The sequence below is a fragment of the Cibotium barometz genome, chromosome 28 (genome assembly GCF_041138505.1).
Source record: "Cibotium barometz isolate CiBa-2024 chromosome 28, ASM4113850v1, whole genome shotgun sequence".
In the NCBI taxonomy this organism is placed as follows: domain Eukaryota; kingdom Viridiplantae; phylum Streptophyta; class Polypodiopsida; order Cyatheales; family Cibotiaceae; genus Cibotium; species Cibotium barometz.
In genome coordinates, this window is record NC_141073.1 from 54,034,948 (window position 1) to 54,107,036 (window position 72,089).

Below are 72,089 nucleotides of genomic sequence, written 5' to 3' on the forward strand. Positions count from 1 at the left end.
TGCCTTCCATGATTGGGGAAGCTTTATCTTCTTCCATTTCTTTGTGCTTCCTTGATGTAGCATTCTCCTTCTTGACGTGCCTATATTTCCACATAATAACCTGGGCCTTTACTCTACATTGAATATTATTGTTGGATGACCTAGCATTTTGCCTAGAGTTGAGTTTTTTTATTGAATCTTTTACTTTGTGCCATCCATATCACCATAGCTTTTCATGGGATGGTTGGAAGCAAATCTAAAATTACCTCTTCCACGAGCATGTCCTCCTCTTTCTCTTCCACGAGCATGTCCTCCTCTTTCTCTTCCTCTTTGGAAGTTTGATCCCACATTATATGCTTCTTCACTCCCCTTAAACCCTTCGGAGTCTTGGGGCATCTCCTCTTGAAGGAAGTACACAAGAGCTCTTCAAAGGATGGAGTGGTTTCACAAACCATTAAAAATGTATGCAAGCTTTAATAGCTTGGACAAAGTGCCTTAAACACTATTCTCACCATGTCCACATCATCCACTTGGTCATTACCAGTCCCATGCAACAGCTCATGACACACCTCTTTAAGGCTTGTCAAAGACACCATGGTATCATGCTCTTTCATCTCCAAGTTGTGAAGCTTTTGCTTTAAGTGAAGCAACCTAGTTGTATTCATTATTCATACACGACGCTTCTACAAAGGGTATTCCATGTCTTCATTGGGGAATCAGCACCACTTATGTGTGGAATAATGTGGTCTCTAACTAACATCGTGCATAATGCCCTTTGGCCTTTCTGATCATAATCAAGTGCTTTTTGTTAAAGCTCAGTGTCAATATAGTTTCTTGCTTCTCCTTCTCTTTGGTTGTTAACTCCTCATCTCATCAATGGATAATCTGTCTTTGACTTCGATTGCCCTCCTTCTATAGAACTTTTGAATGGGTGTAAGAGGTCTTTTCTCCATGGATAGATCCTTTAGGACCATTAGATTTTTATCTTGAATTTCCATATTTGGTAAAGTATTCCATCCAACTCAGTACTATATCTGGTACAACAAATGCATTCATCTTCTCACCCATTGTCAAAATAGATGGACTTATTAGTACAGTGGGGCAAGGTAGATAATTTTACCAGCGACGTAGTTGTCTCTCACCATACTTGGTGCTAATATGGGTGGAACACATAAAGATCCATATGTATATATTATATGCGGGCTTGCTCTTGCGAGGTTCTCTTTTTGTTCTTTCCCATCTCTAGGCTCCAAGATTGCGGGGTTCTCTTTCTCTTATTTCCCATCTCTAGGCTCTAGTATTATTCTCAGCCAGCTTGTAACTAGGGGAGAGGAACACATAAAGATCCATATGTATATATTATGCGGGCTTGCTATGTTGGTGTCCCATGTCACCAGGGAGCTAGAATGGAAATCGGTGCAGCCGCTTTTTATGCTTAAAAATGACTCAAAACTTGCTCTCTTTGTTGTTTTTGCAGGTTGCAAGTCCACACATCATTATAATGACCACACAAGCACTTTATAAATTGTTGTGTTCTCACTATTATAATGACCACCCAAGCACTTTATAAATTGGTGTGTTCTCACTTATTCGCTTGTCCACGGGACCCTTTTTTTTTCTTATATCCGCCCCCTTTTTTTTTCCCTCTCACTTGGCCACCCTACAGCCGCCCGGCGCAACTCGTCGTTGCCCAATGCCCATGATCAGTCCATGCTCTTCTCCACGATCTGCAAGACTGCATCGCCTTCACAAACTATCCCTGCCATCAGTCCCTTGTCACATCACTGCTCCGCTGGAAACTTGATGCACATACCTCTTCATGGTTGAAAATTAATACGTGAATTTACACCTAATCAATGTCCTAAAGTCACTTATAATGTGAAAACTTGATCAAAACATTGAAAAAATTAAAATATTCTATGTATCCTATATATCATCTTGAAGCTCATGTTGAGTGCCACATAATTCTTCATAACTGATCTACAAATCTATGAATATGTAGTCATTATATCCATCAAGAATTAGTCAAGCCGAATGACATGATGTGATAAGCATAGGCTCCCCACTCCGTAGCAAATGTTGATGCTGCCTTCTATTGATAAGTTGGATCCATGGAAAAGGTTCCCCACTTTGCAAATGTTACTAGCTTGATCTATTATCACTTAGTTGTAGCCTAAGAAGTTATAAGCCTTCCCTCCATTGACTCTCTCCAACATGTGGTCGGAGTAAGCAAGGGATAGTGATTGCGGACTATGGTGGCATTGACCTTTTTGAGATTAATGCACACTCTAAGCTTTCCCTTCTTCTTGGTGTTCTTCTTGGGAACAATAACTATCGGTGACTGTTGGGGGTTAAAATCGACACAACAAGATGTTCGTCCATTGTTTAAGACAGATCTAGCAATGCTTAAATGCCTAATGAGTAGGATCACCACTCGGATGGGGTTGATCGACACACACAACACGTTTGAGGAGTACACCAACAAATCACTGAAAAAACTTAAGCAGATACACTAGCAAATCACTAAAAGAACTAAAGTAGATACAACAAGAGAAACTTACAAAAGGTAAGGTAATGCATAGGTCTGTATTAATGTATTAATGTATTAATGTATATAAGAAGACATATTACAAGGGAACGAAGGCACATCATTGTGTCAGCATACACCATGGAGAGAGAGAGAGAGAGAGAGAGAGAGAGAGAGAGAGAGAGAGAGAGAGAGAGAGAGAGAGAGAGTCTCTTCAATGTTTCACTAGCCATATACCCACTCACTATTCACTAGCCATATACCCACTCACTATTCACTATTCTTGACTCTCTCATAGTATCACCACCTTCCCTCAGTCTGTGTAGGTCACTTGTACTTTGTGTCTATCAATTCATTCAAGATCCTAACAGTTTACTACTAACTATGATTACAGGGTATTGTATAAAGTAGTAGCTATAGTAGATACATGGCAGCTATGTGCACCAGCGTTGTGGTTGACCATATGGCTAGATGAGAAGCCCTACCTAAGTTTGTCATGGAGTGGGTGGTGGTTCGATCACCTTCATAAGATCTAGCATCACTTTTGATAAAGGTGGGTCCCATGCAACACCTGGTACACCCGGTCGCTTTACTTGTGTAGGAAAGGTGGAGGGGACAACATTGCACTAGCTAGGTTCCAAGCTTCTCTTTTCTATTTCATTCCACTTCCTAGGCATCGGCATCTTCTATTCAAAATCCAAGTCTACCTCTCTGTGTGTGGATCCTCTCATTTAATATGGTTTCATTGTGGAGGGTTGCAAATTTTGGTATGCAAACACTTGGATATAAAGTGTGAAATTATGTCTAGGGTTCTAATGTTGTTTTTGCTTCCTCAGATGCAAATATAGCCCTCTAATGTGTTGTAAAGGTAGTACTACTTCTTGCACCTGAGGTAGTGTCATGTGCTAGTCACAAGACGTGACTACTGATTGTACAGAGCAGCTTGGTTGAGTTTACACTGATGATGCTACATTTTGTTGTGAAATTATGTCTAGGGTTCTAATGTTGTTTTTGCTTCCTCAGATGCAAATATAGCCCTCTAATGTGTTGTAAAGGTAGTACTACTTCTTGCACCTGAGGTAGTGTCATGTGCTAGTCACAAGACGTGACTACTGATTGTACAGAGCAACTTGGTTGAGTTTACACTGATGATGCTACATTTTGTTGTGTTGGGTTGGTGTACATTTGAAAAAATTTATGCAACTACTCTCTAATGTTGTTATTGCTTCCTCATCCAACATAGTCGAACTACCGCCTTTGGATGCAGTTTGTAGCCCTTTTGTTGTGTTGCAAACTTCCTGCACCCAAGGTAGTGTCGTGTGCTAGTCACAAGACATGACTACCAAATATAGATGTCAGCTTTCTAGCTTTTCCTTTGTCTCTAGTAATTTTGCATGCATTTTTAGTTGGCCAATGTCAATTGCATTGTTCGTGTTTTAAGCCATTATATTTCAACATTGGCCTATGTTATTTGTTGCTTTTGTGCATTTTCAATCAACCCGCCACCCACTATCCAACCGTATTCCAAGTGCATTTTTCTTGTTCTAAGCCATTATATTTCAACATTGGCCACTGACCAACTGCATTGATCTTTTTTTATTCCATTATATTTCAGCATTGGCTACATTGTTCTTGTTCTAAGCCGTTATATTTCAACATTGGCCTATGTTATTTGTTGCTTTTTGTGTAAGTGCTACACAAGTGGTGGCTAGCTCCACTCCTTTGCCTCCTTCCTCAAGCTATCACCAAGGGGTTGTCTCTCTTTGTACAAGGATTCTCACTCCTCTCTATTCTCACATTAATGAACACAAACATAAGAGAAACATGCACCAAGAATGAAGTACTCTCTCCTCTTAATTCTCTGCTCTCTCTCTCTCTCTCTCTCTCTCTCTCTCTCTCACACACACACACACACACACACACACACACACACCATAGACATAAGAGAGCAAGGACATAAGACTAGACTCAATTGGCACAAAGGGGGATTGTGTCTTTGCATTATGAGAATTTGATACTTATACAACTAGCCCTTATTCACACTTGGACACCTAAAAGTTAAAAAAGAGATGAACTAAATGACTACAAGAGATACATGGGCTTGGGCATGGCTAGCCATTCTCATAATTATAATATTTATAGTGCCATTTCATGAGACTTATTGTGTAACAAAACATAAGCAAACCACACTTCAAAAATAAGAAGATACGAAAAACAAAACACCAGGGAGTGTGCATTATCACGAAACAAGCCAATGACTCAAAAGTTTTGGATCCGCTCTAGTAGGTCAAAGTGTTATCTCAACATGACCAAGAATAAAACCAAGAGAACGAGAATCAGAATGTAACATGAGTTAAAAAAGCATAAGAAAATCAAGGAAGAATACCCAGGAGTAGCCTTCATATGTACCTAACTCAAAGATAAACATATCTTAGATTCTTGACTTTAATCAAAAGATATAGAAGCAGCGTTTAGATGTATCTAACTCCAAGACAAACATGTCTCATATTTTGAACTTTAATCATGGAAATATGTGGAATGAACAAATGGCACAAAGGGAGGATGAGATTCATTAGAAACTAGAACAGGAGGAGTAGACCAACACCTCAAAAGAAAGCACAAATGTAGCAAACTTAAGGAAAAAGAGTGAAACCATATAGGAAGATCATCCAAGCAATCCAAGATCACATAAGAAGATACTTATGCCAAGGCAGGTTGGAAGGGCATTGTTTTGATGTACAACGTCCCATTTATCAACAGGAGTTATTAAAGTTGTCCAAGCCTCCAAAACATTTTTGGCTTCAACCCATTGACAATGTTATATGTACATTATGTGTGCTATGTTATATACACATTATGTGTGCATATACTAGGAGGCTAACCCACATTAGGCTTGTGAGCATGGGAGCATGGGAACAAGCTCTAGTGGAGCATGGGTTAGGACTAACCTTAAGGTTTAAGGTTAGGGTCAGGCATCCAAGGGTCACACATGAGGAATGGAAAGTCAAGAGTCACTTGAGGGCCCTCCTATATAATAGGGGCATGGGGCACACTCAAGGGGGCTTGGAGGTTTGGGCTCCATGAGGCCAAGGCTATGCTATGGTCTCTTGTGTAGAGGTCCATATCTACTCACCTACCATTTCACACTATAGCTACATGCTATTGGTTTGTATTATACCTCTTGATGGTATGGGACATCAAGGTAGAGGTATGATGTATTTCATTCTTTATTCATGTGTGCATCCCTTGGGCTCGGGGGTGGTTGGGTGGTTGAGTTTATGCCTGTTCTATGCATGTTTTATGCATAACAATTATCTAGAGAGATCTTAGGGTTTTAACAGTGGTATCAGAGCAATCTCTATTTAATTGTTGATTTTTTTTAAGTAAATTTTAACATTTACTAATAAAATGTTATCTTTTGTTGATTTGTGTTGATGAATGGCACGTGGATCATCGATATGGTGATTGGAACGTGTGTAACCACAATTCAATGGACGAATCGACGTTGCGGGGGAATACCGTGAGTTAATGCTATTTTTCCCTATTTTTTATGGTTAAAATCAAGCATTAAGGAATTTTTTACAAAAATACCATAGAGTTTATGGTGGATATTTTTGTGGGATGGATTCCCTGAATTTCTAGAATTTTTTAGAAATTTTTCCTAATTTTTTAGGAATTTTTTGAGCATTTTTTTTGATTAAAAATGTATTTTTATACATTTTTTGCGGGTTTTTTCCGCGGGAATGCAATCAAATTTCTGTCAATTTCTACTGAAATTCAGTAGGGGACAGCGTGTTGATGCATGTGATGCTCTCCCATGTGCGTGGGGTTCTCTCCGTCTCTCAAATCTGATTTTTCCTCATTTTTTCCATGAATTTTCTCTTTAAAATGATATTTTTTAACCATAAATCATAATTAATCACTAATTATGATTATGAGTTTCATTAAAAAAGCTTAATCTTTGATTAAGCTAATCTCTCTATTTAACAGAGAGAGAGAAGATATTGGAGAAGAATATTTTGGAGAAGAGGAAAGGGAGGAGAGAGGGGAGAAGAGAGAGTCTCCATCTCTCTCTCTCTCCATCACCCATGCGCAGGCGACGGGGTGGGAGGGGGCGGGGCTGCGCTGCAGCCGCCGGCGAAAAATCGCCCCCCCCCCTAAAAAATCAAAATGGCCAAAGCTTAAAAAAGCTTATATTTATTTTTTCATTTTTTTTAAAAAATGAGTTTTTTTTTATTTATTAGAAAAAAGAGCTTTTTGAATATATTTCAAGAAAAAAAGCTTAGAAAAAGCCTAAAAAATTCTGAAAAATAGGGGATTTGAGAAAAAATCTTTGGAAATTCTCTGAAAATTTTTTATTGAAAATTTTTGGCTTTTCAACTTCCGGAAAACCTTTGGCTTTCCGTTTTCCCGAAACCTTTTGGCTTTCCGAATTCCGGAAAAACTTTTGACCTTCCGTATTCCGGAAACCTTTGACCTTTCACATTCCGAATTTTTTTTTGTCTTTTCATTTTCCCAAAACTTTTGGCTTTCCGTATTCCGGGAAAACCATTGGAATTCCGAAATTTTTTGACCGTTCGTATTCTAAATGCGTTCGGGGTTGATTAAAAATTTCAAAAAATTCCTGAAAATTAGTGGAAAATTAGACAAAGGTTATTTTAAATTTCGGGAAAATGTGGGGTTGGTGTTTGGCATGTGGTGTGTCCATTCGGGCGCCCGTGACCATTCAAATTCCTTTAAAATTATATTTTTTGACCCAAAAAATTAGAAAAATCCATTAAAATTGAAAATTTTCATTGGATTTGAGAATTGTCGGGCGGAATTGAAAATTTCGTGAACGATGGGATTCTCAGGGAAAATTAGGAATATTCTAGGAGGCTAACCCACATTAGGCTTGTGAGCATGGGAGCATGGGAACAAGCTCTAGTGGAGCATGGGTTAGGACTAACCTTAAGGTTTAAGGTTAGGGTCAGGCATCCAAGGGTCACACATGAGGAATGGAAAGTCAAGAGTCACTTGAGGGCCCTCCTATATAATAGGGGCATGGGGCACACTCAAGGGGGCTTGGAGGTTTGGGCTCCATGAGGCCAAGGCTATGCTATGGTCTCTTGTGTAGAGGTCCATATCTACTCACCTACCATTTCACACTATAGCTACATGCTATTGGTTTGTATTATACCTCTTGATGGTATGGGACATCAAGGTAGAGGTATGATGTATTTCATTCTTTATTCATGTGTGCATCCCTTGGGCTCGGGGGTGGTTGGGTGGTTGAGTTTATGCCTGTTCTATGCATGTTTTATGCATAACAATTATCTAGAGAGATCTTAGGGTTTTAACAGACAACCAAATGAAGAACACCTTCGTTGAAATTATAAAAATATAATTACAAGATTTTAGAAAAGGGTGAATTGAAGGTGCTCCCTGCCAATTTCAAACCTAGGTCCCAAAAGGCCTCCCAAACACTTTGGCCCCCAGCCCATTTCCTAAGCAAAGTCTATGTCAAGGAACCCATTTACTGAGAGAAGTAAGTGTCAAGGAACTATGATTTTTGTTTTGGCATGTGAATGAGGCAAGTTATAGTGACCCATATCCTAGAGAAGTCTATGTCAAAAGGAACCCATTTTCCAAGATAAGTAAGTGTCATGGAACTCTGATTTTGGTTTTTGTTGCGCATGAACGAGGCAAGTTATAGTGACTCGTTTAGTGCCTCGTCTAACCTTACGCTAATTAATTAATGCCTAAGATGAATAGTGTAACTAGATACGAAGATAAAATGTGTAAATCTATACTCTTATTAAACACAAGATATTCCTCTTCCACGTGGCCAAAGGCGAGGAAGGAGAGGGCCAAGGGAGAAAGGGGAGTGATTCACACTATCCCATTTGAATTTTCTTATCTCATCTCAATTTTTGAAAGCAGAGTTATCCCTTCTTACCTAATGATTGTCTCAAGAAAAAAATAGGGGCCTCCCTCTTAACGAGGTTTATGTTGAAAACTTCATTGTGTAGGTGTCTCTCTCTTTCTCTCGCTCATTGTAAAGAAAGAAAAGACATTACATGTAAGATGCATTTATTTGAGAGTGAGCACACCTCCCCACGCATCCTCACTCATTAAAATTTAATCTAAATTAAAATATAATTAATTAAAATTATATGTGTATATGTATAGATATATACACATATATTATTTACACATACACACACATGCATGTGTGTGTGTGTGTGTGTGTGTGTGTGTGTGTGTGTATTATTCACAAATACACATATATATGCATGTATAGGTATATGTGGCTAAGTATATATATTTTCATGTGTGTGTGTGTGTGTGTGTGTGTGAGAGAGAGAGAGAGAGAGAGAGAGAGAGAGAGAGAGTTTCTATGTGTGGGAGAGTGTGTGTGTGAAAAGAGAGTTTCTATGTGTGGGAGAGTGTGTGTGTGAGAGAAGAGAGAGAGAGAGAGAGAGAGAGAGAGAGAGAGAGAGTTTCTATGTGTGGGAGAGTGTGTGTGTGAAAAGAGAGTTTCTATGTGTGGGAGAGTGTGTGTGTGAGAAAGTTTCTATGTGTGGGAAAGTGTGCATGTGAGAAGAGAGATGGTATGTGTTGTTGAGATATCGAGCTCAATTAGTGCTACAAACATTGATGACTTGCCACTAGGGTGATAGCTTTCGCACTTATACCATTGGCATGGTTGGTGAGATTATCGTTAATATGTCACCATTGGGACGACACGGTGTGTGAGAGCGATATTTGTATTACAAGAGTATGGCATAGTTATAGTTACCAACTCATATACTCAGGTTCACATAGTTATAGCAGGATAGTACTTTCCCTTATAGTATATACTTGTATCTTTTTAGTTTTATGGTTGTAGAGAAGAGAAGAAGAAATAAGAAAATTTAAACATTATCTCTCTCTCTCTCTCTCTCTCTCTCTCTCTCTCTCTCTCTCTCTCTCTCTCTCTCTTGTGTGTGTGTGTTTGCTTACAAGGAACTCAAGCTCTCTCTCTCCCCCACGTTCTCTTTATGTTATCAGAGCTTCAGTTCGTGTGAGAGCCGAGGAGGCAAGAAGTGCATGGGTAAGGGAATTTTTATCTCGTTTGATTTTAGAGCAACACCTTTGGTAACTATGAGAGATACAGGCCGACAGGGAAGTCACTATCTCAGATTAAGGAATCCTCCTGGTTGAAGAAAGCAGACCATATTATTTGCAGGCAACTTTGTTAACTACAATTTACCACGTTTCAGCATGATCCAGACACACGTTTTGAGCATCGTTTTGACTCTGTAATTTTTGTTGCGCAGGCACTTTGTGAAGGTGTTGATTTTGACTATATGTGCCCAATTTATGGTTCTATGCAAAGTTGTGGTAAAATTTTGGTTGTAGGATAGTCTGTGCAGAGAATCTAAGTGTCGTAGGTGCTAGCAGATGTATGTGTATGTGATTGGTTCACATATAGTGGCATTATAATATGTTTAGAGTACCGTCGTTGTTGAAGATTATAGATTTGCTACAAAGTGCATAAGGTTGTTTACAAGCACTGTTTGATAAGTTATTTGCAAGTAAATATGCCTGATAGCTTGTCACAGATTGTGAGTAAGAAGCTAGACAGGAATAATTTTCAAGCATGTTAATTCAGAATGACCAATTTCCTTATGGGAAAAAGATATTAGGAGTTCATCATAGGTGATGAAAAGGGGCTAGAGTTTGGTGAAGAAAATCCCAACCCTTAGCAAGTGCACATATATAAAGCATGGCATGAAAGAGCTAAAAAGGTGCTGTAATGGTTGTCTGTCAATGTGACAGTTGACAGATTATATGATTGTGCATATACAAGATTCCTGAATTGCCAAGGAGGCTTAGGAAGCGTTAGTGAAGATGTACAACACAAACATTCAAGCTCAAAAGATGCAGCCAAAGCACAAGCTACATAATGTGACCTAAGGAAAGTTGAGTGTTAACCTAAGGAAAGTTGAGTGTTAACCTATGTGACGGACATTGAGACGTACTAAGTTTTACATCATGTAATTAGTTTAACTATTCTGAGTCATGGGCCGGGCTTGTCGGCACCATATGCAAAGGATAAAGGGATTGGGTGATCGCCGATGCGAGGCGCACCTTGAATATCAATAGGATAAGGGTTAGGATCGGCCGGCCATGTATGGACGCCCATGTGTGAACGGCCAAGTCACCTATAAGAGTCAAATGTAACCCTAAAATTCTCATTCTCATGTGTTGAAAACAAGAGTGCTCTTGCCTTATCTCCTTGGTTTCCTTCTCCTGCGTGTGTGTGAGAGAGAGAGAGAGAGTGAGAGAGCGATTGAGCACTGTGTAGTGGCACGGTGACGCGGCGAGGCGGTAGAGCGGCGACGGCGGCTCCTCCTTCACTGCTGCGACGTGGGAATCCTTCATGGCGGTGGTTAGAGCGGTGAGTGACACACCTTTGCATTCTGTTTGAGCTTGCTTTCCTGGTGTTGTATGCTTGCAGCCATTCGTGGCTCGCATACGGTGTTCGGCAAGTCCCCAACTACGACCTGTGCGACAAAAGCCCACATTTTTGGCGCCGCTGCCGGGGAGATGCCCTGCACCAAGCTCCAGTTTGCAGCTCGGGCTGCTGTGTGAAGTGAAATTTACACTGTAGGAAAGGCGACTGTGTGTTTGTTGGTCGAGGTGTTTCCGTGTTTTGCAATCTGTTTCTATAATTTGTCTTCTGCAACTCTGCTTCTTTTGTTATTTTTTTGTTCCGCGTGCGTTCTGTTCTCTGGTTTTCTGCGTCGTGTGAGGGGGGATTTCTGAATCCCCAGGCCTACGCTGTGCGCGAACTGCGACGCGGCAAAGTCTGAACCCTAGAAAAAAACCCTAGAAAACTTATCCCAAACAAAAAAAAAGAAAAAATTAATTTTGAAAAAAAAAGTAATATAAAAATAAAAAATAAAAAATTAATTTTTTTAAAAGAAAAAAAACCAAACGTGTGAAGAGGAAAGATTTTTTATTTAGAGAAAAAAATTTTGAAAAGAAAAACCCCCAATTGACCCCGACCTCGATCTTTTGATATATATAACTTAAGCGAATGTTGGCAAATCAGGCACCACTAGCCTGGTCAAACACACCTCAAGTACCCGTGCTAATGCCTGCACAACCTATCGAGCAACCGTCACAGCACATAGTTCCAAGGAATCCGAATGTAGTCCAGTCTGTGCCGTTACCACCACTGCCAGTGCTAGGACCACAACCTCCACATCCCCAAGGATTACTCCTATAAACCAGATGGGTTGTGAGTCACATAGTGCGTGTGGGGATTATGATGAAGAGGAGATAGACCCCACTGCTCCATACGGGATTGATACGTTTAAAATGAATCCCCAGTACTACATGGGGGATTATGATGAAGAGGAGATAGACCCCACTGCTCCATACGGGATTGATACGTTTAAAATGACTCCCCAATACTACATGGAGGATTATTTCAGGCAAGTCAAGCCTGTATATCAAGCGGCTGCTCTCGCCACAAGAGGGCAAAACCTTAATACCTTGGCGAGGAGACCACCTCTTCAATGCTACGAGTGTGGTGGACTGCATCGTGTAGCGGAGTGCCCTAATAGGCTACAGAAGATCGCTATTCAGATGCAACCAAATCAAGGGAGCACATCGGGAATGCCGGTACTTACATGTAATCGTTGTGGCATAGATCATTTGATTGCTCAATGTCCACATAATCCTAATGCACCCAAGATTACGCCATTGAATTTTGTTGAGGTCACCAACCAGGCACGAGGAACCATACATGTCGTACCCGCAAATGTAGTTACACGGTCAATGCTTCAAAATCAAAACTACATTCTCGAAGAGAGGGATACTGCATCAATTGCTCGAGCAAAGAAAAAGAAAACGCGGCGGAAGAGATCGCTTAATGCCACGAGCTCCAAGCCTAGTTCAAAGACTAACATAGGGACAGGAGACGACCCCGTGTATATGAATGATCCTGAAGATGATTCCGATTCAATAGAAACCATGGGGACCAAAGCCACTACCTTAAGGGAGGAACCCACTCGGGAGATCAACGAAGGAGAATCAAGCGAGTACATAAATAAGGGGAAACAGAAGGAAACTTCCTCGGCCCCACAACCAAGTCAGTTAATGCCCTCTCGACCATCCAAATTGACTGAGACTCCCCAAGGACAAGCCACATGGGTCAAAAACCCTCAAGAAAAAGATTAGAACTTACCCAAACCCAGTTGAGGAGATTGAACAAGTGCAACACTTAAGGGGTTTGGTGGAAGAAACACAAAGAGAACTGGAGCCAAACCCCAGAAAAATCAAAATTCCAAACACAGTGTTTCCTACGCAAGTTCAGCCTCATAGGAACCATAAACCGTTAGCTATACCGAGTATCATTCGGGAAGAAAGTGAGGATAGGACATCCGAAAGTGGACAAACACCCTTCTTGTTGTTGCTGGAAAGAATGTTTAGTGAGGGAATGCCTGACCCCATCGAAGAGGAAGTGATTCCATCTTCACCAGTCCCTAGTCAAGGGGCGATGTCTCGAAAAGTACTGTTGAATGTGTCTAAGCTAATGGATTTCATGTCCTCTGAAATCAGAACCACGATCATATCCAAATTATATGGAGATCCTAAGCTATTCTTAGCTCTTCGGGCATTTCTCAATGGAGAACTAAAGGCGGGGCTACCACAATTTGCAAATATGGATAGACCCGACACGCTTCAAGATGAAGGGGAACATTGGGATCTACAACCCAACCTAGATGAAGACTCGGTCGTTGAAATACCTGTGAACAAGTTGGGACAGTACTTTGAAGGTGACGAATCTAATGCCACCCTCCTCATTACTACCAAGCGATTAACTCTAAAGGGAATCCTTGATAGTGGTGCTGGCGTGAGCATTGTGGTGACTGAAAAATGTTGGGAATCTATGGGAAGACCTCACCTCGAAGTCACAAACATAGTGGTTAAGATGGCAAACGGAACCATAGCTAAACCTATTGGAATGTTAAGGGACCTTAAGATCACGGTCCTGGGATACAAGATAAAACATACCTTCATTGTAATGGATTTCTCCAAGCATCCTATGTCATATCAAATGATCTTAGGACGTCCTTTCATGAGGGAAGCACAAATGGTGCATGATTGGTCGAAAAACCATGTCTACCTACAATTCTAGGACTCTGTCATTCGAGTTGATCTTGAGAATGGTCGTGCACATCCTTTAGGAAGCAAGGTTATCATTGATAAAATCGATGGGATACCACTATTCACTCTGCCCCATTAAGGTATTGCTATACATGCAAAAAAGAGACTGATGATGGGAAAGATTCTCCTTATATGGATGTCCTACCGGGTATGACTAAGTCGGATAACGTGGATTGGGTACAGCAACCATAGACACATGGGAAAATAGAGGCACAAGTTGGGTAACACTTGGGCAAGATATGCCACCGTTAGTGCCAATAAACATGACAGGTGTTATGCACTTGACTCCTGATGGCAAGAAAGTGGCAAACTCAACTGACAGTAGTAGCGAAGACTCTGACCAATGTAACTCTGAGTATGAATCTCAAGAACAAACTGACTCTGAGCCTGATGGGGGGGATGAATCAAATATTCACCCAAATGTGGAAGCAATGTGCTCAAGGCCTAGGACGGTGACCTCCTACAGTTCATCCGAAAGTGAGGGGAACACAAGTGAAAATCGACCAAGTGAGTTCAAATATGATAGAAACAAAAATCAAAAACTTGGTAAGAAGAAAACGAGACATAAGCGCCAACGCTATCGAGCTAATGTGCGAACCACAATAAACAAGGAGAGATCCACTGCAGAATGGCTTAGTTATGTAGGAGCTATTGACGCTCATCAGAAGTCAGCGGATAATTGGGGACAATACCTCCAAAGTGTCATGTGGTGTATTCCGCAACCTCATGACGTCGCCCAATTAGAAATCGAAGAGAAGTCGAAACTAAGTCGTACTGCAAGAAGGTGGCAAAACCAAGAGTTAGCTCAGCAACAAAAGGAGGCGGAATTGAAAGAAAAAGACCTGGCACAACAAGAACCAGTAGACTTACATCCCGCACCCGAGCATTTCAAATCATTCACCACAGGGGAACGTAAAGTGGTCTACACAAAAGCCCAACGAACGCCTACCAATGGGAGTAGCGGTGTCTACGATGGCCCTACGGTAGTTAAGGAGATAGACTTAGCAGATGCAAGTGAGGAGTCTAAACCAGTTTTTATTACTCAAGACCTCACCCAGTTAGAGGAAGCTGCACTTAGGAAGCTTCTTAAAGAATTCAAGGATATATTTGCTTGGACATATCATGATATGAAGGGTGTTCCACCCTCGGTGGTGCAACACACGATTCCAATTATTAGCACTGCTAAACTAGTCCAGCAACGTCCCTACCCAATGAATCCTAAGTACGCAAAGATTGTACAAGAGGAAATTGAAAAGCTTGTAAAATGTTTCATATACCCTATTGAGCACATAGAATGGGTTTCTTCGATAGTCATCGTACCAAAGAAGAATGGGAAACTCAGAGTGTGCGTTGATCTCAAAAAGGTTAATGCAGCCACGAGAAGGGATCATTACCCCTTGCCATATTCTGAACATGTGCTTGAAAGAGTGGCAGGTAAGGAGGCATATAGCTTTTTAGATGGGTACTCGGGTTACACTCAGATCACAATTACAGTCGAGGACCAAGTTAAAACAACATTTCTCACGGAGTTTGGAGTGTTTGCCTTTCGCGTCATGGCTTTTGGCTTGACCAATGCACCTGCAACATTCCAACGATTGATAAACACGACCTTTAAGGAATATTTAAGGGACTTCTGTGAAGCTTTCTTAGATGATCTTTGTGTTCATTCCTCTTGGAACGAGCACTTGATGTGTTTACGAAAAATATTTGAAAGGTGTAGATTATATCGCATCTCATTGAATCCTTTCAAATGCCAATTCTGGGTTAAACACGGAGTTATCTTAGGGCATATAGTGTCCAAAAATGGGATTTCCACTAATGAGAGTAAAATCAAGGTCATTTTGGAATTACCCCCACCCACCAACTATAAGGGAGTCCAATGCTTTATGGGCCACGTTGGTTATTATCGAAGATTTATTCTATTCTTCACCGAGATAGCTCGACCATTGTATAAGCTTCTCATCGAGTTTATTTGGACCGAAGAATGTGATCGTGCCTATGAGCTATTAAAGAAGTCCTTAGCGAGTGCTCCAATCTTGCGAATGCCTAACTGGGATTTAATCTTCCATGTGCATAATGATGCATCAAACTTTGCTATTGGGTGTGTGTTAACTCAACCTGGAGAACACAAATTAGACTACCCCATTAGCGTTGCCAGTCGCCGTTATTACCTCCTTGCCACCAAGTTTGTTTTCTATGTGGATCATCAAGCATTGTTGTATCTGGTAAACAAATCATGCTCCAGAGGGAATCACACGATGGCTATTGATTCTTCTTGAGTTTGATTTCACTGTTGTTGTGAGACCTGGCAAAAAACATGTTATGGCTGATCATTTGTCTCGCATACCTAATGGTGAGGCTCCTACAGGGGTTGATGATGACTTACCTGACACTTCCCTGTTCATGGTGGAGACAATGCCTGAATGGAGTGAGAAGATTGTTAACTTTTTGGTTAATGGCTTTCCACCCAAGGAGCTTCGTAAAGATCTAGCTCGAAAGCTGATCAAAGAATGCGAACCCTATTGCTTGATAGCCGGGACTCTTTATAAAAGAGGAAAGGATGACATTCTTAGGCGTTGTGCCCGAGAGGATGAGTATCTATACATTTTGCAAGAGGCACATATGGGTATAGCCGGTGGTCACTTCTCAGGAGACTTACCTGCGCGAAAGATCTTACAATCAGGGTATTGGTGGCCCACTATGTTCCAAGATGCATCACTCTTTGTGAAGGGTTGCGACGATGAATGCCAACGATACAAGAAACCCCAGCGGAAAGATGAGATGCCCCTACATCCGATCAAAGTAAACCAACCATTTGAAAAGTGGGGTTTAGACTTTGTAGGTCCAATTACCCCAGCGGCCCGCAACACACAATCTCGCTATATTATTGTGGCCACTGACTATATGACCAAATGGGCTGAAGCGAAAGTGACACGTAAGGCAGATGCAAGGACAACAGCCAAGTTCCTCTTTGAAAATATAATCACACCCTTCGGTTGTCCTTTTGAACTTGTGAGCGACAATGGTACGCATTTTATAAATGAAGTGATTAAGGAGCTCACAACAAATTTCATGATATCCCATCATAAATCTACTCCTTACTATCCGCAAGCGAATGGCCAAGCTGAGAGTACCAACAAGACCTTAATCTCTGTTTTTTGACAAAGACAGTTAAAGCTCATCGCACGGATTGGGATCTAAAGCTTACGACAGCTTTATGGGCCTATCGTACTGCGTATAAAGTGGCTATTAATTGCACACCATTCAAAATGGTATATGGCCAAGAAGCAGTCATGCCGTGGGAATTTGTCATTCCTAGTCTTCGTGTTGCTACTCAAGAGGGTTGGGATGGTAATCCCTTAGCAAAGCGTCTGTATATCCTTGAGCGGCTAAACGAAGAAAGGCAATTGGCTGTATACAATGCCCTTGTGGAGAAGGATAGAAGGAAAAAATGGTTTGATCGCCACCTAAAGGACCAAGACATCAAGGTTGGGGATAAAGTCCTGATGTATGGAGTGCGAAACAAAAAGAAGAAGCTCAAATATATAGGTAAGGGACCGTATAGAGTATGTGAAATTACCCCGCAAGGTACCATCAGAGTGGAGACTCTCGACGGAGTTGAAACCATTGGATTCCTTAATGGGAGTAAATTCAAAAGATACTATGACCCCCTAAGCCAAGAGGAGTTATATGCAATCCATCAAAAGAAGGCAGCTAAAGAACAAGCTGAGCTTAAGAAAATACAAGCGAGAGTTGAAGCCAAAGAACGTCAACAGCATGCTAGGCGCCAACGAGAAGCCAACTTGGGAATTACGCAAGCATTTTTTGAGGAGGCAGACGAGGATTCACTCGAATCTGACCCACCTCTAAGATACCCAATTGAGTTACAGAGTCCTTATGGGGAGGTGCTGTATAATGCATTATTGGATATAGGAGCTCAACACAATTTGCTATCATATGGCGTGTGGTGTCAACTTGGAAAATCACCTTTATCCAAGAGTGCTATCCAAGTTCAAGGAATCAACAAGAAGAAAACCCCTGTCTCAGGAATTCTGCACACTCCGGTTGCCTATGATGACAAGGGGACCGTAATTCAAAGCTTTTTGGTTATGCTTGCTGGTACCATGGAAGCACTGTAAACTTAGGGCACAAATGGATGTTGGCCACCAAGTCCAATATCGATTGGGCCACCAGACGAGTCACAATGCAAGAACCAACACTCAGTATGACCGCTCAAAATCCCGCTCCTAAGCCATTGAGTCTGGACAAAATGCTGGATAGCAAAAAATCACAAAGTCCCCAGTGGCAAAACCATCTTTGATTTTTTGCCACCCCTCTAACGCTTCAACGCCAAGAGTGGAAACATGCAGGGTGGTATCTAAAGCTCCGCTTACTATGCCAAAAAATACATACAAATGGGTCCCTAAAGCTTCGTTAATATAACAGCTACTTCCCCAGCTCAATCTCGTTCAGACAAGAAGCCTCGTAGTAGGAAGAAAGCAGCTACCCACTCGAGAAAGGGCAATGTAACATCACGATGGATCCCTAAAAAATTATTAGTAGCCCAAGGGTACTACAAGGAGAATGACCAGATTTGGGTCCCTAAACATAAGCTGAATCCCTCTACATCACCTGTAAAACCTTGCAAACCAACTATTGCCACCCCAACGACAATTCAAGACCGTGGTAAGGGAAAGGTAACAGAGTGCTCCGCACCACTTCTTCCAAAGTTAGTTTAGATTCCCAAACGATATCGATCATTACCACCTAGCTCAGGAAGGGGGGAGCCACATGAAGCTTCTAGTTCCTCATGCCAGGCACACGCTGATATAGAAGTTTCTACGTGCTCTACACCTACTCTTGTCAACACCCACCAACAAAAGACCGATGAGTCTACGTCTCCCCTTGTAATAGTATCGTCGGAAACCATTTCCTCCATTCGTCAATGGGAGCATACACTAACATCTCTGCAATTGGATGTGGCCACAAGGGTCATAAAAAGCTATCTGCCCACATCACAACCTATGACCCGCTGGACAAATTGGTTCCAAGAGGCTGCAACATCATTGCAAAAATATGATCTACCCAAGGAAAGGGGGAGCATGTAGTCACGCTCGACATTCTAATGCTTCCTCCTTAACCTTCTCCCCTGACCATGTAATTGCCAAATTCAAGGGGATGTATATATATAGCTTCATACATAGAAAAGAAAAGAGAAAAACAAAAAATAGTAAAAAGAGCAAGAGCACAAAAAGAGGAGAAATATCCGTATACAATCAGGAACTAGATTGACCTGTCATAAACCTGCTGATGCTATATCTGTGTTTGCAGATATGGCAAATGCAAGAGCATCGCACACTTCATCCACCTGTAATTGAAACTGAATGGGATTATAGATGTACTAGCTAGAGAGAAAAATGTTGAGGAATTAGAATGGCTAATTCGCCTATTGACCATGACTGACCCCTACTCCGTAGAGGACATATCCCCGATAGCCCAATGCTTTCCTTTTCCACAAGATGACTATCCTCGCATGGTTACATTCTTGATGAGTTTATGTGGATGGGAAAATGAAAAGGAAATATCTGACAATGATGAATGGACGGATGAAACTCATGGGAAAATGAAAAGGAAATATTTGACAATGAATGGACGGATGAAACTCATGGCACTACTGAGGTTGACTTTATTTATTTGGATGATGCGGATAGAGGCTTAGCCTTAGGGCTAGAGCCAGGACTCTACAACATCCTCTTACCGTATCCTCAGTAGTAGTGTGGTGACTGGTAGGTAGGTTAGTGTTTTCAAGTTTTTTCTAGTTTGGATTCCTTAAACGAGTCTTTAATTTTTCACACTGATGTGCCTCTCGAGGTATAGTGCTTGTTAGTTGGTTGTACAGGTGGAAAAGTTTGAGGTGGGTTCACTTTCAAATATCTCATCAAATTGCAGGCATTTTTCTCATCGAATTAAGGAGATCTCCAAAATACAGGTGTAATTCTTCCATACCCACTCTCTTTCGTTTTTACTGTTCAATTAATTGCATGAACTATAATGCATGACCACATGGAAATTGTCAATGTACTACTTAGTTTTTGAAGTTGCCTGACATGCTAGTGTGAATCATTAATGAGTTTAACCTTATTGGATATATTCTTGAGAATGCATGCAGTCTTTAGTTAACCTTGGAATACGATTGTCTTAGGTCTAGGGTCAAACCATCTTAATGTTTGACATGTTGGAATTAGGGTTGCAAGAAAGCACACAAAGCTTGGAGAAGAAGAAGCAAGAATGCACACAACACAAAGTGTATTAGATTGTGTCAATGTACAAAATATAAGTTAGCCCTAGAATGATGGGCATATATACAAGCCGGGGGAAAAAACCTCCTAAAGAGGGAAAAAGTGCCCCGGCGGTCCTAAGTGTGTTCACACACATCACTGCCTATATATATGGCAACAAATCCCCCCTGGGAGTGATGGTGTGAACGAGAGCTGGCACTCATGTATAGGGGAGTGCCATGCCCGAAGTAGATCAATCCACAAAGGGGAGCAAGCCCAAAGCTTTGCGGAAAGCTTCGAACTTCTCACAAGGAAGCGCCTTTGTGAAAAGATCGGCGAGGTTGTCCTGTGTTGGCACATAGGCCAAGCTGATCTCTCCTGCTGAGAGTCTCTCCCTGACATAGTGATAATGCACCTCAATGTGCTTTGTGCGAGCATGAAAAACTGGGTTTCTCGCAACTGCCAATGCGCTCTGACTGTCAGTGAAGATAGAGATGGCAGACTCCTGTCCAACACCCAAGTCAGCCACCATAAGCCGTCTGAGCCACACACACTCAACCGTAGCTGTGAAAGCTGCCCTGTACTCAGCTTCACAACTCGAAGTGGCCACAGTAGGTTGCTTCTTGCTCAACCAAGATATGCATGAGCTACCGAGCATGAAACAAAAACCACTTGTGTGGACACTCTTGTGTCATAGCAACCAGCCCAATCTGAGTCCGAAAAAGCATGTAAATCTGGCGGCAACGATCCCTCCTTGGGATAAAACAACCCAAGATGTATGGTGTCACTCAAATAGCGAAAGATGCGTTTAACTGCCTTCCCCAATGCTGAGACCCTGGGCTATGCATAAACCTGCTCACCTGTGAGACTGCAAACTGAATGTCCGGCCTCGTAATGCATACATAAATGAGGCAACCAACAGCTGTCTGATAGAGTGTGACATCAAAGTGATCTCCAGCATCATGAAGACTCAACTTCAAACCTGTCTCCATTGGAGTAGCAATAGGCTTGCAGTCTTCAAGGCCAAATCTCCGCAACAATGTCTCAATATACTTTGTCTGACACAAAGCAATACCTCCATCACACTGCTTAAATTGTATCCCCAAATAATGATGCAAATGCCCCAAATCTGACATCTCAAAAGAGGCATTCAAATCAGCCTTAAAATCAGCAATATGACTCTCATTTGGTCCTATGAGCAGCATGTCATCGACATAGAGAGCAATGATTAGATGTACACCATCCACACGTTTAATGTACAAAGTGCTTTCTGTTGGACTATTCTGAAATCCATGTGCAGTCAAATATGCATGTATCTTTTCATACCAAGCTCGTGGAGCTTGCTTTAAACCATATAAAGCCTTTTTCAACCTGCACACTTTGTTTTCTGCCCTCTTTGAACAAAACCACGAGGCTGCGATACATACACCTTCTCATGCAAATCTCCATTCAAGAACGCAGTCTTTATGTCCAGCTGATGTACATTCCAACCATTATGAGCTGCCAATGCACAAATGCTACGAATGGTAGTCATACGACAAGTGGGAGCAAAGGTCTCATCAAAATCAATGCCCTTTTCTTGAGCATAACCCTTTGCAACAAGTCTAGCCTTATAGCGATCAACACTGCCATCTAGCTTTCGTTTCAACTTAAAAACCCACTTACATCCAATGGCCTTTTTACCAATAAGCAAATCACGCAAAGACCATGTACCATTCTTCATTATAGCATCATATTCACTTTGCATTGCAGCCAACCAATTTTCTGAATTTTGTGACTCATCAATGAAAGAGGTTCTTCCTCTTCACACATACTAGACACAGCCAAAGCATAACAATCTGATGTATAAGAGGCATGTTGAAAACCTGAACGAGTACGACTAGTCATAGGTGCATCAATCTTACTATCACGCAAGGTTTGCACCAGCCATTTAGGCATACCTCTAGCCTGCTCATTTTCAGCCCTATCCTCATGAATTACATCCTGTAAATCTGCATCAGAAATAGGCTGATCTATGATGTCATTTGAAATCTGCATAGGCTGAATATTTGCCTCATTAGGACTTACATTTGAATTCCCACCTGTAAATAGAGGCAACAATGTATCAAATACATCCCGTGAGCTCACACCTATCTCTTTGGTACATGATAACAAAGGCTGCACAGCATCTTCCACAAAAACAACATCTCGACTAATCAAGATACGCTTTGACTGCGGATGATACAATCTGTAACCCTTGCTCTTAACACTATAACCAACAAAAATGCATTTGACAGCCTTATCATCCAATTTTCTGCGTTGTTGCACAGGCACTAAAGCATAGGCCAAGCAACCAAAGACACGTAAGTGACTAATAGAAGGCTTCCTGCCATGCCAAGCTTCGTATGGAGTAATAGACTGCAAGGCCTTAGTGGGACACCTGTTGAGTACATATGCAGCACACATGACAGCCTCAAGCCAAAACGCATGTGGCAAAGCTTGGCTCTTGACCATACATCGTGCCATCTCCAGAAGTGACCTGTTCTTCCTCTCAGCAACACCATTTTGCTGAGGGGTATACGGCACTGTACATTGGTGTTTTATCCCACGACTAGCCAGAAATGCATCAAACTCTTTAGACATGTACTCCCCCCCCGATCAGAACGGAGGGTGCCCACATTACAATTGGATACATTTTCAACCATAAGCAAAAACTGTTTGAAGCACAAAAACACTTCGAACTTTGCCTTCAGTGGATATACCCATGCATGCCTTGAGTAATCATCAATGAAAGTCACGAAGTACAAGTGTTTACCAAATGACGGAGTTTGCATAGGCCCACATAGATCACTATGTACAAGTTACAATTTGCGATTGGCCCGCACAGAACCATCCTTTGGAAACGCAGAACACTGCATTTTGCCCACCAAAATACAGCCTTCACAAACATGTTTCAATGGTGCCTCAAGAGGGGGCAATGAAGCAACCGTATCAAATTTCTGCAAACGCAACAAACTAGCAAAGTTCAGATAACCAAAACGAGCATGCCATAGTTTTGCATCTGAAACTGCCTTTTCATCAGAAACTGCATTTGCTGAATCTTCCACACACTTGTCATAAGAATTGAGCCTATACAGCCCACGAAACAAGGTGCCAGATACAATAATTGTATCACCAGAAGTCAAATCATGAACAGTACATCTGTCATCCACAAATTTGACTACAAGTCCAAGTCTAGCAAGCGCAGAGACAGATAATAGATTCTTCTTTATCCCTGGCACATACAAAGCATCTGAAAGTGTGAAAGCGCTGCCATTTGCAGTCGTAAGCATAATTTTACCAACGCCCTTCATTGGGTAAGAAGCATTATTGGCACATGTGACAGTATTCCCATTAGGGACAGCCTCAAGAGAAGTGAACATATCACGATGCGAGGTAATGTGCTTTGTAGCACCACTGTCAAAATACCAAACATGAGAGTCAACAGAAACTGCCAAACATGCATCATGTACAGATGGGTCATACTGGCAATACACGCTAAACGCCCATTCTGTATCCTGCACAACATTTGCAGAATCTGCATTTAAGGAAGCATCCGCTATTGTGGCTGCATTTGACTCTTTCTTCTTTGCCTCTTTCGCCTTTAGCTTAGGGCAATTCTTAATGACATGATCATTTGCCTTACAATAGTTGCACCTGGTCTTTTTCTTGCCTTTATCAAGAGCCTTCTCAGACTTATTATTGCTACCTGTGGGAAGGAGAAGAAGTTGCAGACCTACTAATAGGAGAAGAAACAGTGGAAGGGGCTGCCTTACCACTTCTTCTCTGCTGCTGGGCAGCAATAAATGCTTGATCAACTGCACGCTGCCTGGCCCTGTTTTGCCTCGACTACGCTTCTTGCAAGAGTTTGTTGACTAAAGTATCATATTTGACAGCATCAGGTCTGTCCTCATTAAGAAGTCTCCATGTGGAAGCAAAAGTCTGATATGTCTCAAGTAAAGCATCAAGAACAGTCTGCACAAGAGAATGATCAGGAATAATCTCACCTGTAGAAATCAATTGTTCTTTGAGATCTTTAATCTCAGCCAGAAAAACATTCATGTCATCATCTTCTTGCATAATCTTCAATTCTAGCTCTTTACGCAGGTAAGCGATTTTTGCCTCGTTACGACCTGCATACAAACCAGCTACAATATCCCAAGCCTGTTTTGCTGTTTTAGCTGAACGAATATGTGGGGTGATGTTACGTTTGACAGAAAGTGCAATCAAGGCATGAGCCTGCACATCTTTACCATCCCAACGAGCTTGTTCAGCAGTGGGTAAAACAGCAGCAGCAGTAGAGCTGCTAGAACCTGCAACATCCCCAACAGATCCTACATCCACAGAACCTGGACGTACATCCATACCCTGCACAATGTTCCACACTCCTTTTGCAACCAAAACATGCTGCATGGGTAGTTGCTGTCTCCATCCAGTTTATCTTCATCAGCAGCAGCAGACAACATGCGAAATACATCATTGCTGTTTTCAGCCATGGCCACTGACTGAAACTGATGCAAAAGTTACCTGTAATGAAGCAAAGACTAAACAGAAAACAACTCGTGCTATGTAGCACGGTCCACAATAGAATACGTATGCCTGTTTTGCAGAAAACTGCACTGTCGAAATTTCTGCAGAAAACGAAAACATATGTGCAGAACTTGAAATGCAAAAACGGAGCCCGAAACGACCTCAGATGCAAATTCTGAGAACGCAAAACCCTATGGGCCTATTTGCAGAGTATAGGGACCTGCAAAGCACTCGTGAAAACTCACCTCATTCGGAGAACGTGAGTCAGAGGGTGCCGGTGCGGCGTAGCCCTAGGAGCCGATGCCTGCTCTGATACCAATTATTGGAATTAGGGTTGCAAGAAAGCACACAAAGCTTGGAGAAGAAGAAGCAAGAATGCACACAACAAGTGTATTAGATTGTGTCAATGTACAAAACATAAGTTAGCCCTAGAATGATGGGCGTATATACAAGCCGAGGAAAAAAACCTCCTAAAGAGGGAAAAAGTGCCCCGACGGTCCTAAGTGTGTTCACACACATCACTGCTATATATGGCAACATGACAGCCGGCCATGTGTGTGTTGACCTCTAGGACATAGCTTTTACTATAGTGTCATCATCAGTGACCTCAAATGATCTTGGCAAGAAATACATCCAGTTTCATACCTTTATTAGAGTGCAAGAGGACTTTCCTGATTTTTAGGAACTGATTACTCTCCTTAATGTTGGAGAAGATGAATATTGGGAGAGGTTCATCCTCTAGAAATTCACATAAGTAGGCCTTCTACTTAGATACAAGTAGAGGTAGATCATCATTTAGAGGTTGAGGTGCATGCTGTTTTGGAAATAAAAATCATGATGGGGGGTAGTAATACAACAGGAATCTGTACAAATAGGTGGAAGAGGCCACTCTAGAGGCAAGGGGAGATAGAGATGCTGGGGTGGTTGGAAAAAAAATCAAAATGTAAATAGCATAGAGTGCAATTTGGCAAACCAAGGCACACGACAAAGGATTACTATAAAAAGCAGAATGATCTTGAAAGTGGGAAGTTACAGTAAGGCAACTATGCATTGTCAAGTAAATAGAGTGATGAAAAAAGTGTACAGAGTTGTTTGTGACATAACACATACTCAGTTCCACAACACAGGCCGTGTTAGGATTGGGAGATATTTGGTATGTGTATTTTGGCACCTCTAACCACATAACCAGTCATGGTGGTGAGTGGTTTAGAGAAATGTATTTTGGCAAACCAAGGCACATGACAAAGGATTACTATAAAAAGCAGAATGATCTTGAAAGTGGGAAGTTACAGTAAGGCAACTATGCATTGTCAAGTAAATAGAGTGATGAAAAAAGTGTACAGAGTTGTTTGTGACATAACACATACTCAGTTCCACAACACAGGCCGTGTTAGGATTGGGAGATATTTGGTATGTGTATTTTGGCACCTCTAACCACATAACCAGTCATGGTGGTGAGTGGTTTAGAGAAATGTAGAAAATGGAAAAATCTGGATATGTCAAAGTAGGTTATCATATTATGCATCTCATTGCGCATGTTGGTAAAGTGTCATTTTCAGTCCACCTTCTCGTATGGAATCCTTGTCATAGAAATCATCATATGAGCATCCAATGTGTCAAGATGCAAGTCGCTTCTTAGCTTTGATTTCACTTCATTTTGTTTCCAAAACCCTCTTTCACAAGTTGCCGTACTCACCGGAACAACCAAAATCCTTTGCCACAATCTCATTATTGTAGGAAAGTCTTCAAACCACTTTCCTTTTAGAAGCCCATCTTTTGAGTAACTCACATCTGAAATGCAATATCTCCAGGCACCAAGCATACTTTTGTGAGGACAAGCATTGTACAAGGTCTCCACAAATCTATGTAGGATGGTAAATTAAAGTACTTGGCACATATATACTTCATGTTCTAAATATTACAAAGAACTTGGTTTTTGTTGAACAGATGGTTGAGCAAGCTCTACAAGTAAGGTTCAATCCTCAAGGGTGTCGTGTGTGGAAGACTTCAAATTTTAGTGTCGCTTGGTTGCGAAGGGTAATAGAAATGGTAGGATGTTTACTTTGAATGATGCTAACATGCCTCAGGTGAAGGCATTCATGTTTGTACATGGAAAGGTGCCATTGCACATATTGACATATGGCACAAGCGTAGAATTCCAAGCTCCTCATCATGGATAAGGAGATATGGCAACATTAGAATTAAAAAAATGGAAAGATGCCATGGATAAGGAGATATGGCAACATTAGATGCAAATGTAACATGGGAATACTTTTGCCTAAAGAAAAGAAGCTAATTGTATGCAGTTGGGTGTATGAGGTCAAAAATAACTCGGATGGTATAAGACAAGATTGGCACCAAGGATTATGTGCAGACCTACGGCATTGACTATGGGGAGACATTTAGCTCAGTTACCAAAATGGCAACTGTGAGAGTTGTCATTGCTATGGTTGCATAGCGAAGGGTTGGCCTTTACATCAAGTGGTTGTAAAGAATGCTTTCTTGCATGGTGATTTGCAAGAAGAAGTATACATGATGCAACCACTAGGTTATTAAAGTGATGCACACCCAGATTTTGTGTACAGGTTATGCAAAGCCTTGTATGGCTTTAGAAGCATGCACCCAGAGCATGGTCAAACAAGATCGGGGAGTATCTTGTTATGATTGAATTTTAGATATCCAATGTAGAATTTTCACTTTATGTGAAAAAGACAGATAGAGGGATCAAGCTATTAGTTATTTATGCGGATGACTTAAGTATCACTCGTGATAATGATGTTAACATACATGATGTCACGATGCTTTTGAAGCAAAAGTTTGAGATGAATGATTTGGATGAGCTGTAGTGTTTCTTAGGTATGGAGGTGGTGAGATCATCTCATGGCATTTTGTTATTACAGATATAGTATGGCTTGGACATGTTGTCCAAGTATGGTATGACAGGCTGTAAGTCTATTTCAGTGCCATTGGAGCAAAACACAAAGCTTTTAGCAGATATATGTAAACTTTTGGAGGACCCCACTATGCACAAGTACATAATAGTGGGTAGCTTGATCTACATTGTGCCAAACTTGAGCGATGTTGATGGGCTTGTGAGTTAGCTTATGCAGGTCCCTAGGAAGCCACACTTTTATGTGGCTAGACGGATTCTCAGGTACATAAAGTCCACAAAACTGATTATGGACTTTTCTATGAGGCTGGCACAGAGATACGACTACATGGGTACATAGATGGGTGGTAGTGTTGTAGACAGGAGATCTAGTAGCAGCTTTATGTTTCCTTTTAGGAGTGTTGCTGTGAGTTGTAGTAGCAAAAAACAGTCGAGAGAGAGAGAGAGAGAGAGAGAGAGAGAGAGAGAGAGAGAGAGAGAGAGAAGCGAGAGGGAGTGTGTGTTTGTGTGTGTGTGAGAGAGATGGGTGTCAGGAGAAAGAGAGTGCGTATGTGTAAGAGAGAGAGTTTCTATATGTGGGAGTGTGTGAGAGAAGAGAGAGGGTGTGTGTGTGTGTGTGAGAGAGAGAGAGAGAGAGAGAGAGAGAGAGAGAGAGAGAGATTTTCTATGTGTGAGTGAAAGAGTGTATGTGGGGGTAAGAGTGCACATTTGCATTACAATTAATGTATATGTGGCTATGTACATGTGTGTGAGAGAGAGAGAGAGAGAGAGAGATTTTCTATGTGTGAAAGAGTGTATGTGGGGGGCAATATTGCACATGTGCATTACTGCATAAATGGGTGTGTGTGTGTGAAAGAGAGAGAGAGAGGGTGCATGTGCATGTGTGTGTGTGTGTGTGTGTGTGTGTGTGTGTGTGTGAGAGAGAGAGAGAGAGAGAGAGAGAGACATTTATTGTAAGATGCATTTATTTGAGAGTGAGCACACCTCACCACCACGCATCCCTATCCATTAAAATTTAATCTAAATTAATTGAAATTATATGTGTATGTGTATATATAAATTTTTTTATATTTATAAATACATATATATGTATGTATAGGTATATGTATCTAATACAACATAATATTATATATTATCTGCAGGTGTGCGTGTGAGAGGGAGCGTGTGTGTGTGTACGTGTGTATGTGTGTGTGTGAGAGAGAGAGAGAGAGAGAGAGAGAGAGAGAGAGAGAGAGAAACACATTCACACACACATATGTAAATTTATATTATATTAATACTATTATATATAAACACATTTACACACATTGTATGTGTATGAGAGAGAGAGAGAGAGAGAGAGAGAGAGAGAGAGAGAGAGAGAGAGAGAGAGAGAAATGAAATGAAATCTGTATTAACGTCTTCGAAAGGCCAAAATGACCTATGAGAGTCCAAAAGTTATAAATAATCTGGTCAGATGAAGTACAAATGTCAGTGGGGTGTGTAACAAAAAAAGTGAACTAAGATCTAAAACCCCGAGGTTTAGGGCGTCTGTCCTGACATAGTTGAGAGGCACACTCAAGCGTGACCCCTTTGGATGTGGATGCGGCTGTCATGACCTCGCCTCTGCTGTGTTGAAGTGGTGCTCCCAAAGAAATCAATTAGCTGTCTCTGCACAACAGGACCTGTGTGTGGTACTCCTCCATGTATGAGAGTCTCTCTATGCTTGTGTATCTCTAGTAGAAAAAGTCCTAGGCATCTTTGGTCACTGTAGTCCATCAGTCTGGCAAGGGGGCCGAACCCCTGTCTGAAAAGGCAATTGAACCTCCCTCTAATCTCATAGTACATGGGGCATCAACAGATGTAGTGCTCCTCCGTCTCTTGCTCTAGCTAACATAGTTGACATATATGCTGCTTTGCCGTTACTCTTTGTGGTCCATATCTACCTTCCTCTCAATCCTCAGCTGATGAGAGGAAGTGCGGATCTAACCAATAGTGCATTTGATGCCATGTGACAAATGTATGTCCACGTATCTTGGACGAGTGATGAAACCATCCTCCCTGAGGTGAAGCGGTGATCTCTGTAAAAACTTATCTTCGTCCCTAGAGGGCCCGTCGGTGATACCCATGTCCTCTCAGTGTTTAATGTGATAATATCCTGCTTGATGATTCTTTTCGCCTCTGAGTGGTGCAAAGGCAGAGAAGGGGCGTCTAAAGAGTACTGAAAAGGTGGCAATCTATCCATCGAGATCCCATGTAGACCGAACCATGTAGTCATTTGTGCATACTAGCATTTCTCATCTCCCCTTTCTGCAAGCTGTTATGATGACTCCAAAGCGAGCCTAGCATATCTATGTCGAGGGAGCTCCCATAGAGAGAGAGAGAGAGAGAGAGAGAGAGAGAGAGAGAGAGAGAGAGAGAGAGAGAGAGAGTTTCTATGTGTGTGAAAGAGTGTGTATGTCAGACGAGTGTGAGAAGAGAGAAAGGGCATGTGTGTGAGAGAGGGTTGTGTTTGTGCATGTACTATAGAGAATGCATGTGAGAGAGATACACAAAAATATGCGTCTATGTGAGAGAGTCACACATAGACACATGCACACATGCATACACGCAGACACACACATGCATATACAAACACACACACATGCACACATGCATACACGCAGACACACACATGCATATACAAACACACACACACACACACATACACACTCACTCACATGCTTGTACACACATAAGTAGTTGCACACTTGCATACTCACATACATATGTTTGCACATATGCATTCAAGCAAAACCTTCATGCTGCAACAAAGTGAGGGTCACCTACTTGTATATATGATTTTAGTGAATAGGACAATATGACTTTAGTGAATAGAGTGTAAGAAAGAATTGTGTACGGTTCAAGGTGGCTCTATCCAATGATATCCGATGATTCCTGCAAGTAGCTTCGTAACCAGCCATGATCTATATATATATATTTACTATAATTTTTTTAAAAAAACTCTGCTTTCACCCGTGATGATGTGGCAGACGGGCACTGTGTAGAGACTGTTGGCTTTACAAAAAAACAATTCCGGAAAACAAACGACAAGAAAAGAGCCACACCCACCAAGACGGTGGGTAGGTGGGTCTCAAAAAAGAAGAAGAAGGAAGTGCTCTGTCAAAGCAAGCAGAAGAAGCAGGTTTCTCTTGTGACATATGTTGTGTGATTGTGAAGGGTAGCATGGGCGGGCCGGAGCGCGTGGTGTGCGTGGCGTCCCTGCAGTTCGCCTGCTCCGACGATGTTGAAACCAACGTTCAGCATGCCGAAAGGTTCTCTTTCATTTCAAAATTCTATACATGTTTCTTTTTTCTGCGCTCGTAGCAAAATTCAACATGTTTCGGTGCTTAATCGTAGAGGAGTCTATTAAACTGGTCCAATTCCTTTGTTGTTGGTTGCAGGTTGGTGCGGGAAGCTCATGCCAAGGGTGCGCAAATAGTCCTAATCCAGGCAAGTGCAACTAATAGCCAGAAAAAATTAGTTCCTTTCAGTTTATACAAACATTTGAAGGAGTTGGAAATGGATATATAGATCCCAAGCCCCTAAGCTTGTACAGGGCCAATGTGTGTATATGGTGTAGGTGGAGAGCAATGTGTGCAGGATTTGAATGTAAGACTTCATGCTACACACTCTTAGACTAACCATCTCATTTTGTTGCTACACTCATTTTCAATATAGAACACACTCTTGCCTTTTTTTGGTTGGGATATTTTTAGGGATGAAGTTTATGGGAGGGACCATCTCTTAAATTAGGATGTGGGAGGACTCTGGATCAAAGTGAGACAAGTAGCCTCAAACTTGTCACCTTAGCCCTGACTTGTCATTATAGCTTTTACTTGCCATTCTAGATCGGGAGAACCCCAAATCCATAAATTGAAGCTCTCTCTCTTCATTTAAGCACGCTCTATTGCTGCAAACTAGTCTCTACACCACTTCACTTTCCTCTACAAAAGGATATTCTACTTCTCTAGCTTTTCTATGGGAGTAGTCTTGCTATTTCATGTGTATCAACCGTTGTACTTGCTGAACTAGCCTCTATTCTTGCTATACTAGCCTTTGCACTTGTTGTACTACCAGCAATTGTACTTATTGTACTAGCCACTGTACATGCCATACCAGCCTTTGTACTTGATGTACCAGCCATTGTATTTTGACTTGAGCCCACCTCTCCTCTAAGGTGTGTGGTGAGAGTACCAACACGGAGTGCAAGTGGTGATGTCACATGCACCCTGCACTGGAGTGCTATGTGACACACCTGCTCTACATCAGTGCAACATTCGTATAGTAGGATTACCTTTTTTTAAAGGAATATTTTATCGTATGCCATGGCCCTTGTCACCAATTGGCCGACCATTTGGTCCATTCCTAGTTTTTGCGTCTCGTTCACTTGAGGCCAGGCCAGTGTCTCGTGTGAAGAGGCCAGTATTTTGCTGACATGGACGGGAGCCAGACTGGTGCCACCCGTGTGTTAGCAGGATGGTGTCGTATGGACGGGAGCCAGATCAGTGCCACCCGTGTATGACCTGGACTGTGTTCGATCCATGGGACTGTCACGCCATGGAAGAGCCAGTATTCGTGCCGTGTTTTACCTATGGGACTGTCACACCATAGGGAAACTCGTGCCTGGAACTGTGTCTTACCTATGGGACTGTCACTCCATAGGAAGACCAGGTTTTTATGTAATAAATGTCGTGCCAGTTTTGTGCCGACAGATATTTTGTACATGTTCCATGAACGGGAGATATGTCCATGTTAATTTTGCACATGCACACATGATTTGCATGTTTGAAACTGTTTTCGCATGACATGTATTTGTGTGTTTGCCTGCCTGACGTGTTACTTACTGAGCGGGGACGCCTGCCAGTGAGTCGTGAAGTCTGCTCTGTATTCTGACGAGTTTCAGTGCATGTGAACAGGTGGTAAGTATATGGTACATGTTGTTAAATTGTTATTTAATTCTAACCCCTTTGTTTTATAAGGTTAGGGGTTCACACTCATTTAAAAGTGGGCACCCCCTTTGGGCACCCACTTAGGGGCCAAGGTGGGGAGCCTCACTTTTAAGTGAGTGTGGGGGTGGGCATGGTCACCCACCCCCACTAATCCCCCACATGCAAACGTGGGTATGACCAAGGCTAACTTCACTTTAATTTATTAAAAAAAAATCAATCGCTTCTCCCTGGCGCTGATTTTCATCAACCGGCGCTGGCTGCTCTTTCTGCTGGCGATTAGCTTGCTGCAGGCGGCTCCTATACTCTGCTGCCGCTGCTGCACCTGCTCCTTTACAGGCGACTGAGTTTGCTGCTGCAGGCGGCTGCCACCTTTTCTACTGGCTTCGCTTGCCCCTCTACAGGCTGGCTGCAACCACCCCTGCAGCAGGCGGCTGCCTTCTCTTTCCACCTCTACAGGCGACTCCTTCAACGGGCTGTACCCTCTGCTGCCGGCTGCTCTTGCCCCTCTACAGGCTGCAATCAAGCCCATCTACATGCTCCTACAGGCGGCAGCAAATTGGCAGTAGGCGCTGCCTGTTTCTCTTACAGGAAGTCGTGGGTCCTCTCCAGAAAGTCTACGCTTGTTTCTCCAGCAAGCTACCATCTACAGGAAGCTACGCAGGCTGCAGCTAAATAGCTGTGCACAGCAGCCTGGTGCCTCCTCCATACTCGGTGGTTTCTTTTCTCTCTCAGGCGGCTGAGCTTACAGCGGGAGGCTATCTTCAGTTGGCAACTACACAAGCCTATCCTTCTTTCACAGCAGGTGGCTGTGAACTTTCGTGGTGGTGCTTGTCTTGGTGGTTCACCACGAGGCAACTGCTTCTTCATCAAGGGTGGTTTCATCTTCTTCATACTTCGAGTATGGGTTTTCTATCAACCATCTACAAGTAAGTGATTTTCAGATTTGAGTAAAGCATTTAATGTTTAAATCTGGTAAGGGATTCATCCCTCTACGGCCACACCCGTTCGGTGCCGGGTTGTCCAAGCTGTATTGGCGAACCTCGGTCCAAAGGTGCTGAGATCGGGAGAGCCAGGCATTAGTACGAGAGCGCCTGTTTGTGCGTGGTCTCGGAACACCAGTGAGGCGCTCTCCGCGGAGTCCAGTGAAAGCACAGGACCGCAGAGATTGGACCACACTAGTGGTCGTTCTGCTTCGAGTTCTCTACATCGAAATTCGAGCCTACTTGTTTGGTACTGTTTTCATATGTACATGGACATTATCTGGTTCTCAGAACCCATGGAGCATTGTATTCATTAAATACTCCCAATAAATATAACATATATTGAGGGGGGGGTCGGCCCGTTCCGGCCCCAGTGCTGGTGTCCATCTTTCCATTTCTGTTCATTTAAATTCAAGTTGTTTTAAAGTTGTCCATTTCAAATTTGTGGTTTTAAAGTTGTGCTTTTAAGCGTGTGGGTGTCCAACGGAGTCCTTCCCACTTGACAGGATCGGTTTCAGCCCTAGTCCAAGACATGTCAGGTACGAGCTACGTAGGTCAGTCTCCACAGCCGTAGAGAGTCTGCATGTGTCAGTCCTCTTACTCACTTGGAGAATTCATCAGATAGGTTCATGTAGAAGTCAGCCTTAAGCAGGAGGTCTTGCATCAGAAGCACGTTTAGAATCATGAAACCATGGGTGAGTCAGTCCATAAGGAAGCCCTTCATAGGACATACCTTGGGGTTGATGCTTAGCATCATTAGTCACCATAAGCTCTAAGTCGGAGCCTGTTTTGGAGCTGTTTACAGCCCTGGACAGCATATAAAACCATCCGACAGCATAAGAAAGCATTCACACATCCAGTTGCCCAGCAAACATCAGTCGGCTGCAGCAAAGGATAATAATGCTTCATGTGCAGCATTTAATGCTAATGAAAAGCATTTTATGTCCCATAAAAAGCAGGCTGACAACAGCTATATGGACCGACCAGCAGCATACATGCATATAGAAGCAGTCACCTAGCTCACATCATAAATGATCATTCATCAAATCAGAGTACAAGCAGTTCTTAAGCAGTTATGTGTGCCTAGAGCCTCCGGCTTCTTGCGCATACATTCTGCAGTGAGTAGCATTCTTTAGCATTCAGCCAGCTTATGTGCACCCCTCAGTTTTGGGTTTGCATAGTGGTCATCAAAGAGCTATTCAAAGGAGCTTGAACAGCATATGGTTCAACCTACGTTCGGTCTACTTCGTCCTTGTGTTTGACAAACCCGAGTAATCTTTCATGCTCATTGTCAAAGTTCTCTAAAGAAATATAAGCAAATACTCCTGCTTGTTGCAAGGGGGGCTCTTCAGTGGGTAATTGGGACCCAATACCATGTCAACTATCTATCTTCTCTCTCTTTCTTCTCCTCTCTCAAAGTGGAATTGCATAAACTCACGGGTATAAAGAAGGCTTTGTTGTGCGTTATGACAATCAACCTATTGCATGCTAGAGGTAAGAGTCTTGAGTTGAGCCTATGGGCTCTGCAATGGCACCTGTTTGTGTGCCTCGAGCCTTTTGGCTCTGGATTGGCACCTGTTTGTGTGCCTTGAGCTTTCGGGCTCTGTATTGGCACCTATTTGTGTGCCTCTTGAGAGAGCTAGGCGCCAGTACAAGAGCGCCATTGTTGTGCATGGTCCCGGAACACCAGTGACGCGTTCTGTCATAGAGAGATATGATTTGGACCATGGTTATGGTATCTAGACTTATGAGACTATTTCGTCTCGTACATTTATTTGGGACATGATTATGATATCTCGACTTAGGACTGATTTGGCTCCCCAAGTCTCTAGGGTCATTGCCAGACGATCCGCCTCCAAGAGGCTTGGGAAGGTCTCAAGCTTGAGACCTTCCCAAGTCTCTAGTGTCGTTGCCACACAATCCACCTCCAAGAGACTCCAAGGGTTTTGCACATGATACAAGGATCGGATACAAGGATAGCCTCAAGCCATCCACAAACCTACCAATTGTTATGGCCCCATGGGTCATGACAGCTGGCGTGTATATTTGGCACTATCTTTCTGCCTAAAGCGGCCCAAGTATGGGTACCATAGTATCGGTACGGGCGTGGGGTCCTATGAAAGCATATAACTATCAATAAGCAAGTTTTTACTCTATTATTGGATCTCCAGGCCTATATAAGTGACTTTGAGGGCTCAAAAGTGACTATCCTGGTTCATCTGACTTTGCTCGCTGAAGCTCCCGACTCCACCCCTGCGCTCGCGCTGCTCGCCCATCGCCTTCCCTCCATCGCGTCCCTTTCCTTCCTCCCTCCGCCTGCCATCGCTTCTGTGCCCCCCCCTCTTCTCGCCATTGCGCCCCCCCCCCCCCTTCTTCTTGCGTACTCGCCCTCTTGCGCCCCCCCTTCCTCGCTGCTGCGCCTCCCCCCTCCTCACCATCTCGCCTCCCCCCTCCTAGCCTCTTCGCCTGGTCGCCCCCCCCCCCCCCCCCCTCTTCGCCTGTTCGCCCCCCCACCCTTTTTCGCCTGTTCGCCCCCCCCCTCTTCGCCTGTTCGCGCCTCTCTTCAGCAGCGCCCCGCCCCCCCCTCCCTTTCGCGTTGCTGCCGCCCCCCCCCCCCCCCCCCCCCCGGGCTTCTCCTTCGATTTTTCACCCCCTCCCTCCTCTTTCGTGCTGTTTTTCACCCCCAGGGGGTTTTGTTTTTTCATCCGGTCTTCCGCCTCTTTGTGTGCAGCCCGTTTCTTGCAGGATTTCCGCTTTCGCCTCGCCTTCGCCTGAGCTTCAGACTCTGATGGAGACTCCTCCCGCCTCGCCTCAGAGGGACTCATCCGCAGCCCCCTCGCCCGCCCCCGAGGACATCCCCATCAGGCTTTCTCTTTCGCCGGAAGAGGAAGCGAGCCTCACGGCAGAGGTGGAACGCCTCCAGGCGCATTCCACCATCTGCCGTATAGTCGGCACTCGCCCCAGCAGAGGGGAGATCAGGGATCTTCTTTAGGCTCGCCTTCTTGCAGATGTGGGCAAGATCGTGGATGTACAGCTCCTGGGCCGGGGACATTATCAGATCGAGTTCGAGGCCGCCCAGAGCGTTGCCAAGGTCCTTGCCATGAGTCCCCTGGACATCAGGGTGCTCAGGCTTTCTTCAGACCTTGGCAGCATGGATTTGACCCAGCAGCGGCGGAGCAAGGAGAGCACCTCTTCCATGTTACAGTTTGTTTCCCTAGACTCCGCCGGGGAGTATCTTCCGCTCCTCTCCAGGCTCGGAGCATTGGTGGGCTCGGTACTAGAGACTGGCCCCTCAGCAGCTTCAGTGGTGGCCAGAGCAGCTGGGCTACCTTCGGTCAGAGTGTTGGTGTCTGACATCTCCTCCCTTCCTAAGGTCATTCAGCTACCTAGGATAGGGGGGGATGGATAGATCAGAGAGTGGAGTTCTCGGGGCTCCCGAATCAGTGCTTCATTTGCAGGCAGGTCGGTCATCTGGCCAAGGCTGCCCTCGCAGGAGACCCCGACCCTCACCACAGCAGCAGCAGGCTACTGATGGCCCGCCCACAGATTCGGCTCGACAGGCTGCCTCCAGGACACCTGCTCAGGCCACAGAGACTTCGGAGTGGCAGCCTGGACAGGGGCGCCGCCGAGGGAGACAGCCACAGCAGCACGCCCAGAGACCGCTGCAACAGCAGCCACAGTCTCAGCCTCACTGGGTTCTCGTGAGGAACCGCTTTTCTCCCCTCGAGGAGGAGACCCCCGCGGCGACGACTGAGGACCTGGAGATGCCAGCACCCCCTCCTTCACCCCCCCCACCCCCACCCCCGCCCCCCCCCACCGCCTCGCCTCCACCATCACCTCCTCCCGTCTCCGCTCCAGTTTCGGCAGCGGCTCCCTCTCCATCCCCCTCGCCTCCCCCTCCTCCCCCTCCGCCCGCCTCTCCCTCCCGGGAGGCCCTGGCGGTTCCCTGGCGTTCACCTGCAGTCTGGAGAGCGCTGAGCACTGATCTCGCTCGAGCATCACAAAGGAGACCTATGCCGATTAGGACTTCACGGATTTCATCTATCCGCAGTCGGCTGAGTCGCCTTGGCATTAGACAGCGCTCGGAGGCTTTTGATTATACTTTCACACGGCTTTTTGGAGCAGAGGGCCCCCATGAGCCAGCACCCATCCGAGTTCATGTAGTGATACCTCCGGCCCGCGGAGAGGAGGCACTAGACTCAGCGGTGGCCTTCTCTTTCCCTCTATGTGGCCCCTGCGAGCGACCGGGAGTGGACTCTAGAGCTCGCTCTCAGCACTTTGAAGACTCAGGCAGTTGAGTTGAGTTTTCTCATCACATGAGCGATCTGGAGGTGACAGATGTGATAGGCCGACTTTGGGAGTTGGCTCATTTTTTCTTGGATCCCGAGGGTGTGGATACCTCAGGGATTCGGCATTTGGTCGTACGCATAGTGGCCGACTTAGCACGCGACCCTGGATATGTGTGTATACACGAGGTTTCTCTGTCAGAGCAAGAGGCAGTCGCCATGGGCCACAGCCACTGGCGCCTGATCCGGGATTCTTGCAGTACACCGGGTGGGCAGATTCGCAGCCGCTCGGATGGGGACTATTCTCCATCCAAGCCGCTTGCGAAGGCCCGCCGCACGGCTGAGACAGCATCCACCTCAGCAGGACATCCATAAGGATCATCTCATGGAATGTACAGGGCCTTGGCGGAGCACACTTTATACGCTATCGTGGTTGCTTGAGGCAGGAGCTTCAGAGATGCCTGGTTGGTGGCAGCATTGATATTTTGATGATGCAGGAGCACCACTTGGGTGAGAGCAGGATCCGGAGATATGGTTCGGTGATGCCTGGTAGATGGGACACTTTTTGGTCTGTAGGGTTTGGTCCTTTGGGTGGACAGGGAGGAGTATGCATGGTCATTGCAAATGTATGGCGGCAGGCCATTGTGGATCGAGGGATCATTGTGCCTGGTAGAGCACAGTATATCATTCTGAGGATGCATGATGAGCTATTGGGCGTGCTCAACGTCTATGCGCCCAATCATGCTAGTGCCAGAGCAGAGTTCTGGACCCAGGTTACGGATGCATTGCCAGAGGCCGCACATTGGTGTGTCGGGGGAGACTTCAACATGCTTGAGGACCCGGCAGATAGGGTGGGAGGCAGTCATGTTACAGTGCACGGCACGGAGCTTGCAGCTTGGGATCGGTTATGCATGTCACTGAGGATCACTGATGCATGGCAGCATGGGGCTTTCTCCCGGTCTCAGGACAGTCTTAGTTTCTCTCGGTCGGATCGCCGGCAGGGAGGGACTAATTTATCACGGATTGATCGCTTTTATGTGGGCGACTGGTTAGGGGAGCGTGGGGGCTCCGTCGGCATTCTCGCTGGCACCTCATTTTCAGATCATGCGCCAGTTATATTGACATTGGAGGAGGGGACACGGGAGCCCAGCTTGCAGTTGAGGATCCCAGAGAGGATACTTACAGATCCCAGTCTCGCTGAGGACATTGAGAGGATCTGGCATGATAGTCAGTGCTCTGACCAGGATGCAGCGGGCCAGTGTGCTCAGGGACTCACCGATCTTAGCTCTTTTCTTCACGCTGCAGCTTTGACACGGCTGGGAGAGATTCGCGAGCGGGAGCATCGGCTGAGACGCAGCCTTGCTTCGCTACAGCGCCTTCAGGAGCAGCAGCCTGCATGTGAGTGGGTGGCGTCCCAGCTGCGCCAGGCACGCCAGGAGGTTAGAGAGGTAGAGGAGCAGAGACACGATTTTTACTATCGTCGTCAGGCCTCTCAGTGGACGCAGCTTGGTGATAGAGTGACTGGAGAGTTTTTTGAGATCAGTGGACCCCGTCATGCGCGAGCAGGAATCCGCCAGCTTGGTAGACCGGATGGATCGGTAGCTACTGAGCTTGGGGAGATTAGAGCCATTGCCACTGCATTTTATAGAGACCTGCTTTCAGCAGAGCCAGCCACTGAGGATCGAGATGTATGCAGACAAAACTATGTGGGCCCATGTGCAGAGGAGGGTCACAGACCGGATGCGTACAGTTCTAGGTGCGCCTCTGTCAGAGATTGAGCTTGCTGAGGCCTTGAGGGTCCTGCCGCGACATAGTTGCCCAGGGGAGGACGGACTGACGCCGGCCTTTTTTATGCGCTATTGGGACCTTTTGGAGCCAGGCCTCCGCAGGGGCTTTCAGCATGTTTTGGACACTGGGGTGATGCCGCAGAGCTTTTCAGAGGGCTTGATCTATCTTATCCCCAAGGGGGAGGGAGTATCAGATGATATTCGGCATTGGAGGCCTATTACGATCCTCAATACTGTCTACAAGGTCTTGGCAAAGGCCTTGAGTTTGAGGATCCAGCCCTTCCTGGGGGAGTTGATTCATGCTACTCAGACAGGATTTGTCAAGGAGCGCAGTATCCTTGACAACATCTTTACTTTCTGGGAGGCGACAGCCCGAGCTAGATTTCTCGGCGAGGACTTGGTCGTGATGCTTCTCGATTTTGAGAAGGCATATGATAGAGTTGATTGGGGTTTCTTAGAGGGCACTATGCTTCGCCTGGGCTTTGAGCCAGGATGGATCAGAGGGGTGGCGGCTCTGTATTCCACAGCTCGCAGCCAGGTGCTGATTGCAGGAGGACGGGGGCCGAGTTTTGAGCTGACCAGATCAGTCCGTCAGGGGTGTCCCCTCGCTCCTTTTCTTTTTCTCTTCTTTGCGGAGGCTATGAGCATGTATTTGACGGCAGAGAAGGTTGGTTTGAGAGGACTGCAGCTCCCAGTCCGGGGGGAGGACCTGCTTGATGCTGAGTTTGCAGATGACACGGGCTTATTTTTGCATGGCCAAGAGGCCAATCTTCTTCGAGCAGAGCAGTCGCTCCAGGTTTTTAGTGCAGCTTCGGGAGCATTGATCAATTGGCGCAAGACAGTGGCCTTTTGGATCAGTAGTGCTCCCACTCCGGCATGGAGCCCGGACCCCGGTTTTAGATGGATTCCTCCAGGCACAGCAGTGCGGTATTTGGGATGCCAGATTGGCCTAGATTTGTTACCTGAGCAGCAGATTGCCCCGCTTCTTCTGAGCATTCGGAAGAAGCTTTTGTATTGGAGTACAGCTCGACTATCCTTGGCCGGAAGGGTGGTGGTAGCAAATCAGGTGCTGTTAGCGACCATGTGGTACATTACGTCTTGCTGGATTTTCTCGAGCTCTTGCATCAGCCAGGTACAGAGGCTGATCAGGAACTTTCTGTGGTCTGGGCGGGACGGTCAGCCAGCTCGGGCAAAGGTTGCATGGGCAGTTATTACACTTCCGTTGGCTCAGGGAGGTTTGGGCATTATAGATCCAGCTGATCAGAGTAGAGCCTTATTGGGGAAGCTTATTGTTCGGGGGTTGCTTCCAGGCGCTGAGCCTTGGAAAGAGCTCCTCTTGCAGCGGCTGCAGGCTCGGGCGCCCCCAGCAGGGGGTACTTGGGCACCAGAGATTCGCTGGATCTTCATAGAGATGAGGAGGACAGGCCTCAGTAGAGGATGGGAGGACAAATTTGCTTTGAGTATCCTGAGAGCTTGGGAGCTGCTGAGACCTGGGCTCTCTCAGCGTCCTCCTTCTTGTGTTGAGGAGCGGGCGAGACAGCCGCTCATCTGGAACCCAGCGGTTCGCACGGAGCAGGGTCATATGCTGGGTTCTCGGCCTCGTCTAGCTTGGGGACCTCTAGCGGCAGGCCCAGCTCGTAGTTTTGGAGACTGGCAAACCTTCTGCAGTCTCCCAGAGGAGATCCAAGTGGAGAGGCTGAGTCACTTCAGAGGGGGATTGATTATGAGGGATGATATTCAGGAGGCACTCACAGAGGAGTGGTTCACGCCTCTTGAGCCAGTAGCCCCACGGTGGATGGGAGCCTTTACACAGTTGGAGATCCAGATTGCAGTCAGAGCTTGCACTGAGGATGGCGGTTGCCTCTACTATGAGATTCAGGATGAGGGCAGACTCCAGAGAGTGGAGATGGAGTCGCCTTTGGTTGCAGAGTGCACCTTTCAGAGGATTCGGGTAGTGGCCGCCGCTTCTCGGAAGTGGCATATTGACCCCGACCCTGCAGATGTGCTCCCGGATTGGCGCATATGGGTATATGCAGCGCGCCCTTTGGCCCGGCTACAGTGGGACCCCGGGGAGTACGAGTGGCATGATCCTTATGCATCCCTTGAGGCCACAGAGATTACCTTTTTCCAGTATACAGTTCGGCTGGGGCGGCATATTTTGACGGCGAGGAGGACGGTCTCTCCAGCGGCAGCGGGGCATTGGCGGCTGCAGGGACTCTCACAGGAGTTCCTGGAGGATTTTTGGGCTCGGCTCTGGGCTAGTCGACAGGCCCGTAGGATCTCGACTTTTCAGTGGCTGGTCGCCCATAGGGGCTCAGCAATTGGCACTTGGCTTGTTTACAGCGGTCTTCCGGCGGCCTGCGTCCGATGCGGCCACCCTATGGAGACACAAAGACATTGCCTTTGGGATTGCCCTCAGGCGCAGCAGATTTGGCTGCGGATGCTGCGTATTCTAGCTCCCCTCTCTCCAGAGGGTATGTTTACGTGGGGTGCCGCTGCTTAGTCGACCTTGTCAGGGCCTGCGATGGGCTATGAGACGGAGCAGGGCAGTCAGGCCATCAGATTTATTAGGGGCCAGCCTCGCCTGGTTCCGGCACCGGATTTCTCGTCCGCCAACTGGACACAGGAGAGGGATTTACGATGGGAGCTCCTCAGCAGCCTCACCATCTGGTTCACCTGGAGGGCCCGGTGCTTCACGGCCTTTGAGGGGAGATTGGAGCCACCAGCAGAGACTGTACGGGGGATTTGGCAGGAGTTGATCCACACCCTGCGAGGATAGTACGACCGCATCCGCGGGGAGACTCGGATGAGGTGATCTTGCGGCGCCAAGCTTTTCACACCACTTGGCGTTGTGGCCCCTTCTACACCTTACACACGGGATCCCCCCGTTGGCACTACAGGCCACCTGTTTGGCTCTTCCCCCCCCCCTATTGTATGATTTAGCCTCTCAGTCCATTGTGCTGATGCTTGTATTTTGCAGCACCTAGGGAGAGTCTCCCGGGCTGCCATGCTGTATTCCCTGCTCCTTTTCTCTTATGAGCAGGAGAGATTTTTTGTAGCCCTACGGGCGTTTTTTATATAACTAATGAAAGGATCCTTTCTCGGGGGGGGAAAAAAAAAAGAAGTGACTATCCCTCGGAGGGGGGGATCATGACCAAGCGAAGCCTAGACCTTGGTTCTACCCGACACCTTGGAGGGGTGGGCTACGGTGGTATGGACCGCACCTTTGGAGTAAGACATGGTTGGCCTCATGGCTCGTCGGTGCTCCATGGGAGCTATGGTTGGAAGGTCAGCCGCTAAAAACCAATCTGTGTTTTGTTCTTGTGTGTGTGTATGCAAGGGATGCTTGGGAGATCAAGTGGTAGTTTCAGTTGGTATCAGAACCACTTGAGCAATCATGTGAGCAACGATCGTCTCAAGGTCCTCTTAGAAGGTGGTCCTTGAAGTCGCGCGTACACATGTTCTAAGATGAGGAGAGGAGGCAATTACGAGGCGATTTTAGGGGCTGCTTTGTTTGAGCAGTACGGTGATGAAAAGCTGCTGCTGCCTATAGTGTTTTTCGGCTTGCGGGTCATGTGAATGGCCAGCCCTGTGTGCCTTTACAACCTAGGCACCATGTTCCTGGATTCATCTAGGTATATATATATGGAGCCCATAGGATAGAGAATATAGCGCCCTGTGACACACGACACGCTGGTCGGCTGTGAGAGGTACACCATGCATGGGCTAGTCTGGTTACATGTGTCAGCATGCGCATGTGATGAGCAGGTGCAGGTGCTTTTGTGCACTCTCTAAGGTGTAGAACACCTACACTAAGGGCCACTATAGAGGTTTGTCTACTCTCAGCTGACACCCTAGGGTGAATACCTAAGTGCCTATTCGCATCCCTTGTGTTACATCCCTAATTGGTCCTTAGGCTAGTGTTAACCAGGGGTTAGGATAACCACCCAGGGTTAAAGGGATGTGCTAACCCAAGGTTAAGGTTAAGGGCTTATACAGATATAGGGGCCAAGGCTAGGAAGGATGATCTCTAGATTGGTAAAAAACTCACTAGAGGCTAATCATGGCTAAGGGCTTAATAATAAAAGTAGTGAGGCAATAATAGCCTGGTTATTGCTATATAAGTGAGCTTGGGCTCACTTAGGATGATTAAAATCACGCGGTAGGACCTCAAGGCCCAAGTAGCTATGGGCTGGTGGGCTGTGGTATGGGACTCCAGGGCGTGCTGACGTGGCTTGGCTGACTCGCGCAAATTCACCTCATGCTCAAGGAAGGAAGCTAATGGCTGGGAGGATAGTTGCTACCCACTAAATCTTTCGCGGTCATCAACTTCGGATTTGATGCGCGTCATTCTAACCCTAATAGGGTTTCCATGTATGTGGTCCTTACATTGGCTCATCCGTCAGTCGTACGAAAATCTGTAAATGAAGGGACTGACCAGGGCTGAAAACCCTGACTTTTACTAACCTTAGGACTTGCAGATGATAGAGGAGGGCTGACTGCTGGTTGACCTTGTCTGTGCTGCTGAACAGTTATCTAGGACTTGTGCTTGACTCCATAGGGATGGTCTTCTTGTGTTTTGCTCAACTATGATTGCTGGACTAATTCCAGGCCCCTTTGTGCTTCTGTTGTTGGCTAAGGGTTTCCTCTGGCATACTGTTTCACCTTCTGATCTTGCTAGGCTGAGCAACTGTGTGTGTGTGTGTGTGTGTGTGTGTGTGTTTTTTTTTGGGGGGGGGGGGGGGGGGGGGGGATGTGCGCGGGGTTGTGGATCTTGGAGAGGGGTCTGCCAGCCGGAGGTATGGCTGAGAGGATGGTGAGCGTAATTTGGTCTCAGCCCCGAATCCCAGTGAGGCGGGGAGCCTCTTGACGCTGACCCACTCTCCCAAAGATTGAGTGGAGCCAGTGTAGAGGGCCTCTTGAGAGAAAGATGGACTGTGCTCTGATACCAGCAGAAGGCATATATATAACAGAATTCACTTAACACAGAAATTAACAAACAAATAGCAACACAAAGAGACAAGACACAACGCTAGGAGCCAGAATAACGTTCTAAGCCAACCTCAATGGCAGGGGTTTTACAAAACACTTGACCATCAATGCAATTAAACACTTAAATTGGCCACAACCTTAAACATGTGCATCTTAATTCCACAAAACTGTGAAAGAAAAATGTGCAACCCAACCACCCGCTTCCCACACCCCCCCCCCCCCCCAGTATTTTATTGCCCAAAGAGAAAAATATCATGATCAGGATTTATCCACATACAATCATGAATAATTCATATACACGGGCTGTCATCAAAAAGCCCCATGAAAATGCCAAGAGTATGTATATCCCGTTTTGATACCGGCCAACATAGCTTATCCAATGGCCCACATAGTTGTCCATAAACCCATATGGTGGAACCATAAGCCCTTAAAGCTATCCATGAACCCATATGGCTGAATTATAAGCCCATAAAGCTGTCCATAAACCAATAAGGCTAATCCATAGACCCATAAAGCTATCCATAAGCCAATATGGCCGAGATACAATACGGTATACCCCTATAGCCACCAAGGGTGCCCTACACTATACTGTTCTGCCTGGACCATCTCACACCACCACAATGGATCAACCCTAGAGGAGGAACCATTCTGGAGCATTCGGTGGACTATCCAGAAATGGAGGCGCACCACCAACGGACACATGAGAGGTGCACACTCTGCCATTGAAGGCACCGCACTGACACTCCAACAGGCTCTACCAAAGAGAGGAGATTCGAAGGCCTGTCACTCCGATGGCAGCTACCAAAGATAGGAGATGCCACTGACTCTACCACATCTTGCAGGAATCATTTAAATGGTCCCTAAACTCATCCATGAGGACATCCTTCATGCTTCATCCTTCATCCTTAACCTTGAGTGCTATAGTCACTTGTCTATTTCAGCCTATGTGTCGTCCTACTCACTGTGACCACTATTGGGTGTGCACGATACAATGAAGGGAATGTAACAATGTCTTGGAACAATACAAGTGTTGTCCAATATTCTTGTCACTCTTGCCAATCTTGTCATTTACATTATGCTCCATTCTAATCTGTATATTCATATGTGCATTGCGTTGTGGGCATTGAGAACTCTCGACATACTATCCAGAGGAGAACCACCACCTTAGTGTGCCAGGCAACCAACCTTAGTGTGCCAGGCAACCAACCACCACCTTAGTGTGCCAGGCAACCAACCCAGCTATAGGTACACTAAAATTTGGCACGCCTAGTGGGAATCTCAAAAGTTGGAGTTCTATTGGTTCACCTTTTATCTCTGTGCCCTCTGTATGCCCAATACACGCTCCCGTGGTAGTCCAGTTAGCCCATCCAAGAGTCCTCTCTCAATACATGGCTATAGTCGGAAGAGGTTCAATTACGTACCACCTAGGGATCCCCTTCCACCCTTTATGGCAGCCAACATTGGTAATCCCACCTTCGGTAACAATGCTAGAGGCCTAGCCAACCCTCCTGGTGCGGAACCCCTTTCCACAGTGTTGGACCGAGTCAACTCAAGCTTCCCACGTTCAAAGGATCCACCACTGAAGCTATAGATGACCACATCCGGTGGTTCATCTCTATGTGCAAGACTCGAGGCCATAAGCGGGAGGATGCCTTCTTGGTACTCTTCCCGTCCACTCTAGAAGGCTCTGCAAACAAACTCTTACATAAGCAACCCGTACCTACCTCATGCCATGCTTTACCTGAAGTAGCCTATGCATACATGAATGAAGTAGACAACCTATTCTTGTATGAAATAGACAAGTTTTGTTAGATTGAGACAGACAATCATTACTTCATGAGATAGACCGAGTCTTCCCAGACCGACCATATAACCAGATCCAAGAAGCGGAACAAGCTGTTTGCTTCCGTTGCTGGTTTATGAGTTAAAGGTCTTAATCATCCTTATGAGATGACAAACCATGCCTTCATACACTTGTGAAATGAACGAACTTAATTCTTATAAAATAGCCAACCATACTCAAGGAATCTAATCATGCCTTTATGAAAATAAACTTTGCATTTGTGAAATAAACGACCCATACTTTAAATTGAAAGGGTCAAACTTGCTTCACATGTATTTTTTTTTTTTTAAAAACCATGCCCTTGTGCAATAATCAAGCCTTGTTTGACATACACTATTCTTTTATGAATCCAATTATTCATGAAATAGATAAACCTTATTCTTTTATGCTTTGGGTGTAACATGCGAAAGCTTACAGACGAGAAAAGAAGTGTTGTGGAAAAAATGAAATTGTATTATTTTTTTTTTGAGACCCTTAGCCGACTAGAGAAATCTCCTACATTACTTGACGAGGGGGACTTTCCCAATTGAAACTCAAGTGATCAATAGGGAATGCCCATCCGTAAATCATTGATAGGAGAGGTCCCAAGTGAGTCCCTTTACTCCTACAGTAGTCTTTCATTGTTCATTTAATACGTGGAATTAAGGGTAGGGGACCTCACAATCTTGCCACATGTCCCAATTTAAGAGATGGTCCCCCCCATAAACTTCATCCCTAAAAAAATATCAGCTTCTTGTAGACATTCAATCAAAGGTGCTTCAACAAGTCCTCCATTTTCTAGCTTACAAACGTAATGACGCGAATGGAACTTCCCTTGGGGGTTGTCCAAAAATAGTAACCCTCCTAGATTTTAGGAGTGTGTTCCTTTGTACTACTCAACCTTATTAGAAATGTATGTGAGCACCATATAGAAACATGTTTCAATGCTAGATCTCTCCCAAAGCCTCAAAAACTCGCCATGGATGCCTTTCACTTGTTGACACTTGAGCTCCAATGCCCATTTCTATGTCCAAGAAACCATCTCTGGCACCTAGACCAAGCTTCAGGCACTTGATCTTTTGTACTTGATAATCCCCCATTCCCAAAGCTTGTACATTAATGCATATTCGGGCATCTCAAAATCCATCAGATCCCATTTCACACAGGAAATGTCCAAGCTGGTGACACCCCCCCCTCCCAGCTTCTTCAAAGTTGTCTCCAACTTTGATTTAAAGCCATATATCCAAGATAGAATCGTGTCCCATCAAGTGCGCAAGACAAGACAGTCTCATAAAACCTAAATATAACTAAAAGAATCCATGTTCCAAAAATAAATAGGCGAGACTAAATAAATCCCCATAATACCAATATCAAAATCATGTCCCAAATAAATGGGCAAGCAAATCAATTCCATAAGTGCAGATATCATAACCATTGTCCAAATAAATATGCGAGACAAATCAATCCCATAAGTCAAGATATCATAATCATGTGCCAAATAAATGGGTGAGACAAAATAGTCCCATAACTCGAGATATCATTAACGATGGTCCAAATAAATGAACGAGGTCTCAAGCTTGGGAAAGTCTCAAGCTTGAGACACAGCAACCGGCTCAGCAAAAGAGAAGGGTAGACAGTCCAAGGCCAAGGATGGTAAAGACAAGCCAAGTGGGTTCATTACCTCGTCTTACTCCCAAAGAGCTCCAAAGCCAAGGGAGCCGCCAGTCAGCTTCTATTCTGATGCCACAGATCATGTTGGAAGGAACTGTGACACTGTCCTAGGAATTCAAAGGAGGCTAGTAAGGGCGAGGAGAAAGCAAGTTCTTCACTAGTAGCAATGGCTCCCATTCCTCCTGTTACGTCTTGTAGTCTGCTAGTACTAGGCCAAGAGGTTTAGTTGGTTAACACTATGTAAAAAGGGATATAGAAAGTACTAAAGCAACCTCCTATTTATAGCTGATTAGGGCTGGACTCCGTTGATATTATTACTATGTTGTATTCCACATTTTTTTGGAGATTGACTCGTCATGCATGCATAGTACAAGCTAAATGATCTGTGACACCCTTAGGTGGGATCAATTGTGGCATGGAACACAGCCAGTGTTTGGATCAGCCAAGCTAGAACCGTTTCTCGAGAGGGTGTGGGGAGAGATTGTTTCCAAGCTTGTTTCTAGGAGCCAAGCACTAAGAGCTGGCTATTTGACACATTGGTGAGATATGCTATGATGTGCTTCATTTTGGGGGCCAGACTTTGGAGAGGCAGATGGAGAGATTGCACGTGATGGTGTTCTCATGCATGATGAAGCATGAGTAAGAGCGTCCTGAAGTGGGCTAGGTAGCTTTCCTTGCTTTTGAGAGTTTCCCACTGCTTCTTAAGATTGCAGCAGTAGTCCAAGGGATTGCCTGAAGACAGTCATCCCTAGTTTGAACCCCATGATGCTTCAATAGTCCTCCCACCACAAGGTGGAGCTAGTCAAAGCTATCAGGACAATGTGCAGCTGGAACCAATTGGAGCCACTTGCTGCCTCATCTTCTAAGATCAATTGGTGAGTGCTTCACCATCCATCTTCCGATTGAACTTGGGAGGCTTCAACAGCTGGGTTAGTTTGGACAAAAGCCGCAACTTGAGCAGAGCAATCCACTGCAGAAACACCACCATGGTTATGGAGAAGTGCAATAGGAAAAAGTCTTGGAAGTTGAACTAGAGTTATTAGTGCAAAAGTTATTGATCCTACCATCAAAAGCCATAATGAGTCCAAAAAGTCGGTGTGCGGGATAACTTGGTGACTGCTACTATGTAGAATTGCCATACCTTGTTGTGCCATGCCTAGTCCTGCGTCCAAATTTGTGTGCTGCGTGGAGGTGCAAAATTGACACTAGTGCCAATGCCAGACCTAAATGGTGTTGGCTCTCTTTTAAAGGTTCCCGTTTTTCTTCTGATAAAATAACAATTCATGACCAAGTCAGTGTAGTCACAAGCAGTTTGGCTACTTGACCAACCAACTTAGTCTCATATCAAGCCCTTGTACAGACATACCTAGCTCACCAACTATTCTCTCATTGATTCTTTGACCTTGGTGATTGTTTCTCATATACTTTGGATTTTTAATGTTAATGTTGGAGTCTGGAAGGTTTGACAAAAAGCTGTGCATTTTCAGGAGCTATTTGAGGGCTTCTATTTCTGTCAAGCTCAAAGGGGAGATTATTTTGCACGAGCCAAACCTCGGGATGGACATCCTACAATCTTAAGGTAAAGTGTGCAATGTTGTGTGGACAGCGGAATTGAAATGTGGCAATGTTTTTGTTCTTTGTTGTTTTACTGTATAGGAATCCTTTTTTTGAGGTGATAGTAAATGGCATGCTTTCTTGTTAAGGATTTACCAATCTGGTTAATTTTGGTCCTCAATGCTTTGTTCTTTTTGTAAAGGTGTGTCTTCTACCCTTGATTTGGATTTGTCTTTGTTGTTTTATATTGCATACCAAGATTAACCTTGTTTCTTTTTCTTTCAAATGTTTTTGATAGAATGCAGCAGCTGGCAAAAGAGTTGGATGTGGTGATACCTGTTAGCTTTTTTGAAGAAGCAAACAATGCACACTATAATTCCATTGTAGTAATTGATGCAGACGGGACAGACCTTGGGCTGTACCGTAAATCCCACATACCGGATGGGCCAGGTATGAATGGGTTGGTCCTTGCTCTTGTTTTTTTTCAAACAAAGAGTATATGGGATGCATTGCTACTTCAATTAATGCTGTTTTGGGATGTAGGCTATCAGGAAAAGTTCTATTTTAATCCGGGGGACACGGGTTTTAAGGTACATTCTTGACAGTGCTGAAATACTTTCTTTCAATGTCCCACCACAAGTCTTCGACACTCCATTTGTTTCTTAAAAGTGGCCTTCACTTCACAAACGATAATAATACAGGGCTATTGTTCTGCAAGCCAGGTTTTCGGGACCAAGTATGCAAAAATTGGTGTAGGTAAACTGCAGTTCAAATACTGCTCATTCATGAAATTCCAATGCAGTGCGTCTGTGCCAATAAGCTTGGATTCTCATATATTCCTTCACATGTGTAGCGATTTGTTGGGATCAGTGGTTCCCGGAAGCTGCTAGGGCCATGGCATTGATGGGGGCAGAGATTCTCCTTTATCCAACAGCCATTGGCTCAGAACCACAAGATCAGGGGCTTGATTCTTGTGAGCACTGGAGGAGAGTGATGCAAGGCCATGCAGGGGCAAATGTGGTAGGCAGGGTTTTTACCTTCAGTCTATTTCATGCGTGTCATGTTGTTGAGATGCTTGTTGTTTTGTACAGGCTGAACATGATAATTCTCTCCTTTTTATGTGTGTATTGGGGGGGGCGGGGGGGAGTAGGTACCCTTGGTAGCATCCAACCGTGTTGGCAGCGAGGTCATTGAAACAGAGCATGGGCCAAGTCAAATTACTTTCTACGGCTGCTCTTTTATTGCAGGTGACATACTAAGCCTGGCTTGTTTCCATGGATGTAATGGAGTCTATCACACAGTTGTGAGACTAAGCGATTTGAGTCCCATGATGATTGGTGTCATTGTAGGGCCGACGGGAGAATTGGTGGCAACAGCTGATGACAAAAGCGAAGCTGTGTTAGTGGCAAAGTTTGACTTGAACAAAATCAGAGAACAAAGGCATAGTTGGGGGGTGTTTAGGGACAGACGTCCTCATTTGTATACAGTTCTCCTTACTTCAGATGGCAAGCTACCACCATCGAATATTTGTGCTTGATGCAGATGGTACGATTGAAAAACCTGGTTGCAAATACATGAGTGTGTCACAGGATGAGGTTGTCGATTCTCTCCAAGAACACACTAGAAGATATTAAGACTGAACGTAGATTTGAGCTTCTTGTGATTGACAGCTCATAAGCACAAATGTTAAAAAAACACTTGAGCAAAGCTTAACCAAAAGGTTAAGACCTAATTAGCACATAAGGTAAATGAGACAAGCATAGATGAGGATTGGCAAAGGTGTTTCCACTAAGCACATAGCTCCCTTGTTATTAATCACAAAGAAGACACAACAATATATAGGCTCACAAAGAGCTCTCCATTGATCTAAGCAATGATGTTAAGGGCATGGTACCTAGACCTATCTAGATATATCCTAGGTTAACTCCCCTTTAGTAATTGGCCTATTACATAAGGAAAATAACCTTAGACTTCGTGTCTATATCAGGTGTTAAGATCTATTATCACCTAGACTAATGTGCATGTGCACACATGGATGCTAGATCACAATGATCTTTCAACACCCTCTCTTGATCTAAGCGTCCATACCAACAAGGTGTGCTTGATCAAGAGCTCAAAGAACTAAATGCTCGTTGGCTCTAAATGATTACATTACAAAAGTGTTGTATAGTCTAGACAACATCGTAACTCTTCCTTCACACGTAGTAGGGATATGAAAGGTAGGGAGTACAATACATAAGATACAACCATTGCCATGAAAAATTTGCCGAGTAAGATCTTACTATAGTTGAAGTTGGTACTCTTCTTAGGAGTATTTGTTGCTTGTAGTAGATCATAGATCTATAATGACATGTTTGTTGCTTATGCGATGTCGGAGACGGAATCACAGAGAGATTTGAGAAGTAGCATTTTGCCACCCATGCCATCTCAAAGACAAAACTACCAAGTTGTATCAAATTCACCAAGAATTGAGCATGAGAATCATGTCCACTAAGCCACATGAAGTTGTAGACAGGTGTGTTGTTGCACCAAGTAAAAGCCCGAAAAATCAAGCGAAATGCATCATAGAATATAGCTTGTAGCCTCCAAACCCAAGCTCAAACTTGAGCTAAATTGATGAGCTCAATAATAAGCTCCAACACTGGTGCAACACTTTACAAAGATGTTGTCTTCAATCTTGATTTCTGAAGTTCACTATTCAAGTTGAGAGCTTATCTTAGCCTTGTCGAAGCATGTGTCATTGGGTCTTGCCTTAGAGCCGCAAATGCAACTTCTCTATGTGGGTGCACTAGCTTGTCTATCGCGTCCTCACTCCGTTGTCACATGAGAATGCTACTTGTCGATGGGTTGAAGAGATGGCTCTCGATGCCTAGATGGAGACAACAAGAGATGGTCCTACACAATGGTTCTCTCTCACAAAAGATGGGGAATGAAGAGAAAGCTAATGCAAGAAGACAACCTACAACTAATCTTGTTTAGCAAACATCCATTGAACATGTAAAATTCAATAGCATACATGCAAGCAAGACAAGGGAAAAAAAGAGCTCTCACAAGTAAACTATTACAAGGGAATGATTGTGTATTGCTTATTGTCAAAATTGACAATAAGAAAGATTCTATAGCATACATGTAAATCTCTCATTGTTGATGGTGTATGCACACACCCTTATCAAATATGCTTATTCACATAAGGTAGGCACTTTTATGGAGAGACATTTGCCTTATCGTTGTATGGTGATGTTTGGAGTATTCAGTGAAGTTATGCATCGTTCATGTCTCTCTTTCAGTATGTTTATGCGTATACACCTTGGCGATCTTGCAGTTGGTCGATTTCTCAGAAGCCTTGATTTCAGTGGGTGATAAAGGCGGTTGCAGGTGACTTTTTCTCAGTTTTGCTGGCGGCACATCGCTTGACGTAGCAGTGGCTAGAATAAACTCATGAAGCCTCAGAGTCGTCCACATCGCAGTCTAACCATACGTCGAAGCACCTGTCGCAGCATGTCATGCATTCGACAATGAATCACCAGCACGGCCATTTCTCCGAGATAATCTTGGCCCAGCGTCTGAGGGTGCCGGGTGGCAATTAGGAACCTGGAGCCAACATTTCTCAAGGCCGGTTAAAAAAGAATTTGGTGGATGCGATGATACCATGGCTTTGCATCAGAGGGGCAAAATTAATTCCTTTGCTGAAAGAAGCTGAGCCGCCAAGAACCGAGACCGTCACCGGGGTGCTCGTGCTATGCGTCTTCTTCTGACGGGTAGTCGTGGTCGGACCGGGCATCACAGGTTGGTGAGCTGAAGGCTCTTTCTCGGAGGGTCTGCAACCCGAGTGTCCATCCTTGAGCCTCCGCCACCCGGAGCCGGAGCAGAGTGGAGCCGACATCCCGTGGAATGAGCCGTTTGCTGCAGTCGCTCATGGATCCTCATTTTCCAAAGCTTAATGTTCTAAAGCACCAGGTCAAAGTTGGCGGAGGTTGATCGGAATCCTCAGCGATTCACGAAAAAATATATAGAATCCGACGTTATCTAGAAGCAAGCCGCCGACAATCCGGATTCTGGAGCTGTCCTCATCCGGAAGCCATCTGGACCCCGTTCAGCATCCGCCAGAGCATCCGGACCTCCAGTCGGATCGAATTCGGCACTACCTGGATTCATCCAACGCATTCATAACCCACCCATCCCGACACACGATAACATCATCCGATGGATGCTATTGAAGATACGAACGTGTTGATGGGCTTTTGCATTTGGTGCTGATGCCGACAAAAGCATGCATTCCATCCCTTGCCTTGCCATCGACGTCAATTGCTGCTGATGTATCAAAATTGCAACGAGTTCACAGTGCAGCGCTGGAAATCCATCTCTTCTTGCTGGCCACGTATAGTAGAAGGTGGTGCATAGTCAGGGGTGTTGAACGGCATACCGTGTTCAAGATGAACGAGTCCAGCAGACTCCGGCTCATGATTAAGTTGCTGCCGGGTGGGTGGATGATCTGATTCAATCCACGCTGATTCGAAGGCCCCACCCGTTTGGGTCACTCATTACACTAAATAACACATTATGAATCAGGAGGGATCTAAGGCTGAAAAGAAACGTCACGATTTTGCCTAATTTAGACCGTCGGATTCCCATCCGGCAAGTAAACTAAAAGTGATCCCCTAGAGCTGGATGTGCACGAAGCATTAGAAAAGGCGAGGGCGATGGGAAGGGAGTGTGACTGACTTTGGGCGACTGCTTCCTTCCTTCCTAGGCAGTGTGTACGTAGTAAAATCTCGTACTATGCGAGTTTGATGGCGTGCTACGCCGGGCGCCTATTAGAATTGCTTTCTGTGGAAGAGGGTTTAATTTATCCCGAAATGGGCACGGAAGCAATAGAAATAGCTAGGGAATTCCTAGTGGAAGTCATCGGGATAGCCTTAGGTTTACCAATTCCTGACGATATGCGCTGCGACCTACCGTAACGCTTGCACGAGTGTGCGCTCGTCTTCGCTGACTCGTGAGGCGATATCGGCTGTGTTGGTTTTGTCGACAAGCCGGCACCATAGGCTCCGAGACCACCGTGCCGCCTTCCGCCGAAGCGGCTGAATCCACAGGAACTCTGGCGGAGGAATAACTCTTGGGGACAAGAGACTAAACGACATCCTGATTTATGAACTAGGAGTGAGCTTAGGGTGAACTCAAGAGGGGTGAACTAGGGGTGAAATAAGGGTGAACTCAGGGTATACCGTGGGGATTTTTGGGACTTAGAAAATTTTGGAGGGGTTGAGCTCAATGCAAAAGAGGATTTGAACTTGGAACCATCCACTCAAGCTTTCAACATCTAACCATTATGCTATACTTTCCCCTAGTTCACTTTCTTACCGGAAAACGTTTCCCTAGTTCCCTTTCTGGTTGGAAAAGGTCTCTCTAGTTCACTCTAGTTCACCTCGCGAGTTCACCCCCAGTTTACCCGCGAGTTACCCGTAGTTCACTTGGGAATCCAACGGTGTTGATCAAATCTCGATCGTGACACCTCTTTCCAACCATAGATCCCCCCTGATTCATGATGTGTCACTTAGTCATGAGGCTCGTTATCGTCCTAGGGTTCTGCCAATGTTAAAAATTATAATTTGATATTTTTTCTCTTCTTCGGCTTAACAACACATAAGGCATGCACATACATTAATGAAGTTTTGCTTTTTAAAGTCAAGGAGATCTAATTGAGATAAAAGGTTGATGCATACATATTTAGTCATGATGTTGAATGTATGGGCAACCGAGTTTTGTCCACGGCTTGGATCTTGGTATAGCACCAAGCTCTCCAAGTTGTGTACTCGCTTGGTCTTGTATTAACGTGGTGCGCTTTCTGCAAGGGCTTTAATTTCTCATCATTGTGTCCTAGATAATGTGATGGGGGGAGAAAAAAAGGAAAAAGAAGTGTGAAATTTGCTTAGAGAGAGATCATTGTGTCCCCTTTACGACAATGAAGTATGCAACATCCGAGTGCGCATTGTTGCATACTTCATGTCGTAAAGGGGATAAGTGCAAATATTATTCCATGGTGGATTTATTGGAAGTTTTATGGTATCATTGAATCTTTGAAAAGGGCATCATTCTCTAGGAGATTGGAGAAAGTGAGGAGAAAACTATGTAATTTTTCAGATACCCTAAATGATGCATATGATTATCATGAGAGAGGTAGACGTAAGTCTTGTTCGAGTTTGAGGAGGATAGAAATATTGCAATCAGCAGTAGAGGAATTAAAGGAAGCTTATGAGAGTGACTCAAAGTTAGATAGTGATGATGATATTGATCTTGATAGCTAGGATATTGGGATGGATATGGTGAGAGTTGAGGGTGCATGGGAGGATCACGATGTTTCTAGCTTCGCATTGGATATTTCCCATGACGTGGCTGATGGCCAGGACTAGGGAGCGGACAAGGCACGGGCGGGGTTTAGGGAAGCCGATAACAGACTAAGGGTGGCTAGGCACTAATAAAAGTGGTTGAGCACATGTAACCGTGTGGAAGATTTGCTTTGGAGAAAATAGAGCTCTCTCAGTTCCCGTGGAAGTCGAGCTGCCATGGTTGCCATAATATTGGTATCAGAGCATAAGATCTACCAGCGCGCTAGAGTCCTACTCATCTGAGCGCTGCAATCTGTGGAGTAGCTGGCCAGCTTTAAGCACGCTACCAAGCCAACACAAAGGTGTTCAAATAGCAGCAACGCCGATAGCGCGCACACAGTAGCCCACATGCAAGGAGAGGCAACCACTCTTTCTCCCTCTCGTTCCTTTCGCTAATACTGGTGTTGCCGGCCAGTATTACTGCACCGCCATAGGCCGACGACATCAGCTTGTCGCCTCAGTATCTAGTAACATCTGCCGCCAATAGTCCGCTTGCAGTCGACGACTCCATGTTGGTTTTTCTTAGCCGTCGCCGTGTTGCAGAGTTTGAGAGACGCCGCGTTGCAGTGTTGCAGAGCTTATTTAAAAAAAATTTCAAATTATTCAAAAGCTTTCAAAGGGTAAAAAGATGTTTTACAAAGGTTTATACCTTTGCACCTAAGCGACTCTTCATGCAGTGGAGTATTCAAGTGGAGTTTTGAGCTTTTCTTACTAAAATTGGAAAGTGCTTCTCAATGACAACTTTCAGATTTTTATATCGTATCAACAATTTCACTTAGAGCTAGTAATCCGATTGATTTCCAAGAGCTTGGACTTGAGGTTGGTTCTTGTGTTCATTCTCTTGCATCGTATTTATAGGCTCCATATGGAATCTTATAACCCTAATGAGTTTGGAAGTGGAGGCCCTGGTCCTTTGTCGACACGGAAAAGGCAATGGGCGATCTCGATAATGAATGTCGGTACATTTGACCCTAGAGATGCCGCTAATATTATATTAAAAGATCTGAAACCTCCAACTTTTAATGGAGAGGAGAAGGAACACAATAAGGATGCGGTGAACACTTTTTTACAAAAGGGGCAAGATTTGCATCGATTGTGTCAAACTCTAGAGGAGATACGCACGCTTGAAGTGAGCTTAACTCTAGGAGGTAAAGCATACAAGTGGTGGATGAGATTGGAGTTCGGAACTCGGCCTACTACGTGGGCTGAATTTGAAAGTGTGTTCATGAATTTCTTCCTGAGAATGAGATGGATCATAATTGGGAAGCGTGTGAGATGAGAAATCTCACATTGACTCAATATATCTCCAATTATAGAGAAATCATTCTCAAGTTGAAAGGAATGAACGACTTTCAAAAGATTCGTGGATTTATTCGCGGATTAGATTCGAACTATAAGAATCAAGTTAAGCAAAATGAGCTGAAAACTTTAGAAGAAGCAATTAAGTTTGCTCAGATTTTGGATGATACTGTCGGAAAGAAAAAACGTGCACAGAATGCACAACGGACACCTAGTGTGTCCAAAGGTTCCAAGCATTAAGGTTAAAATAAGAGGAAGGGACCTAACCAAAAGAATGACCAATCTAAGAAGTCTAAGGGACCACACAAATTTTTGAAGCATGAGGATTTTGAAAGAGCTAAAAAAGAAAATCTATGTTTTCACTGCTAGGGAAAGGGTCATAGTAAACTACAGTGTCCTAAACTTAAAGAAAATGAGAAGAATCAGGGTGATCAAAGTAAAGAAAAGCAAGTGCACACTATTCAAGTGCTTCCTCTAGAGACTTCTCGCAAGTTTAAAGAGGTTCAAGTTTACCATGCTGATTTTACTCATAAGTGTTGTATCACATCATCGACATGGGTGCTAACATTTGGACCACATGAGTTGGTTCGAATGTATGGTCATGTTAAAAATGCCATATTAGAGAGTTTGAAAAAATCCCAATTTTCATTTTGCAAGACCAAAAAATAGGGGCGTGGTAAAACCTTTTAAGATTTTATCAAAACCCCCTCATGTGACATATTATTGGAAAGCTCTTGAAGAGTAGGTTTTGAATCCACATTCTCTGAAAACTTTGGAATTGGATTGCTCAAGATACACCAAAAAAAGTAGATTGAAAAGAAAATTCTTAAAGTAATGGGATTTTTCCAAACTAACACTGTTGCGGATAAAATACGTAATATTTTTTGAAAACGAGAAACATTTGGCATCTTTCAAAGATTCCATCCAAAAAGTTCAGTTTTTTACCTCTTTTAAAAAAGTGGTCTACGACACTACAAAAAAACGATAATATTTTGGACACTTTATACATTTCTTACAAAAATTGACATGAAAATAAAGACTTCATTTTGTTTACTTTTTAAGATTATAATTGAAAATCAAACAATAAGTTTTCAAAAAACATGCCAAAATAGAGATAATATTTATTATTTTCATCTTTAAATCCATTAAAAAAAGTATACAACTATAAAAAGAAGCTATTTTCTAAACATATGGCATAGTTATGGTTCCTCATAATTATTTCTATACCATCACTAGTAGTTGATGTGCCTTTCTTTGAGAAGGTAGACGAGGCATCCTCTTCTTCACTATCCACAAATACATTTTTTTTTCTATGTGTACACTTGAAGCTTAGACGCCTTGGGTCATCTGCCATGTTAGCATGATTGAGGATGTGCTATAGAGTGTAACTATAAAAAACTATTTATATGATTATATTACCAAAGTGTTATCTTGATACATTTATTATCTTAATTATAAAACCCTATTTTGGATCTTGATGAGAGTATTATTAAAATCCATTTTGAAGCTCTCGAGTATCCTAATTTCTTAATTGATAATATATACTTTTTTAAAAAGAGTTCGTTACGTACAGATATGAATAAGCTATTTAAAAGTTACCTAATTTTGAAAAATAATTACACTCATTTTTAAAGAAGATGTGTCCTTGATGTGACAAAAAGGGGGTTAAATGGTAATTTTAGTTACTAAACGAGTTTAGAAAGCATGAAAAAGGTCGCTTTAAGAAACAAAAGTTTATACTTTTTAAAATATTTTTTTGTAAAATATCAGGTAGGGACTTAGGTTCGAATTCTACTAGTTTCTACACATGGTAAGGATGTTTTAACGATAACATTTGCAACTAATTTAATGATGAGTAAGAACTTCTCAGCTAAGAGTTGATGTTTTTCATCAACTTGATACAAAACACCAACTTTTATGAACATTTTGCATTAAGTAGATGTAAAATATCAACTTTATATGTTAAACATCAACTTTCTATGCAAAAGATCAACTTTTTTACAATACTTGGTGTTTTGTATCAACGTTATGCAAAACATCAACTAGTTTTGTGAAAAAATTGATGTTTTGCATTAACTCGATGTAAAACATCAACTTTTTCATAAAACTCGATGTTTTGCATCAACTTTGATGCAAAGCATCGAGCTGTGTGAAAAAGTTGATGTTTTGCATCGAGTTGATGCAAAACATCAACTTTTCCACACAGCTCGATGTTTTGCATCAAAGTTGATGCAAAAAATCAACTCTATCATAAAACTTGATGTTTTGCATCAAGTTTCGAATGCTCTGGAGAAGAAAGTTGAAGGATCGAAGGTAGATTTTCACAAATGGCCTATTTTAGCGATTCCGTTTGCATTGGTATATGCTCAAATGATCTATTGCAAAAATTTTGAGTACCAACACGACTAGGTTTCGATGCAATGTGCAAACGTCACAAATCGCTTTGTGACGTCTGCACATCGCATCGAAACATAGTAGTGTTGGTACTTAAAAAATTTGTGTTTGAGCATGCCAACGCGAACGGAATCGCTAAAACAGGCTGTTTGTGAAAATCGACCTCCGATCCTCCAACTTTTCTTCTCCCAGAGCATTCGAAACTTGATGCAAACATCACGTTTTGTGGTAAAGTTGATGTTTTGTATAAACTTTGATATGCAAACAAAGTTGTATGAAAAAGTTGATGTTTTGCATAAACTTTGATGTAAAACATCAACTTTTAGAGGGCTATTTTTTCTTAACTTTGAAATATTTTTATATTTTTATGATAATTGTTTTTATTTTTATTACCAATAAGTTTATAAAAGCTCATTCCAAATAGTAGATAGGATAGTAGTCAATAAAATCTCAAAAAATTTAAAAAAATCTTATAAATCATAGAATTGAAGAAAAATATGCCTAAGATAAGGTGATATAGGTAGAACATAGGTTTAGGGCTAAGGACCTGAAAAACACATATGGTCGCAATCTTTGACTATAAATTTGAGAGGAGGTCATTAAAGAAAATTCTTGTCTATGTAACCATGTAACCTTTGTAAAACACATATGGTCGCAATCTTTGCCTATAAATTTGAGAGGAGGTCATTAAAGAAAATGCTTATCTATGTAACCATGTAAAGAATTATAACTAGAGCTCATTCCTACACTACTCTTAGATATACCATCACTTACATTTACGATAATGGCTATCTAGATCAAACATCAACACATGCATACTATGAATTTTTGCCACCACCACCAATATGTACATGATATAGGTTACAATTTCTTTCCGCTACCCTTATCCATATTGCATAACAAGAATTTCCTTCATAAAAACAAATGCCTATGTGGGTCAAAATTTACACCCATAGGCTATATGATGTCTGCCTCTAAAATTGTCTCGCCGAAAAAATATTTTAAATTTCTACTCTTTTAACATGCTTAGGTTTACTCAAAGCCTCCATAGTTACCAACTTCTACATATATATATGAATAGAAGTCTATCTTTGCATACCTATAAGTTGACCTCTTTGAACTCTTAGCATTGGTTGTATATCATGCCCACTATCTGCTTATAAATAATAAAGCAAATAATTATGTCATGCAAATTGTCAAGGTAACTATATACTAAAGGCTTTGCTATTTGGGTCTAGAAATAGACTCAAGGATGTTTGTAGAAATTTTCATAAATTATGGAGCTTATGTTATTATGTATTCTAATATATTTTGAACGCTTATCAAATAATGTGCATATTTATGCATAATGGTAGAATTTGTCCCAAGAAAGTCCATAAAAAAAAGTCTTACATTCATGAAATTTATAAAATAAATTTTTATTTGAAAAAGATTGATATTTCTTTAAGTTATATAGACTCCTATGTCATTTTGTAAGTCAAGTTTATTTTTATGTCACAAACAACAAGAGTTTATAAATAAACGAAGGTCACACGTGTTCTTAATCTTGAAAAAAATAGCAAAATTCATGTAATTTTTAAATTTAAACATGGAATTCTAGATGCGTTTTCAAAAAACTATGTTTTTAAGCCATTTTTGAGATTTCATACATTTTGGGAGGGAATCTTTTTAGGTAACCCTCGTGAGTTACCTATTTTTCTCACAACAGTGTTAACTTCCTAATATGGTCTTTAAAGGTCACAAGGTATGATTTATGATTAATGATAGTGCCATGCACAATTTCTTAAACTATAAGTACTTTAGTCAAGAAATTAAAGTTGCCGGAAAGTTCAAGTGACCAGAAGTATGTGGTTTCTTTGATTAGCGGCGGTTATGATAAAGATGTATGGGATAGAATAGTTCATGATGTCCCAATTAGTCATTCAAGGTCATGAGATGCATTTGGATTTTCAAGTTATCCATATCACTGAGCAGATGTTCAAGGTCATGAGATGCATTTGGATTTTCAAGTTATCCATATCACTGAGCAGATGTTATTCTAGGTCGTGAGTGGTTATATAACATTGGTCCGTCTTTGTCTAGAAGTTATTTGTATAATTCTTTTGAGTTGGAAGTAGATGGTAAGAAAGTGCGTTTGCAAGGTGAACATGATGTACTTCCTCACCTCTTATATGCTCTATGGAACTCAATCACCTTGTACAAGCTAATGAAGTAAAAAATACTTTTTTGTGTTACATGATTCTTGATGATGTCATTTCTTTTTCCGCATGTGAATTTATAAGTTGTTTGAGTGAGCATAGTGTTTACATGACTTCTTTTCAATCAAAGCATGTTAACAATAAAAGGGTTAATGAATCCTTAAAGCAATTGTTACAATAATTTAAAGATGTGTTTCCAAATGAATTACTGGAAGGACTACCTCCGATCCACGATGTTGAGCATCCAATCGAGTAATACCTGGCTCAAAGCCAGTAAGCCAGCCTGGCTTAATTTTAAGGAAGCACAAAAAGTAGAATGAAAACTAAAGGAATACCTTAAAAGTGGATTCATTCGACCAAGCACTTTGCCTTGGGCGCTTCACCGATTCTATTGGTGAAGAAAAAGATGGGTTTATGCCACTATGCATAGACTACCATGGTTTGAATACAATCATGATTAAGAATAAGTACCCTTTGCCACGAATAGATGAGTTGTTTGATCAACGCGCCAAGGGGAAAAGTACTTTACGAAATCAATTTACATCTGGATATTATGAGAATTTGGAAGTGGATGTCCAAAAGATTGCTTTTCGAACTAAGTTTGGTCACTATGAGTTTTAATTCATGCCCTTTGGTTTGACTAATGCTTCGGCCACTTTCATGACACTCATGGATAGTGTCTTGAAACCTTATTTAGGAAAATTTATCATGGTTTTCCTAGAAGACATACTAATCTATAGTCGCACTAAGAAAGAGCACCTCGAACATTTACGACAACTATTTGAGTTACTCATATAGCATTCACTTTATGCCAAAGAGAGCAAATGTGAATTCTTCGTAAAAGAAATCTAATACTTAGGCCATATAATCTCAAAAAATTATGTAACTTTCTATATATAATCCCTCAGATGCTAGTAACGATACAGTAGGCACAATCCTCTTACAAGGGGGGAAACCTATTGCATTTGAAAGTAAAAAGTTAGATAGAGCTCAGAAAAATTATTCTCAGCTTATGAAAGGGAGTTATATGCTATAATCATGCCTTAAAGAAGTGGAGGCATTATTTATATAGTGCCAGATTTGAGATAGTCTTTGATCATGAGAGTATCAAATGGCTATCTAGTCAAAGAGAGTTGAAAGGACTCAAAGCTCAATGGGTAGAGTTGCTCCAAGAGTTCAACTTTCCACTGAGATATAGAAAAGGATGTTACAATGTGGTAGGTGATTCACTGAGTCGTATGCCCATGGTTAACAAGTTGAGTTTTACTTAAATTAAGAGTGATTTTTTGGAATCACTTAAGGGGACGTGTGCTGATGATCCCATTATGCCCACGTGTGGAGTGTCATAGAGAAGAGGGATCCCTTGACTATAAATAAAGATAGCCCCATTAACGAGACAAACACTTCCACTAGCGGTACGTTTTGAGATATCTCAAGGAGACATGATGTCACTTACAAGGAGACATGATGTCACTTACAAGTGATGAAAGAAATCGTTGGAAGAATTTTTCCATCGATAATGGTTACCTACTTTACAAAGGTAGAGTATGTATACCTTCGGACTCAGACATTAGGCGCCGTATTTTATATGAATGTCATGATAGTCCAAGTGCTAGTCACCTTGGAATATGGAAGACATATGCACTAGTTATTAAGAGATAATTTTATTGGTCTGGCTTAAGTAAGGATGTCCAGGACTATGTCTTAAAATGCCAAAAGTACTAGGTCAATAAAGTAGAACACCTAAAGGTAGGTGGTTTACGAAGTCCACTAGAGATCCCAAATGGCAAGTGGGAGAGTATCTCAATGGACTTTATAGTTGGATTACCTAAAACAAACAGAGGCCACGATTTCGTTTGGGAGGTTGTGGATAGGTTGACAAAAATGTGTCAGTTTATTTCGACAAAAATGACCATGACTACGCCTGAGTTAGCACGACTGTTCATTAAGAATATCTATCGACAAAAATGACCATGACTACGCCTGAGTTAGCACGACTGTTCATTGAGAATATCTATCGACTATATGGGTTACATAACCGATGTAGTTAGTGATAGAGATACAAAGTTTAATAGTCATTTTTGGCGTGCTGTGTTCAAGAGATTGGACACCATGCTAAGTATGAGTATGACTGATTATCCTTAAAGCGATGGTTAAACTAAGAGAGTTAACCAAGTCTTCAAAGACATGCTACGCGCATATGTAATCAAAAAGCAAACCAATTGGGAAGAATATTTATCCATATTGGAATTCGCTTATAATAGTACCAAACATTCAACAACAGGATTTAGTCCATTAATGTTGATGTATGGTTTTCAACTGCGCGAGCCCCAGTGGCCATTGGGCTCGAGAAAGAAAGGATACAAAAGGTTAAAAATTTTCTTCAAGATCTCCAAGAGATGACAAAAATAGCTAAAGATAATGTTAAGAGAGCACAAGACCGTGCTAAACATTATGCAGACAAAGATCGTATAGACAAATCATCTTTGAAGAAGGTGACAAAGTGTTTTTAAAGGTTCCCCAACACTCCAAATTTTTGAAAACGGGGAGAAGTCCAAAGCTATCTCTAGGGTATTGTGGTCCATTCACAATACTCAAAAAAGTAGGGAGTGTGGCTTATAAGTTAGCTTTACTAGAAAGCTCTAAGGTTCATCCATTTTCTCACTTCAGTAGACTAAAAAAGAAATTGGGTGATGACAATAATCTTGTCAGTTAAGAGATCCTAATAGAACTTATTGAAGCCCCATCCTTACCACACAAACTAGAAAAAGTCTTGGATTTCCAAGAGAAAAGGACTTGACACTCTGTACGACAGGAGTGTTTAGTCAAGTGTTTAGAGTATTTAGTTAAGTTATGCAGCATTCGTCTCTCTCTCTCTCTCTCTCTCTCTCTCTCTCTCTCTCTCTCTCTCTCTCTCTCTCTCTCTCTTTTACGCATTTCATGTATATGTTTATGCATATACACTCATAAGTGGGTGGATGCATGGTAAGGTGGACTCGAAACCTATGTCTTGGATATGGCTTTTAAATTGGTTTTTAGACATTTGAAAAAGTCATTTTTCTTCATTTTCTCCCACATTTTATACGTCTGAAAAGTGTGAAAACGAAAAATAGTTACAAGTAGCTCATGGTGCACTCCTTTTGCCACCTCTCCCACGTCTCTCTCTCTCTCTCTCTCTCTCTCTCTCTCTCTCTCTCTCTCACTCTCACTCTCACACTCTCACTCTATGCCTATTGTTGCAGGCCCCTTACTATTGTTTCACCGACACACACACATACGCATGGACCTTTCACCCATCATAGATTCCAAAGAATTTAGAGGAAGATGTAGAAGTTCACCCTGTGTAGAGGGTAGCGAGCCATGCGTAAATTTTTTTTGCCAATGCAATCAAGGATTATCATGCACAGAGGAAGCAAGAACAATGTGCAGCAAGGATGAACTCTAAAGTACAAGAAGAACAGGAGCACAATGCAAGTCATGAAGCGAATGAACAGAAGCATCAAAAAATATGTAACAATGTTGTTCAGTACTTTAATCAGCGGACCAGGGGTCTTGACGAGAAGACTGGGTTTGATATATTATCTTAGGTTCTCCAACATTGCTCCATGAAGGAAATTTTCAATAGTTTTCCACTATGGAACCACTCTAATAGGCATACAAAATACACTTGAAGCAGTGAAAGTGCCTAGAAACTCTGAGCAGCTATTTTGAAAAATTTCTATTCCAATGATTCTTATGAATGGCACCCGCACAAATACATTCTCTCTTTACATTGCAGATGCTTCAAGGCAGTTGAACATAGATGTAATTTCTATGTAGCTAGAGAGTGTTTGCAAACCTCTGCTGATGGTATTTTGCCATTATCTTCATGCCATCGGCAAGCCTATGTAGTAGGCATAATCAGTGATGAGGTGAAAGAGCTTGTTTTCAATTTTTGGTTAAATCATACTCGTGTTTCACCCAACAAAAATGATTTATGTCACAAGCGCCTTAGCAGAAAATCTTATGTTAAGCATCCGATACACCTTCTCGATTAATCTCAGATAACAGTAGCAACCCGTGCTCCAATATCGGTGTTGATTTGGTGTGCTTTTATACATTCCTTCAGTATAGATTCAAATACTAGATTAGATGTTTCCAACTAGTATACAAACAAATGCCAAATTCTCTACTCTTCTATGATTCTATCATCCTTGTATGTGCGTTCTTTCCTTCTTTTATCATGTGTCTATGTGTATTATGTCTGACTGTCAGATTTTCAGTCAGTTAACCTATAGCTCTTGGACTACTTGGGGAAGTTTAGAAATGGAAAATCTAGCAAATAAAAAGAAACCATCCTCCCTCACAAGGCATGGCATGGTTCTAAACAGTTTTCAACTTGGGGCGGCAATAAACAAAACCAAGAAAACTGGTGTAATACCAATAAGAGATTGGTGTTAAACTAGCAAGATACCTGATCAAAAACAACCCTGTATACAATTAGGCTATAGCAAAAACAATATTAATAGGCTTTTCACCAAGTATCATATCGCTCCCAAACCAATATGATACCGGTTGTGGAATGATAGCTGTATATAACTAACACTACTAATAGGGAAAAGACCAGCTCCGGTTAAACACTATTATCATACTGGCTTAAGAGCATGGTCTTCTCTAATGTACTCTATATTTAGCAAATTTTCTAATTGGTATTATACCAGTTGAACACTGGTATGATACCGGGTAAAGACTAGAAGGAGAACTTGGGGTGGCCATATGATACCAGTGTTTTGTGCTGGTATGATACTGTTTAGAACATTAGCTCTATGAAACATGCATTAGATATAAGGTAAAGATCAGCCTTGCTTTAGACCACCAGTTTTGAAACAATATGATACCGGTGTTAAACCAATAAGATACCGGCCAACAACTGCATACACCTAGGAACCTATAACTACAAACCAAATGTTTAACTTGCAGGTTGAACTATATTTGTTGTTTAAGGAGATGCATTGCACCAGTTCTTCAACGAGCTTTTGAGAAATTAAAGCCATACTTTATGTGTAAGATTAAGGATCAATACACTTGTTGCTGCATAACATATGTTCAGATGTCATTCTTAAAAGATGTCATAACATATGTTCAGATGTCATTCTTAAAAGATGCGTTGAACCAAATTAGAGGATCTACTTTTGGGTTGCATGGCAAAGCATGTCAATGTGATTGTGTCATTTGTAACGTGGGTTCTCAGCTAGGTGGGTGCAAGGCTATAGAGAAGTCCTACAAGAGTATCACAAGGGCATGATGGGAGTCCATTCTATGCTCCAAAGCTGAAGGTACTATTTTCCATGCTTTGAAGTGTCTGATGGGGAGTTGCACTGTCTGTGGTCCTCAAAACATAACAATTTGCCCAGCTAAATCTGGGCTTGCCACCGTGAATATCTTTTAGGATATAGACTATAGAACCAATTATGATGGCAAAACAAAGAATAGGAAAGAGTTAATACACAAGGAAATGTCATGCGGGGCATTGAATCAAATTGCTTGGAAAGTTTATCAAACATAATTTTGTGTACAACTGGCAAGCTGAGCAATACAAAGAATGCTTGTCCAATTTTCTCGAAGATGTGGTAATATCTATTGTAGACTTTGCTGAGAATTACTTTTTTTAGGAGCAAAATGAGCTACAGTCAATGCATTGGTATTCAAGCTAAGTGTCATATTTGTGCATATTACATACTTTCGCATTGCAGGTGATATTTACAAAACGATACACTTTTATACATCTCTGATGATAAGAAGCATGATTCCCATTTTGTGCGACATTGTTTCATGTTACATTATAATTGGGTAGTATTACCGTATGGTATTCCCCTACAACGTCATTGGGCTTGGTCTGATGGTGCTTCGTCTCAATTCAAAGCAAAAAGGCCTTTCTACTTTGTCTCCTGATACACTGCCATCACAAGGTTGCAAATGACTTGGAATTTCTTTGGCTCTGGTCATCGAAAGGGAGAGAACGATGCAGGGGTTGTGGTGAAGAGAGTACTAACTCATGAACAACTTAAGCCAAGCTCTAATGTGCAGCTAATGTCATAAAGTTTTTGCAAGAAACGCTCACCATTGAAGCCGAGTCCACATATGTATCACAAGATCGGTATGTTAGTAGAGTCTTTTGGAGGGAGATAAAGTTGGGTGATATAGATAGAGATGAGGCATGGAATGTCAAGGCTGTAACAAACACAAGATCCCTACATTCAGTCTCTACATATGCTCGCATGATCCAATAGCATTGAGGGTGCATCGGTTATCATGTTATTGTAGTAATTTTGTGGAACACTTGGCATAGATGCAACAATCAGTCTCATATTCATAGTTGGGACTACATTGCCCTTGAACCATTGGTAGATGGAACTGAAGAAGACAATGTTGACATTGATGTTAACATCACAAAAATTGATGAGGCCACCTACGAAGGGCACCATGATACCCTTAGTTGGGACTACATTGCCCTTGAACCATTGGTAGATGGAACTGAAGAAGACAATGTTGACATTGATGTAACATCGCAAACATTGAGGAGGACACCTACGAAGGGCACCATGATAACCTTAGTAATATCCTTCTTGTCAGAGACGATTTCGTGTGATGACAGCCGAAAAAGGAAATCCAGAGAATGCACAAGGAGAAAGAGCTTTGCAAGAGACCTACAAAGGACGGATGGGGGAATGCCATTGCATGAGGTTTTTTTATAGTGAAAGGGTTCTTCTATGCACCTAAAGACGAGCAAACCTACGAGTTGTGGGATTACAAGTCAGAGGCCTTGATAGCGACACATTTTGTACGAGCAATCAAATTTCCAATGGACCCACACCTAGTTAACAAAAATCAATTTGTCCTATCCCCTGAGGTACATTAACTGAGGTACATTAAGGTGTGTACAATAGTATGCCATTCAGTTTTTAGCATACTTGTTAGATACAAAGCTATGTAAAACACTATACCATCCAATTGTGTGCCTACTTGACATGTTTCTATCTATGCTCATGAAATTTAGTGCTCGGGGACACTATGTATTATGTAGCTTCGATGATTCAATTCTCATGAATATTTGATTGGATGTACGTAAACCTTGTTAGAATCAAGATTTTGATGATTTGAGGTAGTTATGCATGGAAGATTTAATGATTCATCTACCAAAAAGAATTTCGAGTGCCCGTGGGGGTTTGTTAAAAAAACATCCTTCTTGATTCCCTTTTCAACTCGCTATTCTTAAAAATGGCGACATAGAACACTTGCTTTGCAAATGAGAACATTAATTTTAAATTGGGGATTCCAATTAATACAACATCGACACATGGAGACACTCAAGTACTCAATAATAGTAGTAGAAATGACGCACAAAGAAGAAGAAGAAGACTTAAAAGAATCTCAATACTTAGAGTCTAATTTATACATACATCTGGTTTTGTTCTGTTTATGATTGCAACATATACTGTATAATCATACACCGTACTTTGCAATTGATCTGTATTAGGAGGAAGTGGGCTTGATGAGGAGGTGAGCTTCATCTTCTTCAGTGGTCTTCCTTCTTCTTTGTCTTCTTCTTGAACTTCGTCTCTCCTGGGAGATCTATTCTTGGCAGTTGCACCTCTGGAGGCAACAATTCTGGAGGAACACAATAGCTCTTTCTTGTCCTCTTCAAATGTGAACATGTTAAAGCACAAATAATTGTGTTACTGACATGTTGGCTCATGAAAGGTTAATAGAATCACTATATGCACATGGCTCTAGAATTGATGTAATGTAGCCCACATGGCTCGGGTGAGTGGTTGCACCTTTTTATCAACCACAAAATATAAAATTGCTATCTATTGGGCTTGCTGATAGAGTATGCTACAAGTTACAATAGTGTTATCTACCGGGCATGTCGGTAGTGTATGCTTCACTTTGAAAAGGTACACTTTTCTGACTACACCCATGTGCACACGAAGGTAGTGTGCCTGTAAAGTTTCCCTTTACAGATAGTACCTGATTTAAACTTCAAGGCATCCGGCTTGGGCCTCAAGGCATCTAGCTTGAATGCTCTTACATTTGGCTTGGGAGTCAAGGCATGCTTGGGTATAAATAAGCACCCTCACAAAGAAGGATACACACCTTAGTGTATGCCTTCTCTAGTATGTGAGCCTTCCTTATCCATCATCTCCCGTTACTCTCTTGTACATTGTGAAAAGATATAGGGGAGAAGAGAGCTTGAGCTCTTACAAGCACACACACACTCACACAAACCCTAGAAGAGAACACACAAGGTGAGAGGCTGAATAGGGTTGAGCTTCTTATATTTCCCCAGTGATAGAGAACTTCGTTTGGGTCACACTCGTAGAAGAACTTTGTCTCCTTCCTTGAAGATCCTTTCAGACCTCTTGGTGTCAGAATAATGCTTTTGTCTATCTTGGGCAGCTTTAATATCCTTTTGGATTACCTTGGTTTGTTCCTCCATCTCTTCGTGCATTTTCCTAGATGCCTCAACTCTTATGGTCGGATTAGAGAAATTTAGAGGAGACAAGAATTCTTGCCCATAGAGTGCTTTGAATGGTGAAATTCCTATGCTCTGATGATAAGATGCATTGTAGGCAAATTCTACCAGAGAGGAAGGTATTGAATCCACCTTCTTGGTTCCCATCCACAATATGCTCTGAGAATGTCTTCAATTACTTGATTGACTCTCTTAGTTTAGCCATCGATCTCTGGATGATAAGCTGTGCTAAAGCAAAGTTGAGTTCCCAGGGCTTGAAATAAGGACTGCCAGAACTTTGAAGTGAAGTCAGAATCCCGGTCACTTACTATCCTTTTTGGGAGACCATGAAGTTTGAGGACTTCCTTGATGAATATTCGAGCAACATCATGGATTGGTAAGCTTATTGTCTTGGCTTAATTTCAGTAAACTTTTATTATAAGGGTATTTATTGGAACTTTGTAATATTTCACATAATAGGCAAGCTCACATAGAAGCCTCCCTCTCTGGTCTTAACAACGGATGGATATGGATCACTAGCTTGTTTCTACTGCAAGAACAAACCTATATGTAGAAGAATGTGTGGTGCTATGGTGTACTATTGTAAGCTTGCTAACGCACATATGTGGAGATTGGTGATACATCAAGGGGAACATTTGCATGAGGTATAAAGGGACACATGAAAGCAGGCATTGCAAAAGATAGGAGAACTGTTGAAAATACAAGTGAATAGGGTGTGTACGGGAACAAGCCCTTGGTTAGAGGCTGTAAAAGAGAATGAGTAAATGTGAAAGAACCTGTGAAAAGGTGAGAAGAATCTACTGGGAGAGAATAAAGGGTAGCATGAGAAGATTTAGGAAGTGTGGAGATATTCTGGGAAGTGTGGAGATAGTCTAGGAGATATTCTGGGAAAAGTGAAGAGGTGGAGAGAATCAGGGAAAAGAGGTGGAGTGAATCATGGAGAAATCAATGGGATTTGATGCTTGATGTAAAGTCTATAAATTGAGGCATTGTCCTAATGAGAATTTGCTGGTTTTTGAGTATCCATGCCTACATTAATCTATTTGCTAATTACTCACTAATTATGTCTTAATTATTTACTAATCACTTTGTTAATGATGTTGATTCTAGTGTTTGATCCACCATAGCTCATCACAATGCTCAAATTTCAACATGGTATCAGAGCCATGCCTAGAATCCATCAGGTTTATGAGCCCATTATCTAATTAATTAAGATTAGTAGATAATTAAAAAATAATCAAAATTTTAGTTAGTTTTCAACTCATCTCTGTATCCCCAGCCAGTGGAGGAGTCCATTCTCCTTGCACACTTCAAATTAGGCCAAGCCTTTTTAGGAGCTTAAACTACACTCAAGGGGCTTCAAGCTACTCTAAAGAATTGAAGGGAATCAGCGCGCAAAATAATATGTTGATGAAGACTCCAAAGAAGGTTGAAAAGAGAGAGAAGCTCCAATCCTTCCAAATTGTAGAGGATTCATTTTCAGGCGCATTTTTTTCTGAGTAAAATTGACATTGCAGCTTGCACAAATCAAATGTTTCTAATTTCTCCTAGCCCAAGGAGTTTTCAAGCATGCTCTACAAGTTGGTGAAGACAGAATTCAATTTCATCAAGCCTACAATGAGATCTAAGCTCTTCATCAAATCTGCAGAGCAGAGCAGGTGGCTTTGGTAAAACAGAGATTAAGCTTTCAATATTTGGTCAAATCTTATGCTTATTGGCTTAATCCTCTACTAGACTCATTGCTATTGATGCCTTTGAAAGCATTTGAGCTCATTTGAAGTCTAAGGCACCAGATCTGGACTCCCCAC

General features: G+C 42.9%; 1 protein-coding gene across 1 annotated transcript; it reads left to right on the plus strand.

Moving 5' to 3' along the window:
• Positions 1-30,483: 30,483 nt before the first annotated feature.
• On the plus strand, positions 30,484-51,196 carry LOC147622952 (N-carbamoylputrescine amidase-like). The gene is made up of 9 exons (XM_086822563.1): positions 30,484-30,720; positions 30,850-30,898; positions 49,423-49,514; positions 49,788-49,939; positions 50,033-50,079; positions 50,212-50,245; positions 50,343-50,509; positions 50,640-50,736; positions 50,839-51,196. Exons 1-9 carry the CDS (start codon positions 30,632-30,634, stop codon positions 51,024-51,026), a joined length of 915 nt encoding a protein of 304 aa, XP_086678689.1. The 5' UTR covers positions 30,484-30,631; the 3' UTR covers positions 51,027-51,196.
• Positions 51,197-72,089: the final 20,893 nt, after the last annotated feature.

What these genes read in the sequence shown, in the direction of transcription:
- LOC147622952 (XM_086822563.1), top strand. Translation starts at nt 30,632, where the DNA reads ATGGGCGGGCCGGAGCGCGTGGTGTGCGTGGCGTCCCTGCAGTTCGCC. An exon ending in CGGGGGACACGGGTTTTAAG is followed by an intron (nt 50,080 to 50,211) that starts GTACATTCTTGA and finishes TCTGCAAGCCAG; the next exon opens with GTTTTCGGGACCAAGTATGC. An exon ending in GCCATGCAGGGGCAAATGTG is followed by an intron (nt 50,510 to 50,639) that starts GTAGGCAGGGTT and finishes GGGGGGGAGTAG; the next exon opens with GTACCCTTGGTAGCATCCAA.